The sequence below is a fragment of the Oncorhynchus gorbuscha genome, linkage group LG18, assembly GCF_021184085.1.
Source record: "Oncorhynchus gorbuscha isolate QuinsamMale2020 ecotype Even-year linkage group LG18, OgorEven_v1.0, whole genome shotgun sequence".
In the NCBI taxonomy this organism is placed as follows: domain Eukaryota; kingdom Metazoa; phylum Chordata; class Actinopteri; order Salmoniformes; family Salmonidae; genus Oncorhynchus; species Oncorhynchus gorbuscha.
In genome coordinates, this window is record NC_060190.1 from 37,287,215 (window position 1) to 37,358,696 (window position 71,482).

General features: G+C 42.7%; 4 protein-coding genes and 1 pseudogene across 8 annotated transcripts; 4 read left to right on the top strand and 1 right to left on the bottom strand.

Moving 5' to 3' along the window:
* Nucleotides 1–7,985: 7,985 nt before the first annotated feature.
* zc3h11a (zinc finger CCCH-type containing 11A) lies at nt 7,986–29,315 on the top strand. 5 transcript variants are annotated; one of them, XM_046310154.1, is made up of 19 exons: nt 7,995–8,102; nt 8,815–8,861; nt 10,107–10,177; nt 12,412–12,532; nt 12,651–12,770; nt 13,178–13,301; nt 13,511–13,702; nt 14,059–14,148; nt 20,707–20,787; nt 20,892–20,999; nt 21,123–21,197; nt 21,577–21,675; nt 25,257–25,319; nt 25,497–26,024; nt 26,157–26,224; nt 26,328–26,901; nt 27,018–27,187; nt 27,728–27,912; nt 28,031–29,315. In XM_046310154.1, the coding sequence occupies exons 4-19, from the start codon at nt 12,479–12,481 to the stop codon at nt 28,257–28,259; spliced, it is 2,760 nt and encodes a 919-aa protein (XP_046166110.1). In that variant the 5' UTR covers nt 7,995–8,102; nt 8,815–8,861; nt 10,107–10,177; nt 12,412–12,478; the 3' UTR covers nt 28,260–29,315. The 5 variants fall into 5 exon arrangements, with proteins under 5 accessions (XP_046166112.1, XP_046166110.1, XP_046166109.1 ...); XM_046310153.1 differs by having other exon boundaries at nt 8,006–8,102; nt 9,586–10,177; XM_046310152.1 differs by having other exon boundaries at nt 8,009–8,102; nt 9,623–10,177.
* A 932-nt stretch (nt 29,316–30,247) lies between these two features.
* Nucleotides 30,248–33,412, top strand: LOC124004358 (gastrula zinc finger protein XlCGF48.2-like). The gene is made up of 2 exons (XM_046313200.1): nt 30,248–30,512; nt 31,650–33,412. Exons 1-2 carry the CDS (start codon nt 30,287–30,289, stop codon nt 32,525–32,527), a joined length of 1,104 nt encoding a protein of 367 aa, XP_046169156.1. The 5' UTR covers nt 30,248–30,286; the 3' UTR covers nt 32,528–33,412.
* On the bottom strand, nt 32,972–35,793 carry LOC124004357 (zinc finger protein 239-like). Its single transcript, XM_046313199.1, has 2 exons — nt 35,509–35,793; nt 32,972–35,173 (listed from the first exon to the last, which is right to left on the bottom strand). Exons 1-2 carry the CDS (start codon nt 35,693–35,695, stop codon nt 33,966–33,968), a joined length of 1,395 nt encoding a protein of 464 aa, XP_046169155.1. The 5' UTR covers nt 35,696–35,793; the 3' UTR covers nt 32,972–33,965.
* A 7,549-nt stretch (nt 35,794–43,342) lies between these two features.
* On the top strand, nt 43,343–47,256 carry LOC124003461 (acidic mammalian chitinase-like). The gene is made up of 11 exons (XM_046311738.1): nt 43,343–43,374; nt 43,741–43,770; nt 43,912–44,113; nt 44,470–44,526; nt 44,611–44,776; nt 45,151–45,275; nt 45,406–45,529; nt 45,672–45,857; nt 46,072–46,194; nt 46,519–46,657; nt 46,822–47,256. The coding sequence occupies exons 1-11, from the start codon at nt 43,350–43,352 to the stop codon at nt 47,082–47,084; spliced, it is 1,440 nt and encodes a 479-aa protein (XP_046167694.1). The 5' UTR covers nt 43,343–43,349; the 3' UTR covers nt 47,085–47,256.
* Nucleotides 47,257–67,168: 19,912 nt separating this feature from the next.
* LOC124003632 lies at nt 67,169–70,709 on the top strand (annotated as a pseudogene).
* Nucleotides 70,710–71,482: the final 773 nt, after the last annotated feature.

Genomic DNA, 71,482 nt, shown 5'->3' on the forward strand with positions numbered 1-71,482 from the left:
CAGTTTTGACTGGGCTGAGCGGGAACTGTACTTCCTCAGTGGTAGGGAGGCGAGCAGGCCAGAGGTGGATGAACGCAGTGCCCTTATTTGGGTGTAGGGCCTGATCAGAGCCTGGAGGTACTGAGGTGCCGTTCCCCTCACAGCTCCGTAGGCAAGCACCATGGTCTTGTAGCGGATGCGAGCTTCAACTGGAAGCCAGTGGAGAGAGCGGAGGAGCGGGGTGACGTGAGAGAACTTGGGAAGGTTGAACACTAGACGGGCTGCGGCGTTCTGGATGAGTTGTAGGGGTTTAATGGCACAGGCAGGGAGCCCAGCCAACAGCGAGTTGCAGTAATCCAGACGGGAGATGACAAGTGCCTGGATTAGGACCTGCGCCGCTTCCTGTGTGAGGCAGGGTCGTACTCTGCGGATGTTGTAGAGCATGAACCTACAGGAACGGGCCACTGCCTTGATGTTAGTTGAGAACGACAGGGTGTTGTCCAGGATCACGCCAAGGTTCTTAGCGCTCTGGGAGGAGGACACAAAGGAGTTGTCAACCGTGATGGCGAGATCATGGAACGGGCAGTCCTTCCCCGGGAGGAAGAGCAGCTCCGTCTTGCCGAAGTTCAGCTTGAGGTGGTGATCCGTCATCCACACTGATATGTCTGCCAGACATGCAGAGATGCGATTCGCCACCTGGTCATCAGAAGGGGGAAAGGAGAAGATTAATTGTGTGTCGTCTGCATAGCAATGATAGGAGAGAACATGTGAGGTTATGACAGAGCCAAGTGACTTGGTGTATAGCGAGAATAGGAGAGGGCCTAGAACAGAGCCCTGGGGGACACCAGTGGTGAGAGCGCGTGGTGAGGAGACAGATTCTCGCCACGCCACCTGGTAGGAGCGACCTGTCAGGTAGGACGCAATCCAAGCGTGGGCCGCGCCGGAGATGCCCAACTCGAAGAGGGTGGAGAGGAGGATCTGATGGTTCACAGTATCGAAGTATCGATAGGTATCGATAGGTCTAGAAGGATGAGAGCAGAGGAGAGAGAGTTAGCTTTAGCGGTGCGGAGCGCCTCCGTGATACAGAGAAGAGCAGTCTCAGTTGAATGACTAGTCTTGAAATTAACATAATGTAAAAAATAATAAAAATGTTATGATTTGTATTATTATTTTGTTTCTGCTGCACAAAATGTTCAACATGGCAATGTTGTTAAAGGTTTTTACATTTTTCATTGCAGGTCATGATTTCTGCGTTTTTTCAAACTGTTACATTTCACAGCAATCCCTGTTACAACTGACCCGGGAGTGTAACATTTCACTACTTGTGTTTGAGACAAAGTCACAACTTGTCTGTTTGATTTAGAGAGGTTATACCTACACTCATTTGTAGCAGAAAGATGAAAGCTGTTCCTATCACATTTTGAATGTGGTAGCTCAAACAATCTCTGAGAAAATGACAAACTTGCTAAAAGTGTTTTGACCATCCCCGGTCTCCCCTACTTTACTTGCATAAAAAGGTTGGATGGAAACCTGGTTACTGTATTATGTTTTTTCAAGTGTGATGTCATTACATCCAGCTGTCTTTTATTGACATAGTTAAATGGAAACACAACCTAGCAGGCAATTGTTGCATCTATTTTCTATGCAAACTTTCTAAATGTAAAAAAAAAAAAAAAAATATCACGAGACAAGAGTCATGTCCTGACCTTAGTTCCTTTTTTATGTCTCTATTTTGGTTTGGTCAGGGCGTGAGTTGGTGGGCATTCTATGTTTTTCATTCTATGTTTTGTTCTGTGTGTTTGTATTTCTGTGTTTGGCCTGGTATGGTTCCCAATCAGAGGCAGCTGTCAATCGTTGTCTCTGATTGAGAACCATACTCAGGTAGCCTGTTCCCATGTGTTGGTGGGTAGTTGTTTTCTGTTTTTGTATTCTGTACCAGACAGAACTGTTTCGTTCATTCTCTTTTGTTGTTTTTTCATTCGGTGTTCAATTCATAAATAAAGATGAACACGTACCACACTGCACCATGGTCCTCACCTTCTTCCTATGAATGCCGTTACAACAAGTTAATGGAAACATAGCTACTGACTGTTTTGCATGTTATTTTGGCTAAGGATCTGACCCTTTTTTTAAATGACATACCCAAATCTAACTACATGTAGATCAGGACCTATAGCAAGGATATGCATATTCTTGAAACCAGTTGAAAGGAAACACTGTGAAGTTTGTGGAAATGTTAAATTAATGTAGGAGAATATAACACATTAGATCTGGTAAAAGACACAGCATGGGGTTCAAACTGTAGCACCCAGTTCCTACATTTGAATGTAAAAATATATTTTATCAAACAAAACTAAGCCACATTTTATCTCTGGGACCCTCGGGATAATAAATCAGAGCAAGATTACTGATTTGAAGTACATTATTTACTTTCAGAGGTGAAAGTATGAAATGAGCTACCGTGATAAAAGTGTATTGTTGTTGTGCACTCTCTTCAAACAATAGCATGGTATTTTTCACTGTAATAGCTACTGTAAATTGGACACTTCAGTTAGATTAACAAGAATTTTAGATATCTGCACATATAAGACATGTCTATGTCCTGGAAAGTTGGCTGTGACTTACAACATCGTTCTAGTTACATGTTAGCAACAATCATCCTGGTATAGGGACACCGATCCCGTAGAGGTTATTAATACGTGTTACATAACAGTTTGCAAACAATGTAAAAAAAGAAGAAAAAGATAATTGAGTTAATAAAGCCACATACAAACATGGTCTCTTTTTTGCTTTCTGTGGTGGTGGGGCAGCCAGCAGAAAATATGGAGCGTAGGGGTTGGTAATGTTCTCTAGTTGGGGACACTACGTCACCGCAAAATCTACGGGTAGAGCTCGAAAATTCAAGCCCCTTGGGGGCTGTCATAGACTTAAATTACAAATGCCCATCCGAGAAGGCTCAAGGTCATTGGCCACAGACAAAATAACATCAAATCACTTTATATCTACATTAGCTTTGATTGGACTGACCATGTCAACATCATGCTTTCAAAATCTTAGCTAGCAGGCGAGACAAGCAGTCATCATCATGCATCAAGTCAAGCTATCTACTGGTAAATCCTTTTCAAGCTTTGTCATATGAAGGGAAATGATAGATAAAACGTATTGGTGCTTATCAGCCATTGGACATAAACATTACAACAATTTGGAAATCACAAATTCAACATTGAGTGCTAAGGTGCCACTGTTGCCCCGGGGAGACCCATGGGACGGCGTACAATTGGCCCAGCATCGTCCGCGTTAGGGAAGGGTTTGGCCAGCCTGGATGTCCTTGTCTCAACATGCTATAGCGACTCCTTGTGGCGGGCCGGTCGGTCAACTTTGTTCGTCAGTTCAACAGTGTTTTCTCCGACACATTGCTACGGCTTGCTTCCGGGTAGTGTGTCAATAAGCAGCGCTGCTTGCCTCTCGAACCTTCGCCGAGTCCGTAGGGGAATTGCAGCGATGAGACAAGATCGTAACGACCAATTGAATATCACGAAAAAGAGGATAACGCCAAGGGCCAGAAAAGTTTGAATACATTGGTCATGCTCTAAATCCAGCATGACTTCTATCACGTTCTAAACAACTGGAAACTCAGATCTGGGAAATCTCAGACTTCATTAAGTCTGAGACAACTGGGAACGGGGATAAAACTAGTTCCGCCTGGGAAAATATGGAAAATAGTTTTGAACGGTCATCCAACTCTGAATTCCAAGTTGGGATTTTGGGCCTCTTTCTAGAAGGACCCACAAGAAGGACCCGCCGCGCCACATTCCTGTTCAAGTGAGCACAGACCAACAAGGGTGAGTCCAAAAATGTATTATACGCTGCTGCATAATTTATGTAATTTGCCAGGGAGATATGTATACTCTAGCTAAGAAAGTAATACTAAGTGTATGTTGTGAAGTAAGGTGTTAGTAGGCCATGTGCTTCACCCTAATAATTTGCTCCCTTTTCACCTCATAACTTAGCCTACAGTTCTGACTTGGTGGTGCATATTCAGCCTTTAGCCTGTTTTAGAGAAATGTTGTCATTGTAAGAGATTTCATTGTCTGCTTTTTGCCCTCTTTTTTTATCTTACATTTCTGAGACAGGGTGAATATTGTAAGAATGGCCCATGTTCTGAATTCTGTCACTGTACATTTAACAAGTGTTGAACAAATATCAAATCAAATAGTAACTACGTCCATCCTAGCTAGCTCATTAATGTCTTGATCGAAATTACGGATTGCCTCTTATCCGCTCGTTGTCCCTTTATGCCTGTCACGCCCTGACCTTAGTATTCTTTGTTTTCTTTACTATTTTAGTTAGGTCAGGGTATGACATGGGTGATGTGTTTGTTTTTGTACTGTCTAGGGGTTTTGTATGTTTATGGGGGTGTTTACCATCTAGGTGTTTATGTATGTCTATGGTTGCCTAGATTGGTTCTCAATTAGAGGCAGCAGGTTATCGTTGTCTCTGATTGGGAACCATATTTAGGCAGCCATCTTCTTTGGGTATTTTGTGGGTTATTATCTATGTCTAGTTGCCTGAGTTTGCACTTTTGTATCATAGCGTTTTGTTATTTTTTTGCATAGTTTGTTTAGTGTCTATCTTTATTAAAAGTATCATGTATTCACATTATGCTGCTCCTTGGTCTTCTCCGTACAACGAACGTGACAGAATAACCCAGGACCAAGCAGCGTGATTGGGAGGAACAGCGCTTAAAACCTGTTGGCGAAATTACAACATAAATATTCCCTTGCCTTTGATGATCTTTCATCAGAATGTAGTGCTAGGAGTCCTAGTTCCACAATAAATCGTTGTTTTGTTGCTGGTCCAAGATAACTCGCACAAAAACTTCCAAAAGATATATTCCAGGTTGAATAAACTGGTCAAACTAAGTAGAGAATCAATCTTCAGGATGTTATTATCATATATATCCAATAACGTTCCAACCGGATCATACGTTTTAATCTGGGGCCGAATGGAACAGCCGTAGCAGCCACAGAGAGATGCGCCACAGCAAAATGGCATTCTGTTGCGACACTGACTATTTTCCCTCCCATTAGGTCAAAGTTCACAGCAAATGCTCCATTACACTTTCTACTGAATGAGGACATCTAGTGAAGGCGTAGGAAGTGCTTCCAGATCCATATCTTGTTGGGAAAGGAGGGGGCGATGACGTCAAAGTTGCCCCAACTTTCAGAATTTCACTCCTTGTTTGGAAGATTGCCTGCCCTATGAGTTCTGTTATACTCACAGACATAATTCAAACAGTTTTAGAAACTTCAGAGTGTTTTCTATCCAATAGTAATAATAATATGCATATATTAGCAATCTAGGACAGAGTTTGATGCAGTTCACTATGGGCACGCAATTCATCCAAAGTGAAAATACTGCCCCCTATCCTCATGAAGTTTTAATGGAGAAATGGACCGGGAGAAGGACGAATGGGTAACAACCTGGGAGGAGATTGAGAGTTGGTCGATCGATCCAGGGAGAGTGCCAGAGCATGCATGGGATTCTTTATGTTATGCAGGTGAGTGAGGACCCAAAAGCGATATAACGGAAACAGAGTCTTTTAATGTCCAAACAGGGAAAACATAAATCCTCAATCATTACAGGGGAAGTCCAAACAGGGAAAACACAAATCCTCTTGTTTAACAGGAGAGTTCCCCTTCTAGTTGTTGAGGAGAGTTGCAGGGCTAGCGGCAACAGACTGCAGGTCCCTTCGGGTAGGCGCGGGCCATAGAGGATAGAGACACCTGCTCACACGTAGTATCTGATGATGAGGCAGAATACAACTGGACGGAACAAAAGCAAAGCAAACAGCAAACAAGAATCCGACAAGGACAGAAGCAGAAACAGAGAGAGAAATAGAGACTAAATCAGAGGGCAAAATAGGGGACAGGTGTGAAAGAGTAAACGAGGTCGTTAGGAAAATGAGGAACAGCTGGGGGCAGGAACGGAACAATAGAGAGAGAGAGGGATAGAGAGAGGGAAAGAAACCTAATAAGACCAGCAGGGGGAAACGAATAGAAGAGAAAGCACAGGGACAAGACATGACAATATATGACAATACATGACACTTTAGAACAGTGCGAGGAGGGATACAGGAGAATGGAGGAACGACGAAGATATAAGGGTACACGGCTAGCACGGAGGGGGCACACGAGGAGATTGGTTAAGTCAGGTAGGAGACCTGAGCCAACTCCTCGTGCTTACCGTGGGGAGCGTGTAACTGGTCAGGCACAGTGATATGCAGAGATGCGCACCGGGCTAGAATGAGCATCCAGCCAGGACGGGTTGTGTCAGCTTTACACTCCAGACCTCCAGTACGCCTCCACAGCCAGTATTTCCTGTGCCTTCTCCCCGCACTCGCCCTGAGGTGCGTGTCCCCAGCCCAGTACCACCAGTGCCAACACCACGCACTAAGCTTCCTGTGCGTCTCCAGAGCCCTGTACGCCCTGTTCCTCCTCCCCGCACTCGCCCTGAGGTGCGTGTCTCCAGCCCGGTACCACCAGTTCCGGCACCACGCACCAGGCCACCAGTGCGCCTCCAGGGTCCAGTACTCCCTGCTCCTCGCACTCGCCCTGAGGTGCGTGTCCCTAGCCCGCTACCACCAGTGCCGGCACCATGCACCAGGCCTACAGTGTTCCTCGCCAGTCCAGAGCGTCCGGCTACAGTACCCAGCCCAGAGTGTCCCGGCTACAGTACCCAGCCCAGAGCGTCCGGCTACAGTACCCAGCCCAGAGCGTCCGGTTACAGTACCCAGCCCAGAGCATCCGGTTACAGTACCCAGCCCAGAGTGTCCCGGCTACAGTACCCAGCCCAGAGCGTCCGGCTACAGTACCCAGCCCAGAGCGTCCGGCTACAGTACCCAGCCCAGAGCGTCCGGTTACAGTACCCAGCCCAGAGCGTCCGGTTACAGTACCCAGCCCAGAGCGTCCGGTTACAGTACCCAGCCCAGAGCGTCCGGCTAGGATTGGCTAGGATTGGGGGAGAAAGTAAATTAATAGGGAAAAACTGTAAATAAGTGAATCAAGCAATCAATTAATGGAAGATGTGTGTGTACTGTAATGTTCTTTGCTTGAATGCACTGATTATAAGTCACTGGATATGAAGTGTAAAATGTGCTACAATTACTAATGTAAAAAGGGTGGTCTGTGCAGACCCTCATTCCAAAACAATCCAGACAAACACATAATGTATATGTTGCTTACCTCAGCTACACATGGAATAAACATATAAAGTATGTCTAGATATTTTTAGGCAAATAACAGTGTACACAATCTCTATTTTTGAGTCTAGTGTACAAGGCATATATTACATCCCCCATTGTATTCATACACCAAAAAGCATGTACACATGATAGGCATGATATTAAGCTTGTGATCAGATTGGAAATAAAATCAAATACATTTGGGGGGCATAAATTGTGACAATGCAGTAAGTGACAAGATACTGTTATCCCCTTTTGTCTGTGGTGACTATTGACCATAGACAAAAAGTGAAATAGAATGCACATGCATTTTCCAATAAGATCTCAGAGTTTATGGAGAAAAAAGTTAGTTTATACATAAACATGATAACATATAATTGTTATTAAAATACACATGTGATAGTTATGTCTGTAAAGGTCTAACAAGTTCACTTTGAATTGTTCAACTAGCAGGTAGACTGACATACATCGTGACGTAATATACAGTACATGACGTTGAAGATACTGATTTCCCTTTTATCTTTGGTGACTATTGACCATAGACAAAAAGTCAATAGAATGTGCATGCATTTTCTAATGAGATCTCAGACTTTATGGATAAAAAAATAAGTCAACTTAAAATAAGTCAGCTTATTTTTTTAAATCCATAAAGTTTGAGATCGTATATTAAAATAGGCACGTGCGTTATAGTTATGTCTTAAAGCTCCAAAAAGTTCACTTTGAATCGTTCATCTCTGATCTAGCATTGATTTTCTATGTCTATTCTTTGTGTGAGTCGTCGCCATTTTGTTCCAGGCTCCAGTGCTGCGCAGCAAGGAACCCGGCGGACGTGTTGTTCTCTTGTAGTGGGACAAACATTTTAACCTTTTTTGTAATACTGGTAACTAACTCGCTTTATTAAATCATTGTTTTGTCTTGATGTCATTGCATTACTATTTAAGGGTAGATCGTTACTTGGAAGCGAGGTGTAAAAACGTCCGAGTTAGCTAATGTTAGCAACAACGACTTAGCTCGAGCCTCGTCGCTATCAACCAGGCCACAGAGTTTGGCTAGGCCAAGAAGTATAATATTAGTTGCTAGCATCGAGGCCTTGTAACCAGAGTCTATACATAGCTGGTAACTAGCTAACGTTTGTTGAATACAATTACCACCCAGTTCATTTTGCCAATGACATAACGGTGACTGAGTTTAACGTTAGCTAGCTAAGGACGGTTAGATATTTAATTTGCAATAAGGTATCTAAAATAGTAAGTGACTGTTTCTAGTGTTTAGTTAACTGTTACTGTAACTAGTTAACGTTAGCCAGGTAACTTGGCTTTGGAGTTTATTCAGCCATTATTTGATCATGGAGTCTTATGTCAGGGAACCCTGAATGTGAATAACAATTTACATAATACACACGCCAATATAAATACAACCAGAAAGATTTGTTTCTAGTTACCTAAGCTAACGTTAGTTATTTTGTATTTTGATGTGGGGCAAAAGTTACAAACGCGTGTATCGTAATCTGGGACGTTATTTTTCTAAATCAGTCCTATATAACATGAGTAACGTTAGCTATCTAAATGTTGCAATGCATTTTGTGTTTTCAGTAACTACCACGTATGAAGATGAAAATCGCATTCGCCCAGTAATTCTGGTAATTCGTCTTGCCAATATATTTAATGTTTTATAATTTTACGGTTTAAATAACTTGTTTTTTAGCTGTTTAATTACCTAATTACATTATTCGAAATGTTTGTCCTGGATTGTGCGGTATGTTACTCATCGAAATTGCAAACCTACATCGAGGCTCTCCAAGTTAACAAGATGTTCTGGGGGCCTCTGGACAGATGTGTCAAATGTTACAAACTACATACAGTTTAACATTTTATTATTCCAAATGAAATACATAAAATTGAAGCAATGGGTTGATAATTGAACATATCAAGTAGTATGAGCTGATTGAGCTCCCAATAATGGATTACACAATACCCAGTTGTGTAGTCTGTTATAGTCAAATTCAGTTTGACTCATGCTCTACAATGTTTCCCAACTCTTCTCCAACAGTACATATTTATGTTGTTGCCCTGGACAAGCACACCTGATATTACTTGTCAACTAATCATCCAGCCATTGCTAAGTTGGAACAGATGTTTTTGTCAGGGGCTACAACAAAAATGTGTGCTGTTGGGGATACTCCAGGACCGGAGTTGGGAAACAATGGTTAATCATACGCTATTGTGGATGGTGTTGGCACATCCTTGTCATGTTATACATTTTCTCTCTTGATGTTGTTAAAATTTGGTGAGAAACTGCAGTTCAGATACTGTGTTTGTGTGCAAGTCTTTCTCTGTCCTGTACTCTAACCAATTTCTATTCAGTTCTCCAGGGGAGTGTTTTTGTTTTATTTAAATATAGGTTAAGAAGCAGCTTCTTGTCCGTTCCTGAAGATCTTTGGATGTGGGATAGAGTTCATTATAAAGAAAGTAGATTCCCAGAAGATTTTATGCAAAATTCCCACCACTTTTTTTCCACTCAACTTTTTGCCTGCTGGAATCCCTAGAAGCCCAACCCTTACTTATATTTTTCTACAGCATCCTTTATGCCATCAAGTTTAAGAAGAAGTCGAAGATTTTTCTCCCCCCCCTCTCTTCACCCCATTTTTTTTTCTCTTTCAAAACCTCTCCTTTTTTCCTCTGGCTGTCTTTTTGGATTCGCTTCTATCTCACATTATTCCCCCCATTAACAAAAAATAATCTACAAAAGAATGGACGTTCTTGCACCATCCATCTGTAATGCTTAGCAGTCTGGCTGGAAGGAGTCATAAGGGAGGTCATAAGACGACGAGTGTCTCTGGACAATCCCTTTTTCCTTTTATCTCACGGATCAAGTGTTCCTTCAGGACCTTTGTTGCCACGGAGACACCCTATCAGAAGTGTGTGAGGAAAGGAGGAATCTTCTTAGCCACTACAGGTGAGTTTAGCCCCACAACCCTTTCAAGCAGAGTTTAGTTTCTCTGCAACTTTTACGCTGGGTCATATTCCTGTCGTGGACATTTGAGTAAATGGGTGATACAAAATATATTGAAAGCAGGTGCTTCTACACAGGCCTGGTTCCTGAATGAATTAAGCAATTAGCATCACATCATGGTTAGGGCCAGTTGTCCATGATTTTGGCTACCGTGGCTAGAAGAAAAGAGCTGTGACTTTGAAAGGGGGTCTCAAAGGAGCGTAGGGTTTAAAGGGTGTGTTTGTGTCAGTCACCGGATCCCACCCCAATTTTTTTTTTTTTTAACCAGGTAGGCCAGTTGAGAACAAGTTATAATTTACAACTGCGACCTAGAAAAGATAAAGCAAAGCAGTGCGACAAAAACAACAGCACAGAGTTACACATGGGATAAACAAATGTACAGTCAATAACACAATGGGGGGGGAAAACACAATGAAAAATCCAAATACAGTGTGTGCAAATGTAGTAAGATTAGGGAGGTAAGACAATAAATAAGCCGTAGTGGTGAAGTAATTACAATTTAGCATTAACACTGGAGTGATAGATGTGCATATGATGATGTGCAAGTAGAGATACTGGGATGCAAAAATAAATACCAATTTGGGGAATGACGTAGTTGGGTGGGCTATTTACAGATTGGCTGTGTACAGGTGCAGTGATCTGTAAGCTGCTCTGACAGCTGATGCTTGAATTTAGTGAGGGAGATATCAGTCTCCAGCTTCAGTGATTTTTGCAATTTGTTCCAGTCATTGGCAGCAGAGAACTGTAAGGAAAGAATGAGTTTAAGTGTTTTAGGGAGCATTTGACAGTGATGCTGGGTGGTTGCTTGACCGCGGACCCATTACGGACCCAGGCAACGAGGCAGTGATCGCTGAGATCCTGGTTGAAGACGGCAGAGGTGTATTTTAAGGGCAGGTTGGTCAGGATGATATCTATGAGGGTGCCCGTGTTTACGGTTTTGGTGTTGTACCTGGTAGGCTCCTTGATCATTTGTGGGAGATTGGGAGCATCTAGCTTAGATTGTAGGACGGCTGGGATGTTAAGCATATCCCAGTTTAGGTCACCTGACAGTACGATCTCTGAAGATAAATAAGGGGCAATCAATTTGCGTATGGAGTCCAGGGCACAACTGGGGGCTTAGGGGGGTCTATAGCAAGCGGCAACAGTGAGAGACTTATTTTTGGAAAGGTGGATTTTGAGAAGTAGAAGCTCAAACTGTTTGGGCACAGACCTGGATCTCTGCAGTAGATTGCAACCCTCCCCCTTTAGCAGTTCTATCTTGGTGGTAAATGTTGTAGTTGGGGATGTAGACTTCAGAATTTGATGACCTTCCTAGGCCAGGATTCAGACATGGCTAACACATCAGGGTTGGCGGAGTGTGCTAAAGCAGTGAATAAAACAAACTTAGGGAGGAGGCTTCTGATGTTAACATGATTTTACGGTTACAGAAGTCAACAATGATAGTCCCTGGGGGAATAGGTGTGGTACTGGGGTCTGCAGGGCCTGAGTTAACCTCTATATCACCAGAGGAGGAGTAGGATGAGGGTACAGCTAAAGGCAGTAAGGACTGGTCGTCTAGTGCGTTGGGAACAGAGAATAAAAGGAGCAGATTTCTGGGTTTAAGTGAGCGCACAATGGATTATGATCATTGTAGTTAATTACCATGTTTTCTGAGCTAGACTATGTAGAATGCTGGCCTACTGGAAACTACAACTCCCTTCTACATCGCATAGTTCAGGCCTCATCTGATTTATCTTGACAAGAACTGCCCATTGAGCTCACAGGAAGAAAAATATGTAACGAAGTGGAATTCAAATAATTGAACCGATGTCAGTCTATTCGTGCTTTTAAAAAAAAGTTTGGTTAATCGCTCAGCACTAACCACCATCAACAAAACACCAAATGATGGAATTCCTTGTGGAAGAGTGGCGTTTTATCCCCCCAGTAGAGTTCCAGACACTTGTAGAATCTATGCCAAGTAGCATTGACGCTGTTCCGGCGGCTCGTGGTGGACCAACACCCTATTAATTAAGGCACACTTATGTTGGTGTTTCCTTTATTTAGTCAGTTACCTGTATGTCACCATAGTCCTCAAAGAAATTAAAATTAAACTCTGGAGTTCTGTTGCCACCACAGTGAAGCAATCAAGTCCACTAATGGCAGAGAAATGACCATGGCTTCTGTTTCACTGTTGCCAGCCTAGGGAGAGTCCTGTTGGCCCTGAAGAGAACATCCCGGACGTGAATCCAGTCCACCATCCTGAACATGACTAACCATGGAGATGACTGCTATTTCTTTTACTACTCCAACTGCGCTAAGGTATGGGTCATAAAGAGAAACTAGCACTGTAGCATTTTCTGTGTTGCTGTGTTTGTGGTGTAAATGCAGCTCTCAGAAGTAAGTATTAACATGGTTGTATTTTTGTCTCCTGGTGCAGGGTGACGGTTGCCCCTTCAGACACTGTGAAGCCGCAATGGGCAGTGAGGTCGTTTGCAGCCTGTGGCAGGAGAGCCGCTGTTTCCGACAGGTCTGCAAGTTCCGCCACATGGAGATCAAGGTTAGGATAGTGCTCTCTTTTTCAGTCGACCATTTTTGCTCATTCTTGCCTCAATTTTGTCAAACAAACCAAAAATGTATTTCAGGAATATCCCCTTAATGCTTTGCATACTCAAGGCTGTGTGTGTCTTGAGTTGCCATTATGGAAGTGTAGAGAAATACCCTCTCTTAACCTGGGTCAGGGGTTCTGTGCTTCTGGACTTGTCGGGGGGACATTTACATCTTTTTTGGGGTCTCCTTGCAGTAATACCATATTCCCTAGTTTTTCACCTGGCCATTTTGAGGCAATCGGTCATAGCTTTTTAGGGATGAATTTCACTTTGTTTTTTAAATTGAGCTTTCATAAAGACTCATATGTTGCAAGACATTATGCTATATTTTCTGACCTGCTCTCTTCCCCTCTTACAGAAAAACAGGAAGGAAATTGCTTGTTACTGGGAGAACCAGCCTGCTGGCTGCCAGAAGCCGCACTGTGCCTTCCACCATGAGAAATCACGCTTAATAGACGGCCAATACGTACCGCCCAACAAAAGTGAGTAGTCGCTCTGAAGAGGCCGATCCTGACCAAGCCACCATTAGCTTACTGATCTTTAGGAGATAAAGACATTATTGACATGATTTTCACTTGACATGGTTGTGTATCAGCAGATAAATAACATATTTGGATTCACTTATGAACCTATTTTTCACCAGAACCAGAGTTTATCCATAGTTTCTGAGCTTGATTGTCTTGTCACTCAGGTTCGGCCCTGAAAGAAGAGGAGGAGCCTCATGAGGATTCTTTGCCTCCTGTCCCCATCCCCAGCCCAGCCAATCCTCAGCTCCGTGGGGTCATTAAGGCTGAGACTCAGGAGAACGTTCCCAGCCCCACTCACCCGCCTGTGGTTATTAACCCGGCAGATGACGAAGATGAGGATGAAGATGGTGAGAAACGTCATCAAGTTTATTTAAAGTGCAATTTACAAAGGTCACAACACACTTTACACACATTATCACTAGAAAGGAAAAGCAAACAATGTAGAAAGAAACAATAAAAAGCAATATCAAATTTGAACAGCATGTAGTCCGTAGGGCAAGAATGAGCTCGGCAATGGAAAGATAGACAGCGCAGTCACAGAAAGGAGCTCTTAAAGGGGCAGTTGGGCAGAGACAGTGGAGCAGACCTTTAAGGTGATTAAAGTGCTAGGTGAAAATGATATGGATATTTTTGGGTACGGTACAATAGTTTTTTTCCAGAATAATTTGAGAAATACCATTTTTAAAAGGGTATTTTTTGTGTGTGCGTGCAGATCAGTTGTCAGAGGGGGAGGACAGCAGGTCTGGCTCAGACGGATCCAGAGTGCTCTCTCCCAGGAAGATGGCCGTGGGCTCCACCTCAGGTAAGAAGAGGACAAAGACACAGTACACATAGAATAGATTAACATCTTAAACAACGCCTGTTTTAACACAGATTTTGTTTCAAACGCTACAAGGGTAGGCTCAAACTTTAGTTGACGGCTTCGCTTTTCAGTGCTTCATTGACAAAACAGTGTTGTAATTGAAAGACCTTCGAATGGAACAATCCCTTTAAAAGACATCCGCCAGCTATTTTTATTTTTACTGTTGAAAAGCGATATCCCAAGTATAAATTCATTAAAGTACACATACTAAGGTGTAATAAAAATGTTTTGAGTAAAGTAGTATTTTTTGTTAACTTCAAAGAGTTGGGCATTCAAGGAGTTGTTCTGGTGGGAATCCGGTATGTCATTGGCCTCCCTCTTAAGGGCTCCCAAGTGGCGCAACGGTCTAAGGCACTGCATCTCAGTGCTAGAGGCATCACTACAGATCCTGGTTCGATTCCAGGATGTATCACAACCGGCCATGATTGGGAGTCTCAAAGTGAGGTGCACAATTGGCCCTGCGTCATTAGGGTTTGGCCGGGATAGGCAGTCATTGTAAATAAGAATTTGTTCCTAACTGACTTGCCTAAGTTATATAATAAAAAGAAAAACAATTAAGGAGCAATAGAGAACAAGAGGAAAGGCCCATCCCACCACTTGTTCTATGTCATGACATACAGTGCCTTCAAAGTATTCATACCCCTTGATTTATTCCACATTTTGTTACATCCTGAATTCAAAATCGATTAAATAGATTCTCACCCATCTACTCACAATACGCCATATTTGTTTGCAAATGCATTGAAAATAAAATACAGATCTCATTTACATAAGTATTCACACCCCTGAGTCAGTACTTTGTAGAAGCACCTTTGGCAGCGATAAGAGTTTAGTTTTTCTGGGCAAGTCTAAGAGATTTCCACACCTAGATTGTGCAACATTTACCCATTTTTATTTTCAAAATTCTTCAAGTTCTGTCAAATTGATTTTTACTAGATAACAAGTTTCAGGTCTTGCCATAGGTTTTCAGGTAGGTTTAAGGCAAAACTGTAACTTGGCTAGTCAGGAACATTCACTGTCTTGGTAAGCAACTACAGTGTAGATTTGGCTTTGTGTTTTAAGTTATTGTTCTGGTGAAAGGTGAATTAATCTCCCAGTGTCTGGTGGAAAGCAGACTGGATCAGTTTTTCCTTTAAGATTATGCCTATGCTTAGCTCCATTCTGTTTTATTTTTTATCCTGAAACTCCACAGTCCTTAACGATTAAAAGCATACCCATAACAAGATGCCGCCAAAAACTATGCTTGAAAATATGGAGAGTGGTACTCTAATGTTTTGTATTGGATTTGCCCCAAACATAACATGGTGTATTCAGGACAACAAGTGAATTGTTTTGCCATTTTTTTAGTATTAGCAGTATTATGTTAGTACCTTGTAAACAGGATGCATGTTTTTGTCTATACAGGCTTCCTTTTCACTCTGTCAATTAGGTTAGAATTGTGGAGTAAATTCAATGTTGTTGATCCAACCTTAGTTTTCCCCTATCACAGTAAACTAACTGTGTCACCATTGGCCTCATGGTGAAATCCTTGAGTGGATTTCTTCCTCTCCAACAACTGTTTGCAAGGTGTTTGGTTAAATCGGTTTTTGAAATTCACTGTTGTGGGGTACAGAGATGAGGTAGTCATTTAAAAACCATGTTAAATCCTATTATTGCACATAGTCCATGCAACTTCTTATGTATCGTTAAGTACATTTTTACTCCTTAACTTATTTAGGCTTCCCATAAGGGGTTGTATATTTAATGACTCAAGACCAAATCAGCTTTATTTAAATAATTAGTGTAATTATTTTAATGAAAACATTATTCCACTTTGACATTATTGAGTGTTATGTGGACATGGACTCACTCACTGTCAATAATATGGTTTAACATGGTTTTAGAATGACCACCTCATCTCTGTATTGGTCTTACAAATTAATTTCCAGGCAGACTACTTAGTTGTATTTTCTCACGTGTTTCACTTTCTTACATCTCATAACACGGACCAACACTTTACATGTTGCGTTTTATATATTTTTTCAGTTGGCCATGAAGAGCCACATGAACACACTTGGTTCGCACAAGGTGCTTGCGGTACTTAATTTTGACGCTCTGAAATTAAGTACTGGAATACCTTAAATCACATTTTCAAGTTAGTACTTGAATTAAAGTGAGAGAACAGACCTGTTTAATGAAAAATATTGGTCTTGCAAGATAATTTCCAGGCAGACTGCAGATGTTTTTTTTAAACGTGTTTTGCTCTCTGGTTGCCAGGCAAACTCGCTCATTCCACCAACACTGCCACTTAGCCAGCCAGGTGCAGAACTGACTAAGTGCTTCCAAATGTCACATCGATAGCTAAAATGCCTGGCAAATGTAGATTCAGTCGTAGAATGAGTATACAACTGGCAAATAGTTGCTTATATTTAAGTCCAATTTCAATGTAGTTCAAGGGCTCTGGCTATTAGCTACAGTGGGGCAAAAAAGTATTGTCAGCCACCAATTGTGCAAGTTCTCCCACTTGAAAATATGAGGCCTGTAATTTTGATCATATGTACACTTCAACTATGACAGACAAAATGAGGGGAAAAAATCCAGAAAATTACATTGTAAGATTAATTTATTTGCAAATTATGGTGGAAAATAAGTATTTGGTCAATAACAAAAGTTTCTCAATACTTTTATACCCTTTGTTGGCAATGACAGAGGTCAAACGTTTTCTGTAAGTCTGGAGACTGGCTAGGCCACTCCAGGACCTTAATGCTTCTTACGAAGCCATTCCTTCGTTGCCCGGGCGGTGTGTTTGGGATCATTGTCATGCTGAAAGACCCAGCTACGTTTCATCTTCAATGCCCTTGCTGATGGAAGGTTTTCACTCAATCTCACGATACATGGCCCCATTCATTCTTTCCTTTACACGGATCAGTTGTCCTGGTCCCTTTGCAGAAAAACACCCCCATGCTTCACAGTAGGTATGGTGTTCTTTGGATGCAACTCAGCATTCTTTGTCCTCCAAACACGACGAGTTGAGTTTTTACCAAAAAGTTATATTTTGGTTTCATCTGACCATATGACATTCTCCCAATCTTCTTCTGGATCATCCAAATGCTCTCTAGCAAACTTCAGACGGGCCTGGACATGTACTGGCTTAAGCAGGGGGACACGTCTGGCACTGCAGGATTTGAGTCCCTGGCGGCGTAGTGTGTTACTGATGGTAGGCTTTGTTACTTTGGTCCCAGCTCTCTGCGGGTCATTCACTAGGCCCCCCCGTGTGGTTCTGGGATTTTTGCTCACCGTTCTTGTGATCATTTTGACCCCACGGGGTGAGATCTTACGTGGAGCCCCAGATCGAGGGAGATTATCAGTGGTCTTGTATGTCTTCCATTTCCTAATAATTGCTCCCACAGTTGATTTCTTCAAACCAAGCTGCTTACCTATTGCAGATGCAGTCATCCCAGCCTGGTGCAGGTCTACAATTTGGTTCTGGTGTCCTTAGACAGCTCTTTGGTCTTGGCCATAGTGGAGTTTGGAGTGTGACTGTTTTAGGTTGTGGACAGGTGTCTTTTATACTGATAACGAGTGGAGGACAGAGGAGCCTCTTAAAGGTCTGTGAGAGCCAGAAATCTAGCTTGTTTGTAGGTGACCAAATACTTATTTTCCACCATAATTTGCAAATAATTTAATTAAAAATCCTACAATGTGATTTCCTGGATTTCTTTTCCTCATTTTGTCTGTCATAGTTGAAGTATACCTATGATAAATTACAGGCCTCATCTTTTGAAGTGGGAGAACTTGCACAATTGATGGCTGACTAAATACTTTTTTGCCCCACTGTAGGTAGCTAGCTTGCTAAAAGGATGAAGTTAGAAGCTAACGTTGAATGGAGCCTGACCTTGGCAGCAGCAAGCAGCATTTGACTGAAATTAAGCTAGCTATAATCAAAAGATGGGTTACTAGAAGTTCTCATAAAAATGTATTTTATAGAGATTAGTTAAAGACAGTGGTGAGTGAGGCCGCATTGAAGCAAGCAGGGAAGTACAGGGGTTCCCAAACCTGCGGTCCAGGACCCATGTGGGGTCCCCTAAAATTTAAATAGAGTCCCCTGATAGAATCTCTAATCTTATCAAACACACAAATAACTTGTTTTTCTTCAAATGGATATTGAATACATTTTAGAGTAAACTAAGGGCATTTTATACTGTCAATTCACATTCATGTCATGTGTTGGGAAAGCCTGTGGGACCTAAAATTTTGAAGTAAAATACATTTTAAATATAGAGAAATTTAATATTATGTACACTGAACAAAAATATAAATGAAACATGCAACTATTTCAAAGATTTTTGAAAGATTTACAATTCATAAGGAAATCAGTCAACATCATCAGTAATGACTTACCACTTACGCTATGTAGTGAAACACGTATTATTGAGTAGAAGGTTTAAGGTAATGAATAGTCAGTTATTTTTGAGGCTGTGGAGATGTACTGTTGTCTGGTGGTAACTAGAAACAATTGCATATAGAATACATTACATTGATGCTTGAATTATTAGTGCTTCAAAAACCCACCCGCCCTTCTCTGCGGCACCAAAGCTGTCAGTCGGAAGCAAGATGCTATTAACCTCTCTGGGATCGTTCGAGACACTAGCGTCCCACCTCACCAACAGCCAGTTAAATTGCAGGGTGCCAAATTCAAAACAACAAATCTCAATTAAAATTCCTCAACCATACAAGTATTTTACACTTCTCGTTAATCCAACCACAGTGTCCGATTTCAAAAAGGATTTGACAAAAGCAGAACATGTCATTATGTTAGGTCAGCAACTAGTCACAGAAAGCATTCAGCCATTTTCCAACCAAAGAGGTGTCTCACAAAGCAGAAATAGGTAAAATGAATCACTAACCTTTGACGATCATCAGATGACACTCCCAGGACTCAATACATGCATGTTTTGTTCGATCAAGTTCATATCCAAAAACCTCAGTTTACATTGGCTCAGTGTTCAGAAATGCCTCAAACATCTGGAGAATGTTTGCAGAGAGCCATGTCAAATAACAGAAATACTCATCATAAACTGAAAGATACATGTTTTACATATAATTAAAGATAAACTTGTTAATGCAAGCGCTGTGTCAGATTTCAAAAAAGCTTTATGGCAAAAGCACAATATTCAATAATCTGCGAACCGCGTTCAGCCACAAAAGCAAGCCATACAGTTACCAGCCAAATTGTGGAGTCAACAAGTCATAAATAGCATTATAAATCTTCACTTACCTTTGCTGATCTTCGTCGGAATTAACTCCCAGGATTCCCACAAGAAATGTTCGATTATGTCCATATTTGTTCAAATTCCTCCTTTAGTTCACTATTCCAAAGGCACAATGCGTGAGCGCAAAATCCAGACAAAGTCAAGAGTTACATTAGTTTGTAGATGTTTACAACCAATCCTTAGGATCTTTTTATAATAAATCTTCAATAATATTCCAGGAAAAAGGAACGCGCAGAAAACAACTGATTTGCCTCAGCCTAATCCAGTTGTTGATACAGCTCTTATTTGACATCCTTCCACAATAGAAGCCTCAATCAACTTTCTAAAGACTTGACATCTGCTGGATGCCTTGAACTGCAATCTGGTCCCATAGACACAGCATATTGGGTAGGCAATCACTTAAATGAAACTACAAACCTCAGATTTCCCACTTCCTGGTTGGATTTGTCTCAGGTTTTCTCCTGCCATATGAGTTCTGTTATACTCAGACATCATTCAAACAGTTTTAGAAACTTCAGTGTTTTCTATCCAATACTACTAATATGCATATATTAGCATCTGGGACAGAGTAGCAGGCAGTTTACTCTGGGCACCTTATTCATCCAAGCTACTCAATACTGCCCCCTGTCACCAAGAAGTTAAGTAGTATCTTCCCAAATGCCCAATTATAAAGTCTAAATTAAGCTGGAATTGTCTAGTAATGCAAATAGGAAGTGTGTTCACCAGTGGACATGTCCCAATTCTCTTATTAGTGCTAACACTCATATGTATTAAATAAGTGGTGAAACAATGTATTATTGAATAGAACTTGCAAGGTAGTGATGAATACGAAGTTCATTTTTTCACGGGGTTGTAGCTATATACTGCCATCTGGTGGCGACTAGAAACAATTGCATAATATTAACTATTACAAAGTTCTCATTTACAACTGCGACCTGGCCAAATTAATGGTCTTTGAAAATAAATATTACTGCTTTAAAAGGGTACTTAAGACCTTGAATTTGACTTGCCACTGTCTGTACGAACCCTGAATTAATCTATTTTAAATTCAGGATGTAAGACAACATGTGGGAAAAGTCAAGGGGTGTGAATACAATCTGAAGGCACTGTACCTGGACCACATATTGAGGCGTTCCTTTTGTTAAGTAAATCAGGTGTTAAATGAGGTGAAAAGGAGACTGGAGTGACCCCATGTCCTTTGAGCGGCCCCTATGACTGATTGGCTAACAGTGTTTCTTTGGCACAGATGATTCGCTGGACTTTGGTGTCAGAACCTTGGAGGAGATCAGACTGAGGAAAGCGCTGAAAGCCAGTATGAGGAGAGCTGGTGAGTTCATCTTTCCTCTTACCTCCCAAATACATTTACTATTGCCTTTTGTGTTATTATGCTGTAAATGATGAGGTGTGAGTTTATCAACTGTACTTTGTCAGGTTATCCAGTTCCTGGTCAGGGCTCAGATCAGCGGAACAATGGTGCCAGCGGAGAGAAGGAGAACATGAGATCCTTCATCCGGCCATCTCTCTTTACAGCCAAGGATGGTAAGAGTCATTGAACACTGATCTAACTGAGCCTTGTGTATAGATTAACACAAGATCCCAGATTGTATGTTGTTGAAGTGAATCGCACAAGTACATATGAACACACACTTGCTGCCCCCTCAGACACTGTGGTCTTTGGTGAAGAGACTGTGAGACGCAATGTTGCGGACAGGCTTGGGAAGAGAATAACAGTCAAAGGTAAATGTTTTCAATTATCTTGTTTATCTATAAAATGTAAGGAAGTCAATGGAAGCCTCGAGGTTAGTGTCGGGCCAGTAACCAAAATGTTGCCGGTTCGAATACCGGAGCCGACAAGGTGAAAAATCTGTCGCTGTGCCCCTGAGCAAGGCACTTAACCTCAATTGATGCTGGCTGTGACCCCAGTTGGGATATGCAAAAAAACACATTTCCATGACATATTTGTCAAGTCTAAGTGGAAAAATGTAAGCACCCCCAAATAATAATAATAATAATTGTTAGAGGTAGATGTACAGTGTTAAATTAACTACAAAATTACTCATTATTGGTGGTACCATTGGTCACCAACACTAAGCTTCCATGATCTCTGACCTTTTAGAAGTTCCTGCCGGGGGTGACCTGCCAATGAAACGCTGTCTGGCCGAGCGCCTCGGGAGGAAAATGGACGAGGGTGAAACGGACCTGCCGCCTCAGAAAGGTATGCGAAGGGAAATGACAATCAAATATCCCCAATGAATTGATTTACCTCAGACTATCAGGAATACTAGTTTTTAATTTAGAAAATATAATTGAAATGGCATGTTAGCCTTTGTTCTTTGTTTGCTGCACAAAACATTTAGACATTTTTGGCAATGGAAAACTAAAATGAGCGTTTATTGGACAGGTATTAGTGGTCCCTCCCGGTTTGTCTTCTGTGCCTGATGAAAATGACCCTGGTTGTACTAATTGAGTTACATTAAGATGGAACTGGGTTTGAACCAGGCTATGGCTCATCACATGACCAAGCGAAACCAGCGAGGGAGGCACACTGCCTGCTCGAATGGAACGGGAATCTGTGCCAGTCTGTCGTATTGTTCAGAAACAACTCTTTCCTATAAAACATGTTAGACTTTTCCAACTATACTGAATAAAAATAAACAACATTCAACAATTTCTAAGATTTTACTGAGTTAGTTCATAGAAGGAAATCGGTCAGTTAAAAATAAATAAATTAGGCCCTAATTTATTGATTTCACATGACTGCAATGGAAGCTGCCTTGGAGAGCACAAAGACAGAAATACTCAACATTTTAGAAAGAAAAAAAATATTTTTGCATATGGAGCATTTCTGGGATCTTTTATTTCAGCTTATGAAACATGGTACCTACATGTTGCGTTTATTTTTGTTCAGTCTAGTTTTCATTTGGAAGGCAGATAGTGTTTTAAACAAAAGCAATCACTTGCGTGTGAAAAGAATCCTATTCATTACTCCACACACTTAAAGGTGAACTGCACACGCTGATTTGGCCTCGTTTTTTGACTTGCTCCTATAGAAATGCTAGGGGCCATGACAGAAGCCAACCATATTGTTTGATGTGTCTTTGCCACCACTACGTCACACAGAACTGTCAGAACCTTGCCTTCAGCTGTTTCCTCCCACTCAATCACAACAAACAAACTTCCTCCAGGTTGAGTTAAATAACTACAAGCAGATGTATGGGGAAATGCCGGCGGAAGCTTTGAATGTTCTATTACCAATGGCAGAGATAGGTGGTATCTGATGCACAAACATATACTATGTTGAAGTCTGAACAGGTCAGACTAAACCTACCTAACACAGTGATCAGGCTGGTTCCACTGGGCTAGGTTATGCCCTGGACCAGAGTATGTGAGCGCAGCTGGAGCAGAGCGTGCCCAATTTGACTGGAGAGTTCCAGTGGTGCTCACTTCAGGAGCTCAGGGCATGCCCGTCCCAGTATGTATTTGTAGGCTACTTGTGTGCTGCTATAGCTATTGGCATGGAGTTTGCTAAATATTTTCATAAAGGAAGTGATTAAACATACAGGTACTAAGTCAAGGTGAGGACCAAAAGCAAGAGAGGGAGTGTGGTGATGTAGTGTCCACCACTAAAAAAATCATTGTGCAATCTGAAAAGACCCAAATCCCAAAAGCATACTAAAGTGTTAACAGAAAGTAACGAGGTGTTTTGCTAGCTGTGTCATTGTAGAAAAAAAAAAAAATCTGATCTCTTGCATTCATTTTCATTCTATTATCTATACAAAAGGCTATTCTGGATTTTGGCTCATTAGGCCTGACATATCATTTCCTTTCAAGGAGCTTTCTGATTCGATAGGGTTAATTTGCCTAAAAACCTTCAGGCCTACCTATACATTTTTTTTTTTACAATTCTGCATCCCTGCCCAGCCTGGCAAGAGTGTCCAGAAGGATTTCTAGCATTCCCAGTAGCGCTGCAACGGCGGAGATGTTATTCTCCACTGCTGGACTGCTCTCCCATGAGCCTGAAACCACAGACTGGCTAAACGTGTTTCTAAAAGTGAATTCAAAGGCACTGAAGACTGAGGCTTTTTGTTTATTTAATTCTAAATAAATCGCAGCCTATATGCAATTTATTCACTATAATGATTTAATACAAGAAAATATTGTATTAGCCATAGCTGCATTCAATTAATTTTTGTGCCCTGCACCTCAGAGGCTGACTGTTTAGTATAAATTCCACTAATTTAAAGTGGCATAGAAATATGATGACAATTGCTAAAGTGGGCAAATAGTTAGTAGGAAACAACTTTGCCATATGTCAAATTTACTTGAGAGAAATGGCAATGTTGCCATTATATGACTAAGTTTGTCAAAAAATAGCAATGCTTCAAATCAAATTTTATTGATGTTAGCTAGCTGAAATACTGTGGTCCCCTCAATCTTAGTTAGCTGGCTGAATTTAGTGCATCTAAAGTTAATCTGGCAACATCACAATCATGACAAAGGTTTTTCTACGAGCTTTGTCAGCATGCCAGGCTAGATAATGCTATAGCACCCCATTGGATTCCATTAAAATGTGACGTCTAGCATTGAGGCGAGTAGCTACCAGAACTGTTGTTGAATCCAATGGCCTGTTAAAGCATTAGCTAGCCTAGCATGCTGACAAAAACTAGCAGTCTTTCAAGCTTCTTGATTTGTCAGTTCGGGTAATGGGATAATTAAGAGTACGCTGCCATCTCCTGTACCTGAATTGAGGCCCATTTTCCCAAGTCATATCTCACGCCAGCTCCGCACTGTTCTGGTCGTGGCATAGCTACGTTCTGACTAGAGAGAATGTAATGAAGGTCTAGTCTGTTTCTGGCTAGGTAGCTAGCTAGGTAACGTCAGCTATGCTAGCGATGATAATGATTGTCAAAATATACATAACCAGCAGTATGGTCTAGCTAGCATTATACTCACCATCATTGGGGACCAACAAGCTTCAACCACTTATTCCGCATGGTATGGTACTAGGGTCCTTCAGCAGGGCATGCAAACTGGAGCGCCATAGTCAATCTGTATAGGGCTATTCATTCTCAAACGGCAGTAATCCTTTTAACGTGCTAGGGGCGATGAAACAACAGAGTCCCATTCAATGAAGGTAGGTGAAGGGGCGATTTGTATGTGGAGCTTGGCAAAGGGGGCCATGAATTGTTGACGTAATTGTAATTCAAACCCAACCTTACCTTACTGTGAGACTGACAAATCATCCCATTTACACTTTGTAGTCAATTTTGAGATGAGATTAAATGTTTGACTCTATTGATGCCATTTTCAAAGGGATTAGTTGTTTTTTAGGGGCAGTGCCCCTTCAACCTAGGTCACTTTTAGAACGGGGCACCTGGGGTGTATTCATTATGCCAATTCTGTTGCAAAATGTTTTTTAAATGGAAGCAAACTAAATGGGGAGGGACCTACCTGAATTTGTCCAACAAACTTGTTTTACTGTTTGAACTAATGATTACACCCCTGGCTCACACCTGGGAGGCAGCCTGCTTCCAAATTGAATGCAATCAACACTAACCAGGTTCACCTGGGGCATGCCCAGGGCGTTAATTGAATACCATCATTGGTTTAAGTCCCTGATTAGTGGTTATGCAGAATCAGGTGTCTGTTCTGGAACAAAGGAATCCACGTTAGATTCCCTCTAGGACCATCTGTACCACAGGAGATGCATAATTGTTAGATACTAAAGTAAAAGTGGTGTTTAAAGTAATTGTCATTAATAATTTGAATTCATTTGTTTGTTTTTTCAACCCTTAGCTCTGAAACCTGTCAGGGATAGATTGGGATTACCTGTTGAACCCACTACTGCCTCTGAATCAGGTAAAATCATTAACTTGCCTCTCACAATTAACAAATGTCTTTCAAAAAGTGCTTTGGGTGGCTCGTACAATCTTCATTAGAAATGGGTATCTTTTAACAGTATACAATTATTGTTGTTTGTAAATGTTGAATGAAACGTATTATTGTTTGTATTTTAATCTCTAACCTCTCCCTCAGCTGAGAGCAACAGTAAGAATACAGCACCGGAAATAATCCGCATCAAAACCCTGGAGGAAATCAGGGGGGAGAAGTTGGCTAAGTCCCAAGGACAAGCTCTGGGTGACCACCCTCTACCTTCAACTCCTGATACCACCAGTACCAGCAAGGCCCCAAAGAGAGGCACCACTGGCAAACCTGCAGTCAGCCTCCACGTGAAGACCTTCTCTGAGATCCTCCACGCCAAGAGAAAGCTGGAGGAGGACCAGCAGCAAGGCCCCAGCCTCAGAAAGGCCAAGCAGGAGGCTATGGAAGCATCTCCAGGGAACTCCCAGGCCCAGGGACCCACTGAGCCAGCCATGCCCAGCCGGGGCACACCTCCTGGTGGTGGAGTCCAGGTAAAGACCCTGGAGGAGATCCGCAGGGAGAAGGCAGCCAAGATGCAGGCCCGCGGACAGGTGTCCAACGGAAAAATCCCAGGCTCAGCCTCTGGAGAGGGAGGCACCAAGAAGCCTCTGGGACTGCGCATCAACAAAGCAGCTTCTTCTGGTAAGGAGTTTATTATTGATTTGATATAAACCTTTTAGAATTTCTCATAGTAATTTACGTTGTAAGGTGGCTTGACCCAACTAGCTGCAGTGTCTTGTATAATTCTAAGACATTCTTTTGTTGTCCTGACAGCTGCCAGCACTACCACCCAGAAGATATCTGAGGTGACCGAGAAGAGGGAGTCTTCTGTTGCTACTGAGGTAAGAATTGTGTCCTTCTGTATGAATACTGTACATCCAAATATGTAGTTATACTCAATCAGCTCTGTTAGTCACTGAATGTCACTATTCCTCTGGTCCTTAGGCGAGCCCTGCTAACGGTAGGAGTGATGCTGTGTCTGGTGACAGTGTGAAGGTGAAGACCTTTGAGGAGATCATGCGTGAGAAGAGGCTCCGCAGGCAACAGCTGCAGGAAGAGCAGGCCTCGTCCACCAGCCAACCAGAGGGCTCTGCCGAGGCAGACCCAAAACAGGCCACAGGCCCCGCCCTCCAGCGGGAGAAGAGGGTGTGTGTGAGCACCCCTGCCGCCGCCTCTCCCCCCTCAATCACCCTGGAGGCACCTGCCCAGGCACCCAAAGCCCCCGTTCGCCAGCGCATCACCCTCAAACCCAAGGCTGCCTCTCCTTTGCCCTGCGCCACCTCCCCCCAGCAGGGGTCTCCACTGAGGCAGGCAGAGGCAGACGCCCCCTCACTCAGCCCCAGGAGTTCCAGCACTGCCCCAGGCAAGAGGAAGAGAGGCTCCCCAGGCGGTGCCAGTCCCCCAAAGCAAGCTGCCGCAGCAGCGGCCTCCCCTGGGCCCTCTGTGAAAGGTTCGCCGGTTGAGAAGGCTCAGGATGGAGCCCAGAAGAAGTCCCCAGGGCAAGCTACTGAAGCTAAAGGTATATGCCTCCAGAGAGAAATCCTCTCGCAAGCTCTTTTCTACACTTATCTAGAAAGCCTATGCAAAGATCAACTCCAAAGTATTAGTCTGACATCCTGTGTGCTGTTGTTGCAGTGAGGCCCAAGCTGAACGTGAGGCCTTCTGTTATGAAGCTGGCTGCCCAGGTGAAACCAGGCCAGAAGAGAACATCAGCTAGATCTGCTGTCGCTGCAGTCAAACCCCTCAATAGCACCTATGCAGTGCAGGAGGAGCCACTGCAGGAACTGCCCTGCAAACGGAGAGGGGTATGTCTCAAAGCTCACTCTCTCAGGCTGGTCACTAGAAACACACGTCGATTTTGGATGTTTGAAAAGGTCCTGAGAATGTCAATATATATCCAGTCGTCAACGCTCACAACAAAATGCATATATATATATATATATATTTATACACACACTGTGCTCAAACTCACAATGTTCAGAACCAGAGTGCTCTGCTCAGACCACTGCACCTCAACAATTCAAAATTGTCCAGCAAGCAGGGAGAGGACTTGATTAATTTAGTTTTATGCTTTCCCTAAACCATAGCCCTAACCTTAACCACTCTGAATAAATACCTAAACTCCTTTGTTTCTGTTTTAAGCCTGTAACCATGCATAATTAACCCTGTAACCACGTTAAATTAATTGGTCAAAAGTAGCCGATTGTCCAATTTCGTCAAATTCCGAAGTGAAACAGAGTAAGTTGCTCTCTCAGCATAGTAGGGTTTCCTTTTGTGATGTTATGGAAATGTACTTTGAACAACCACTGTTATTGTAACCTGTGTTAACTTTGTGTTCTCTCCAGGTGTCCTCTACTTCCTCCAGTGTGAAGGCGCAGATAAGCCCTGTGGTCTCCAGGAGACCCCCCACCATCCCGGGCCCTGGCCTCAGCTCCAGCCCCCTGAGAGAGGAGTTCCAAGCAGTCCCTGTCAACCAACATAGCCCAGCCATCACCACAGCAGCCCCAGAGACCTGCATAGTCCCACAGAGGTAACACTGGCAAACTGCTCTGCGGTTACAACTCACCCGTATACTGTCATATGGTTAAACCTAGCAAAAAGCCAAACATCAATGGCTAAATGAGCTTAAACTCTGTTCTCCTCTCTAGCTCTGTGGTGAATACACCCATCCAGCCCAAGCCCCGGCGGCCCAGCGCTGCGATGTCTCGCTCGGCCGCAACAGCCCCTTCCGCTAGTTCCTCAACCTCCGCCATGGACGAATTCGACGAGTTGATGAACGAGTTCACAGATGACCGTCTGGACGATGACTTGGAGCTGGATCCAGGCAAGGGAGAGGATGACTACCTGCTGGAGCTGTCTGAGATGATTGACAGCTAGACTGGCCTACCTGATACCCCGTACGTGACCCTTGACCAACGCCTATGTTAATGTCACCTGATACCCTGTTCACGACCCCTGACCGACCCTTGACCTACAGTAACTCCTACATTCATCAACACCAATATAATTTCAAATGATCACCAGAACTAAACACCAGTTGAACGTCAACCTATTACCAGCGCAACTGGCTGGGTATCACCTATCACTGCCATAGAGGGTTGATTTGACAGATGTCTTCATTGATTTGGGGAGGATATATGTATTTGTTACTGATTCCCAACCACCACTGTCTATCAACCCATGTCATCGGAGTAGACTAAGGTTGCTACAATATGTCAGAGGGGACTGGTGGGCTTATTTTATTTTTCTTTAATTAAAACACATTGTATTTTGTGTTTTAGATGGTGTTGTTTTTACTCTTTTTAATTCATGATTACCTTTTTGTGTCCTGGAGAAACCATCCTTCATGTGTTTTAATTTCTGCACCTTTTATTATTATTTGATTTACAGTGCTAGTGATATACTCGTAAGAATTCTATCTTTGTTCATTTTCCTTTTATGCCCTTTTCTTTGTCCCGAAAGAGAACATGAAAAAGCAACCGTTTGGTTGGAGAATTACATAAATAAAAAAAGTCTAACATCCTCCGGTAATTCCCCATCTTGCATTGTAAGGACAAAAGCATGTTTTGCCTGTCACCTATGGATGTTAAATCATTGTTGCAGAAAGAATGAATTTGTGTACTGTGTATGCCTAGACTGCTTTAAATGGAGTAACAGTAACTACACATTCTACTGCACTTAAAATAGTTAACCTGCTTTGCCTCCTGTATCTGTCATGTCCCACATCTACTGACTCAAACTAATGTACAAAGTTTTTGTTCTCCTAGTTTTGGACTGATCACTGTAAATGTGGAACTGTTGGAACGGACTAAGTTGCATTTGAGGTTAATTGAATAAGCATGGAACGATGGTTTGAAGTATGAAATTAAGGTGTGTACCCTTTTTGGCTGTTAGTTTTGCCTTACAGAAGCTAACTCACTGAAATGTCAATTTTAAAAAAAATACACCCACCATGTTCCTCTGTTTCTGCGCCGTGTATTTTTGGTCCAAAGAAATATGTTCGGACCACATTTTAACCTATCCAATTTATCTGACCATGACCCACTCAAAACAGTTGAAAATGAAACATTACTCCTTTCACTGTTCAACATCCAGCCTGTTCGCTATTTAACTTTTGTTACAAATGTTTTTTTGCTCTTAATGTGAAAAGCAGCTTCTCAGGGAGTACTTATTTGCTGTCTGAGTTTGAACCTATTTGTACTGTTCATACACAATGTTATAATTCAACAGACAATTTCCATTTTTCTCTGCTAGCATGTGACATTTCGTTGTTTGAGTACCTCCTGTTCCATGTTGACTGTGATCAGATTATATATGCTGATCAGTTTTACGATCTGGAGTGAAGAGCCTGTTTGTGTATCTGTACCTGCTTGGGCCTGTCCTGATATTCATGATCTAAATCTCTAAAGGGTGTTGAAACTAAATAAAAATGCTTTTATGAAGATGCGCTTTCATCCAGACTGTTTATTCCAGATGTCCCACAAATAGAAGACATTCAAAGACATGTTGATCTTACTGAGAACGTGTTTCCTTTACAGCTATATTTGGAAAACTGAGTGCCGTGGAGGTCATGTTTCAGTTCATTATGTCGGTGGTTGTCAAACCTCTCCTTGGGGACACCCCAGACATTTCACAATTTTGTTGGAGCATTGAACAAACTCAAGGGTTTGACTGATTGACTATTAGAATCCGGTGTGCTAGCTGTGGAATAGTTAAAATATATGGAATAGCTAGGATTCCCTGAGCGGTTTGAGAACCCTTACTAGACAAATCTGGAGAATTGCCCTATTTGATTTTGTTACAGTTCAATACACAGATGGTGCTCTTTAGTTCGGTCAGTGCTATCAGAGCGGAAACAAAGATCACAAACATCGTCACTTCCGTGAAACTAAACGTAAACAAAGATGGTGGATTGTGAAAATACCACTCACACAGAAAACAAAATGAAAAAATTGGAATTGTTGAATATATTTCTCACCGAGAAATTAACCACGGCTGCCAATGAGATATTTGGGGCTGTGAAGGGTACTATAGTTGAGTACCAGACAGAAATCGTTCGCTCCAAGGAGGAGAACAATCATCTCCGAAAGCTGCTGGATATCGCTGTTCAGCGCGTTCTACTTCAAACAGGTATAGTAGCTAGTTAGCTAAATGAACGCTAGGCCAACCAACCTATTTGTATTTCTCAAAATGAAGGAATTGGTTGTTGTTGGACTCCATGAATTAATCTATTGAAAATACATTACAATAATTTGTTTATACCATTACGCTTGTTTACACTGAGCTGCTACTCAGATTTAAGAGCACTCGCGTCTGAGTGTGCCAGAGGGCAGGATAACTGATTAATTTACGAACGCTCTACACCCGTTAAATATGTATGATGTCAGTAAGCATAGCGTAATTAAAATTGTTGCCAGCAGCACAGTTAGTGACCAATGAATGCTCTGTATAACACGAAAACAGCCAAACCAACTCTGCTAGGGTGAGGAAAATGGTCAGACTGGGGTGTTCTCTCATTACGTGTCTGGAAGTAGCTAGCCAATGTTAGCCAGTTAGCTTGGGTGTTTGACTGAGTTGAGGTCAAGAGAGCTCGGCTCAACCTTCCTCCCCGGCCAGAGCGTCCAGTGTGCGCTCTGAATGCTCTGTGAGCTACATTTACGAACGCCCAGAGCGCACTCTGGCACTCCAGTTTGAATTGACTAACACACTCTAAAACACCTTATATAACGGGTGGGTCTAATCCTGAATGCTGATTGGTTAAAACCGCATTCCAGCCAGTGTCTTTTATTCCACAAATTCTCACCAGCTAACGCTATTACGTTTATAAAATGCCTATTTACTCTATTCCATCTGATGGCACAATCCACTGTCTCATCAGCCCAGCCAGACAATTTATTAACTTGATCTCCACTATAAGAAGCATCTAGATATTATCTCACATTTAATTTAGACTAACATTTCGTTTTCAACAGCAGAGATTTGTATAAACCTTGCTGTCTGTGTCTGACATTTGCAACATTGTTTCAATATTTAAATTCGATCTCCAGATGTCCCATAATAATGAACGTGTCGGGATGAGACAGACAGGCAGGCAGCTTTTCTCAGCCATATAGCAGAATAATTGTTATGGATGTATATACAAAGAACTATCAATAGAAAACTGGTAGTTTACTGTCTTTTCAGCTTCAGTTAGAATTGATTGTGTATGCTGTGTTTGCTGAAATAGAATTGCCTTTACCAGACTTTCTTAATTTCTTTTCCCTCTAGACTGTCATACTATCCATCTCACCGAAGATGCATCTTCACCTGAGCAGCAGCATCGTGAGCAGGAGTGGATCCCCGGTCTAAGCCAGGAGGACCCAGAGCTCACACTGATTAAAGAGGAACAGGAGCTCAGAAACAGTCCAGAGGAAGGGCAGCTTCAAGGGCTGGAGTCTGAAACCGAAGGAGAATCCATATATACACCTTCTTTTGTGAAAAGTAACTGTGATCAGGACCCACCTTCATATCTTCCCCAAACTGTGAACAACAGAGAAGGAGACTCTTTAGCCAGAACCATATCTAATAATCATATCAAAATAGAGAATGAAGGAGAAGGCTACAGCACATCAGAACCAACCAGTGACTTACAGCACGTCTTCACTGTGAATTCAGACTGTCTTGCAGCTCGGAGTGAAAACAGTGCCCAACCCAATATCAACAATAGAATTCAGAAAGGACTCTCTGAATATGAGGCCCCACAGCCACAGGCAACATATGAAAGAGAAAGTATTGGTCTACACATACATGTTAGAGACCAGAACACCACCAAGCTGCCTCAACAGAGATCCCCCTATCAAGCCCAAGGCATACAGAGAGTGTATCCTTGCCGGGAGTGTGGGAAGTGCTTCAATTTCTCTTGTCAGTTAGAAGTCCACATGCGATGGCACAGCAAGGAAAGACCATTCAGCTGCTCTGTGTGTCGAAAAAGCTTCACCACCATCAGCCTGTTGAGGAGACACCACCGCATTCACACTGGAGAGAAACCCTACCGCTGTCACATCTGTGGGAAATGTTTCAATCAGTCGGCTCACCTGAACACCCACTTTAAAATTCACCCAGGGGAGAGACCACACAGCTGGAAAATGTCTCAGTCAAAACGTTAACAGCAGAGACATCTACACTCAGAAGGGAGAGAAACATGTACATCTGGGCAGTAGAACTATTGTCCAGGATTTAAGACACTAGAAGAACCCGTGATTGATGTTTGAACAATACATTGAGGACTGGTGCTGTTATTCTTTTGTAATTATATTAGATGCAGAGGGTAGAAAATCCATCTTATTCAACCTAACTAGATGCAATCAATCAGTTAATTAGATCATCCTTATCTATTTCCCTTTAGGACTTGGACCTGACTAGCCTATTAGGGTCTTGCCACAGTTATCCTTATCCCTAATGATAATAATACATGGGACTTTAAGGACCTTTCAGAAACCATAAGAACACTGCACACCAAAGAATATGAAACAAGACAATAAAATGAATAAAAGCTACTTATCTTAGGCTAGGGCTGAGTAAGGGTGAGCTAAGCTTAGGGGAATGCGAAACTAAACAAGTAGGCTTTGATATTGTTTTTGAAAATGGCGATGGAGTCTGAATTGCAGGTGGCTTGGGGGGGAGACTTCCAGAGTTTGGGGGCAGCAGTGCATTATGCTGCTTTTTTTTTTTTTTTTTAGCAACCAGGAAATGGCGGAGCGATTTCTACATAGTGCATCTTTAACGGTTTTAATAAATAATTGGTCTGTTGCAAGTCAGGATGACTATTTGTGCAATCTTCTACCATCCAGGCAGCAGCAATATGTGTGGGTGTAGTATTATGTCAAGTGTGTACTGTGGTGGAGTCTTCTGTATATAAGAATCTCACGGTTACACTATTCACGGTGCATTATGCTGCTTTTTTTTTTTTTTAGCAACCAGGAAATGGCGGAGCGATTTCTACATAGTGCATCTTTAACGGTTTTAATAAATAATTGGTCTGTTGCAAGTCAGGATGACTATTTGTGCAATCTTCTACCATCCAGGCAGCAGCAATATGTGTGGGTGTAGTATTATGTCAAGTGTGTACTGTGGTGGCGTCTTCTGTATATAAGAATCTCACGGTTACACTATTCGTACTATTACCAAAAGTCCTACCCAATTTCATTTACAATACGGCAAGGGAAAAAGGCTTTCCCAAAATAACCTTTGTTCAAAAAAACATTTTCAACATCTGTTTTATTAAACTATTACATTTTGTGCAACACAGTCAAAATAGATTTGACATATTTCAATATTTCAACAAAGAGCCTCCTTCTCAAACCACACACATTCAAGCAGTCACGTACACATTTTCAAAACATGCAATTTGAATTAATCCAGTAACAGGTGTTTGTTAGACACACCACTCTGTGGCTCCCCACAATGTTATGCAAGTTCATGCATTCATTGTCTACCTTTTTCAACCTAAAGCAGTGACTTCTGAGATACAGTATGTGTATAATTCTAGATATCAGTTAGTACTTTTCAAATCGAGTTTAAACCGATACATTTTCCCCACGCATATCACGATTTCTCCAGTTTGTGAATCAAGCTCATATGCCTTCTAAGGGATCCCATCCGATTGAAGCGTTTGCTGCATTCATGGCATGGGTGCGGTTTCTCCTCTAGGTGAGTCTTCATGTGCACTGTCAGGGCTTCACTCACAGCGAAGGCCTTGCCACATTCTTCACAGCGATGCGGTTTCAACCCTGTGTGACTTGTCATATGTGTGGTCAGGGATCTCTTCACAGGGAAGCCCTTTCCACAAACATGGCAACGATGCGGCTTCTCCTTTGTGTGTGTCCTCAGGTGCATCTGCAAGCTTCCTTTTCGACTGAAATGTTTACCGCAATCTTGACACTGAAATGGTTTCTCCCCAGTATGAATGACTTGGTGTGTTTTTAAAATGAATGATGTTTGAAAGCGTTTTCCACACACAGGACACTCAAATGGTCTCTCACCGGCATGAGCCCTCACAATATGCACTTTCAGGTTCGCCTTATTAGTGAAACATTTACCACACATCTGGCAAAAAGGTTTGGCTCCAATGTGTGTTAGTAGGTGATCCAGCATGCTGTCTGTGGACTCGAAGCCATTTCCACATACACCACAGAGGTGATCTTTATCCTTTGCATGCATTCGCACATGATTGATTAAATGATTTATGAAGTCAAAAGACTTTTCACACACTTTGCAAAAACACGGTGTGGCTAGTCTTTGGCGGCGTGATTTCGTACGGCATGGAAACATCTTATTATCTTGAGAAGTGGTTTGAGTGTTGTTTGATTGTAATGGTTGTAGCCCTGATGGTAGTCCTCCACTGTCCACCCCATCCTCACTTTCACTGTTTTCAGTCTGAGCTGCAGAACTGTCAGGATTTACTGCAGAGAGGGACTGAGAGTCACTGGTTGGTTCCCAGTGAGACCCACCATAACACTCTTCACCAGGTTCTGTTTTGATCTCTCCTGTTGTGTTGATCGATAGTGAGTCCCTCTCTCTGTTCTCCACTATTTGGATGTGGTAAAGATGTGGCTCAGGTGGTTTCTGATTACAGTCCCTCAAAATGGAGTCTTTGGTTATTAACTCCTCCCTCTGACTGGTCCCAAACTCCCCTGGTTCCTGTTTAACCTGCGTGGGCTCTGGGTCCCCCTGGTCCAGACTGGGGCTCCACTCCTGCTCATGGTGCTGATGCTCAGGGAGAAGCTCTTTGGAGAGAGTGAGATGAAGTGGGTCTGGAGGGAAGAACAAAAACATAGCTCACATATGCTGACATGAGACATACAATCTAAATATAATTAGACTATATGCCCTGACACAAGTTCCAGATGCTTATTGGTCATTTCCCTTGATTTCTGTGACCAAATCATCACAAAAATAAATATTTGTATGAGACTTGATGTATAGCTTTAAAAGAAAAGGTCTTTGCCATAGCAATCCTAAATTAAATGTCACATCCTAATGTGAATGGAATACACACTCTCTCCACTGCTAAGCACTTTGGAAGGCACATCAGACATAGACGGAATGTGGCTTTAGTTAAAGAAAAGAAAATCAGTAAACTGCAAACCTGCTTTCGGCAACTGAGGTTGGAATGCGATATCGAACAGCGATCGTAAACGGTCGTTGTCCTCCTTTGAACGGGAGATTTCTTCCTGGTAATCCGTTATTGTTTTTTCCACGGCCCCAAATATTTCAGCAGCAGCCGCTCTTAGCCGCTCACTGACAAATAGGTGTAACAACTGTAGTCGAGACATTTTTTAAAGAAGCAGTTGACCTCTTATGTCCGATACAGTAAAGTGTATACCATTGATATCATACAGAGAAGCGATAATGGTTTGCTCCAATGGCTGTATATTTGCTCCCTTTGAGTCAGTCCGTGATGTCGCCTACACGACGTTGAAAGTATTTGTATTACCGCCACCTACTGTGCAGGCATGCCAGGACTCTGCACTGTTGGTTTGTGTGATCTGATCTATGGATGAGACTGAACAACACATTTTCTACCCAGGTGCCTATTTTTTATAAACGCCATACATACGCACAAAACATGCGTGCGCTAGATTTCACGCAAAGGTTGGAATTTATTAAAACTTGAGGTGAGAATGTGCTTATCCTCCTGCAAACGTTAGACCATGCCTAAGCACAGTTTTAAGTGGTTGAAGTATTGCACGTCTGAATACTGTAATGTCAAATTTCTCGAATATATCATAACCATTGCAGATGCATTCCTCACCTTTTCTGGCTATGTCAAGTTCATATTCCCAAGGTTAGTTTTTGCACCATACACGCATTGTGGTTTATAACATACAGTAGAATTCAATCCCACAATTTTCATGTTTTCACAAGAATTTATTGACTTCGTTTTTTCTCTCAAAATAGTTTCTCCCTTCCTCTACTCTTATGTTCGCTTGCTCGCTTGCTCACTTGCTTTCATTTTATTTTACCTCTCAACTTTTTGGTAATGTCCCTCCCCTTTCTTTTGCTTTGTTGCAATTGCTGTTCGACCCTCCGTAGCTAACTGACTAACTGACGTCTCTTTTGTATTGTTTAAAAATCTGCACTTTTATTTTGTGGTGTTAGGTTTAGAACTACTCTGGTTGAACGTCTCTCACTGGTGCTGAAGATAGTTCATGATCAGGCATAAGAGTGTACAAAACATTTGGAACACCTGCTCTTTCCATGACAGACTGACCAGGTGAATCCAGGTGGAAGCTATGACCCTTTATTGATGTCACTTGTTAAATCTACCTCAATCATGTTTAAAGAAGGATTTTTAAACATTGAGACAACTGAGAAATGGTTTTGTGTATGTGTGCCATTTGGAGGGTGAATGGACAAGACAAAAGATTTAAGTGCCTTTTGAACAGGGTATGGTAGGTGCCAGGGGCACCTGTTTGAGTGTGTTAAGAACTGCAACAATGCTGCATTTTTCACGCTCAACAATTTCCCCATGTGTTCCAAGAATCGTCCACCACCCAAAGGACATCCAGCCAACTTGATACGACTGTGGGAAGCATTGGAGTCAACAAGGACCAGCATCCCTGTGGAACACTTTCAACACCTTGTAGTCCATGTCCTGACGAATTGAGGATGTTCTGAGTGCAAAGGGGGTTGCAACACAATATTAGGAAGGTGCTCCCAATGTTTTGTACACTCAGTGTACAATGAACTAATTAAGTTGAACTGTACAATGAAATTCATGAAAATAATACCATGCTGTTCTCTTGGCAAAGTATTCCTCTTTTGATAGAGGATCAGCATTTATCTGTGCCCTGTGTTGTGCAGCCTTCTCCTTGTTGGATAAAGTCATCTGTTAAAAGATAGTTGCAGAAGAATATATCTAGGCCTATTTATTTAACTAGGCAAGTCAGTTAAGAACAAATTCTTATTTTCAATGACGGCCTAGGGACAGTGGGTTAACTGCCTGTTCAGGGGCAGAACGACAGATTTGTACCTTGTCAGGTCGGGGGTTTAAACTTGCAACCTTCCGGTTACTAGTCCAACGCTCTAACCACTAGGCTACCCTGCCACCCTATATGGACAGGACTGTCAATATTTGCAGTTTTCTTATGAATGACACCAATAGTTCAACCATGGACGTTTACCCTGTTTGATATTGTCTTCCTTGGATATGCCAAAACAGTACAAATGTACTATGCTTTGTGATAAATTGATATAGTGCCAAATAGAAGACCACGTCAAGAAATACACTAACACATATCAATTGCCCACATACATCAATACATTCGATTCATTCGACTAACAGAAGTGACATGAGGGGAATGTCCTACATTGCTAAACTGTTTCTTCAGATATTCTGACTGAACTATGTTCCCCTCATAGAGCACTTCCACCCTTGCGTCTTGTCTTCTTCATATGCTCTGTCAGGTGTGCCTTTGGATGGAAGCCTTTCTGGCAAACATGGCAACAAAATGTTTCCCCCCCCTGTGTGTATCCTCATATGTAGTGTATGTTAATGTATCCCATCCTAGGAAAATATTTGCTGCACACATTGCAGCAAAAAGGCTTCTCCCCTGTGTGAACTAGCTGGTGGATGTTTAGTTGACTCTGGGATATGAAGCTGCAGCCCACTGGGAGCATGTATATGGTGTATCCCCTTGTGTAATTTCATATGATCCTTCAAAATACTAGCACGTTTGAAACTTTTACTACCTACCTGGCAGTGGAACGGTTTCTCTTCTGGGTGTAACTTCCTGAAAGGCTCTGCCAAGTGTCCCTTCTGGGTAAAGTGAGTGCCACACACATGGCAATGAAATTATTTCTCCCCTGTATGTATTGGCATACTGTATGTCTTTGAAGGTATTCCTCTGTAAGGAAACATTTACTGCACACATGACAGCTATGTGGTTTCTCCAAGGTATGGGATTTTAAACATTTTGTCAGAATGCTTTCTCAGAGATGATGCACTACCCCCAATGATGTGTTTCCTCATATTGAATTTGTTTTTTTAAACATGAAAATACCTCCCACATGCCTTGCAATAAGGAGCATGGCTTTGACTGGGTGATTTCAGGGGGAGCAAATGTGTGGTTGTCATGTCTTTTGCTTTTCATTGTCCGTGCTCTCCTTGTCAATTAGCAGCTCTGACCCTGACAGTAGCGCTCCACTCTCCACATCATCGACACATTCATTGTTTTCACTCTGAGTGGCAGATAATATTATATTCAGAAAATATAGTACCCAGCATCCGAACCAAACTTCTTCAACGCAATGAGTAAGACATGAGGAATCCAAAACAATTGTTAAAAGCCACTCACGGAACCCCAGACCCTATGCCAATACAGTAGAGGCTCATCAGAAGAGGAAGGGAGGACCATCATCCTCTGTGAAATTGTATAAAAATGAAATAATGAAACACTAAAAAAGTTATCCTTTTAGATAAAACTGTATTGATTCAAATGTCACAAAATAATTGATTAAAACACACTGTTTTGCAATGAAGGTCTATAGTAACTTCAACAGCACTCTCTGGGGTAGCACCATGGTGTAGCCGGAGGACAGCGATCTTCTGTTCTCCTCTGGGTACAATGACTTTAATACAAAACCTAGGAGGCTCATAGGCCTCACCCCCTTCCATGGACCTCCATGATAATTATGACCACTTCCAGAGGACGACCTCCAACCAAGCCAATCAGTATGAACTGATATGTTGTTCATCCAGTCATAGTATTAGGATCAGAGAATGAACCTAGTGTGTTGAATTGGGGTTGTACCACTGAGCATTATGGGCGGGGATGACATTATTGGATAGAGATTGAAAAGTGATAGTTGAGCATTTTTGAGACACTATTCAATTCAAATGAGTTTCTTCAAATTACAGGAGATGGAGGAGGCCGATTATAAATAGTTCTCTTGGTTTTAGAACTTTATTTTTGTGTCCAGTTAGTGCAATGTATTAAAATGTGCCTTGCTAACCTCAGCAGCTAGCTAGCTATCTAGCTGCTCAAGTGTGCTGTTTTTGTCGCCAACACTACCCGCAAATCTTGTTGACTTTTTTGTTGAAGATCCCCTTTCATTCTCTGGGGTACACAGAAAAAGTGTGTATTAAAACCGAGGGTTGACCGCTGCCTGAGATCAGATTCATGAAGAATGGTGCAAAGGTTAGGACATTCAATACCAATTGTTATCAAAAGTATAGTTGATTAACAGGGAGCAGTTCATCAATCTGCCTGTATTGCAGGCCTTGCCTGTTTCTTGGAAAGTCTTGGGCGAAATGGGGGTACAGTGATCGTTCAGCTAAACGGCAAAACAAAGCAGGGAGGATATAAATGCCCACATCAGATTCAAGCTTCTGGGAAAAAGCTGCATCGATCATGGCGAAGGTCTGGTTATTCAAACTGCTTAACACAACAAGAAAGTAAGGAGAAACAGGGATCTTTTCAAGATGCTTATTTGGGGCAGCAGGTTAGAGCATTGGGCCAGTAATTGAAAGACAGGTTAGAGCGTTGGGCCAGTAATTGAAAGACAGGTTAGAGCGTTGGGCCAGTAATTGAAAGACAGGTTAGAGCGTTGGGCCAGTAATTGAAAGACAGGTTAGAGCGTTGGGCCAGTAATTGAAAGACAGGTTAGAGCGTTGGCCAGTAATTGAAAGACAGGTTAGAGCGTTGGGCCAGTAATTGAAAGGCAGTTTAGAGCGTTGGCCAGTAACCGAAAGGTTGCTGGATTGAATCCCTGAGCTGACAAGGTAAAAAAAATCTGTCGTTCTGCCCTTGAACGAGGCAGCTAATCCACTGTTCCCCGATAGGCCGTCATTGTAAAGAAGAATTTGTTATTTACTGACTTGCCTAGTTATATAAAATATATATATATTTTCACAACTGCGTTTTTGGGCATGCAATAATTGTTTTTTAGAAGACACGACTAGAGAGGAAGTTCCGTTTACAACTACAAGGAGCTTGCAGCCGTAATTGCACGTTACGATGCTTTACTTGCTGCACATATGGAACTTTCTAATGTATTTTCTGGGATTTCGAAATCAATTCAGAATGATTTGACAGCTTCCATAATGCAGACTCTGACGCAGCACATTTATTCGTGTGCGCTCAAGTAGGCTTTTCACACTCCACTATTTATTTGGCAAAGATTATAACACATAATCACGGACAGACACAAGCAAGCACTCATTACATGAACGTTCCAGCAGCCTAGGCTACACCTAAACATTAGAGATCTGACATGCGGTATGGGGTGAAAACGAGACAATTTTTCAGTCTGATCAACTGTAGGCTACTAATAAGAGCAGCTGCATACATCCAATGCGCGCTGTCCATTTGGTCAGGGTAACTAATTGGTGATGTTATGTATTTATATTCCATTTGTGTGTCAGGAGAAAATGTGAATGTGATCAAATTGTTAATGTTAATGTTGTGTTAATGTTTTATGTGTCCTGCAGTTGTATAGGCCTGCATGATGCAAACATGCATAAATCAAGCTCAGCCCTGTGAGCTCTATTGTCTCTCTGTTGTTGTCTCTGTGTCTGGGTAGAGGAAATCCACCCTCCTATTCTAGTCTAAATATAATTCATATGAACAAGAATAAGGTTGCTGCAGTTTGACAGGGTTTTCATCCCCACAAGTATAGGACATTGTTTCATTTTCAACAAAAAACATGTGACCTGATTAGGAAAAATTGGTCCCATCATAGCCCTCATAAAACCTTTTTACAACTGATTAATCAGTCATACCTTATAGTGTTCAAAGTTTTCCTGGTTAGGTTAACAATGTGATTTTCAGGATTTTGTTTTCTCATTTTGTCTGTCATAGTTGAAGTGTGTAATGAATGAAATTAAATGAAAATGTAATGAAAATTACAGGCCTCTCTCATATTTTTAAGTGGGAGAACTTGCATAATTGGTGGTTTACTAAATACCTTTTTGCCCCACTGTATGCCATTGGACGAGGTAATGTTTTGGTCCTAAGTGGTACCAAGAACGAGAAAAGAACTTCGTCAAAAATGGCAAACTGAACGATAATTTATAGCCAATGCTGTCTGGCTATGGTATACTCCTCTCTGAAGTAAAATCTTTCTTTGTGTAATGTTCCTAAGATCTGTTATTTGTCATGAGAGTTTAGATGGGTGTGTCTTTGCTATAAAGGATCTCAGTTGCCATTATGTTGACACTCAGAGAATTCATTTATAGACACTGAATTGATCTCAGAGTCACAGGGCTATGGTGAAGCTCAAATAATTAAAGATGGACTTTATGATAACTCTGACTTGTGTCTGGTTTGCTCTCTCATGATTTGGTAATACAGGAAATTTCCACGACACAAGACAGGTATGTCAGTATTCTCCTATGGCCAGCGAAGAGCCCGTATCTCAATCCCATTCAGCACGTCTGGGACCTGTTGGATTGGAAATGTCCGGGAACTTGCTTTGTTGGAAGAGTGGGGTAACATCTCACTTCCAGAACTTGCAAATCTATTAAGTTTCCTGAAATAAAAGCAATTGACAGTTATATGATATTTCTTTTTTTTGCTGAGTTTAGCAGCCTCTAAGGTGCAGTGTTGAGTAAACGTGTGGTAGCCGGCTAGTAATGGATATTTAACAGTCTGAAAGCCTTGAGATAGAAGCTGTTTTTTCAGTATCTTGCCATTTTAAAAAAAAGACACTGTACAGCAAAACTATAAAACAAGAATGATACAACAAAATGAATAAAAGCTACATAGCTTAAGCCAGGTGTGAGAGCATAAAAACCTTAACCCCATCATGATTTGAACATGCAACTTTCTAATCTTGAGTCAGGCCCACTACTGTTGCAAGACAAGGTCTTGGTTGACCTCCAAATCTGCAGGGGAGGCATGGTTTAATGGAACTGTTCCATAAGAGGATTCCTCGCCGTGGGAACGTGCTTCCTCCCTGGTACGAAAGGTGTGTGACAATCAAATAACATTTTTACTACCAAAATATTACTAAGAATTCTCCTCGCCAACAAATCAGAGACAGCTGTAATCGGTATGGCATCAGAATTTTTAATCTGACTTCCCAGGCTTCTTGTCGCTGTTCGGGCATTGCTTTGTCATCTACTAGCTCCTGATTCATTTCCTGCATGCGTTAACTTTGCAGACAGCAAAACGCTTAGTCAAAGTATACTGTGCACATGCCGTCCTTCAACCAAGATATCAACTTTGGCAGTGATTGTATTCAAGGCAGTTATAAGGACTGATACACTGTGTTAATGTGATAAGGTAGATATCAGAGCAATTAACTCCTTTTGAACAATTCATGGTATAGCTACAGCAACACCAGTACAAAAAGTTAACCTGATTGTGACTCTGTAATGAATTTTTTTTTAGTAATCTTTTTTTTTTACATTGTGCTCTCACAGCTGGCTTAAGCTATGTAGCTTTTATTCCTTTTATTGTATCATTCTTGTTTTATAGTTTGCTGTACAGTGTCTTTTTTTAAATGGCAAGATACTGAAAAAACAGCTTTTATCTCAAGGCTATCAGACTGATTTATCCACATTGTGGATTGAGGTTAAGGGGCAAGGGGTCTATTGAAAATTAAGCATCAGGCTTGAGACAGACCTGTTTCACCTCATGGTCTGCCAAGCATAGGTTTTGTTACTTGCCGTAGCGTAATTGATAATCGTTATAATGTATCACAATGCAGCCATATAACAAGTAATTATTATGAAATCCAAGTGCACTTTTCTCTTTTTGCACTTGCTTTTTTTATCGTCAGCTTATCATGTCTTAAAACAAGGACATATTAAGTTTATCAGTGTTTTTGTTAAGGCAGTGGAAACCCTTGTTCAAACAAGTGAATGAAGCTGATTGAGTTTTGCTGCGGAATGGGAAAGTCATAGAGATATGAGTGAGATAAGAGTGGTCGTTGAAAGTATAAAAGGGTTCAGCAGCCCATGGAGCAATGTACAGAGCAACCATGGGCAAACTACTCATCTGCGTTGGTAAGTGGTACATTTTTGTTACGTTGTAATGACAATTAGCAACATCCAGACATACTATGCTCTATGCTAAGGCTTTGGCTCCCTGTGGAGAGAATTGGCCACTGACGAATGTCCTCTATAGTTATGCATTTTGTCTTTGCTACTGTGGTCCAATTCTGTTTCTAAGGACTGAGGTTGACAGCACCATGACCCACCTATATTCAAGTCAGAGGGGAAGAACTGCACTTTATATCATTATCATTACAGTTCTGAATTATGTTGACTTGAAAAAAAGTTTAATATGACACAAAACCTCTGCCTTTCTCTTCCTCCCTTCTTTATTTCTCTCGATTTCTCTCACACTATTCTCATTTTCTCTCTCTCTAGGACTGGCACTCCTGCTGCATGCACAGCTAGGTACGTTTAAAGTTAATTTAATTTACATGTAGCCAGCATCTAGGTAAGTAGCCAATCAGAGAACAATTTACAATTTACAATTTACAGAACATGCCAACACGCCAAACTCCAAACTCTAACATTACTACTACCCTTCCATAGGATCCTCCTACATCCTATCCTGTTATTTCACTAACTGGGGCCAGTACCGGCCAGGAGCAGGCAAGTATTTCCCCACCAACGTGGACCCCTGTCTCTGTGACCATCTGATCTATGCCTTTGCCGGCATGGCCAACAACGAGATCAAGACCTACGAATGGGACGATGAGAAACTCTACGGACAGTTCCAGGCACTCAAGAACCAGTGAGAGAGAGACACACACAAAGACACACTCAAGCAGGCATGCACACATGCACATACGCATGCAGTCACGCACACACATAGACAAATGCAGGCAAACACTTTCTCATTCAGGCATGTACACACCACAGGAGGTTTGTGGCACCTTAAGTGTGGAGGACGGGCTCGTGGTAAGAGCTGGAGCAGAATTAGTGGAATGGTATCAAATATGTGAAACACATTGTTTCTATGTGTTTGATGCCATTCCATTTCCCCCATCCCAGACATTTTTATGAGCTTTCTTCCCCTCAGCAGCCTCCCGTGGTGCACACATGCACACCTAAGCCAGTAATAACCCTAAGTCTTGTATTTGGTAACAGGAACAGCAACCTGAAGACTCTGCTGGCCATTGGAGGATGGAATTTTGGCACTCAGCCGTAAGTGGAGATGCATATAAACATGCAAGTACACACACACATTTACACACACATCCTGTGTCTGACCTGTGTGTGTGTACCCAGGTTCACAGCAATGGTGTCCAGTGCAGCCAACCGCCAGACGTTCATCAGCAGCGTTATCAAGTTCCTGAGACAGTACCAGTTTGACGGCCTGGACATTGACTGGGAGTATCCCGGATCCAGAGGCTCCCCACCCGCAGACAAGGCCAGATTCACCACCTTGCTGCAGGTTAGACTCAAACACACACACACACACACACACACACACACACACACACACACACACACACACACACACACACACACACACACACACACACACACACACACACACACACACACACACACACACACACACACACACACACACACACACACACACACACACACACACACACACAAATGAACAAACATGAATAAACACACATGAATAAACACACACACACGCAGATGAACAATCGCACATACAGACACACACACACACACACACATACACACACACACAAAATAGCTCATGCATACACAAATGAACACACAGACAGGGATGAACACCTGAACTCCCAAATTAACACAAACATCCCTCTGTGCACTGTCTCCATCTAGGAGCTGATGGCTGCCTTTGAGGCTGAAGGAAAGAACACCAACCTTCCTCGTCTGATGCTGACTGCAGCTGTGGCTGCCGGAAAGGGAACCATCGACACCGGATACCAGATCGCCGAGATTGGATCGTCAGTACACACACACTGGGTCTCATTGATATATTAGTTCTTAGGAAAAATGTGTACATTAAAACATGCATGATCTATCAAATACTTCTTGGCATATTGGAAAATCTTTCTCTCTCTCTCTCCCTCTCAGCGTGTTGGACTACCTGCATGTGATGACCTATGACTTTCATGGATCTTGGGAACACAACACTGGAGAAAACAGCCCTCTGTACAGAGGACCAGCTGATCAGGGAGATTACATCTACTTCGATGTGGTGAGTCTCTCTCTCTGTACCCATCTCTTCCTCTCTCTCTTCCTTTGCTCACCTGTCTCTTCCTGCCTATTTAGTTTTGAGCTGAGAGGGAGTAAAACATTTCTTAAAAATTCTCACTACCACATACTGTGTGTGTTCTCAGGACTATGCTATGAAGTACTGGAAGAGCAGTGGTGCCCCCGCTGAGAAGCTCCTGGTTGGATTCCCCACCTACGGCCACACCTTCCAGCTGGCCAGTGGCTCTAACACTGGAGTGGGCGCTCCCGCCACTGGCCCCGGCCCGGCCGGACCATTCACCAGACAGTCTGGCTTCCTGGCCTACTACGAGGTAATTGACACAGGATTAAGATAGGTCCGAAATTACACCCTATTCCAATCCCTACACAATTCACTACTTGTGTGCTCTTGTTAAAGGTATTGTCCTGGGGAACAGGGTGTCATTTTGGACGCAAACCCAGTGTATGTTTTTGAGTGATTACATCTGCAGCTTCCTGAATCATGCAACTTCCAACCCTAATGTAATTGTGTGTCTGTGTCATTAGATCTGCACCTTACTGAAGCAGGGAGCTACCCAGGCCTGGGACTCTGCCCAGATGGTGCCCTACGCCTACACCCAGCAGAACATCTGGGTTGGATATGACAACGTCAAGAGTTTCCAGGACAAGGTCTGTGTTTGTGGGGGTGTTTGTCTGTTGGAGGAAAGATATAACTAGGGGGTAATGGCGTAGCATCCTACTCTGTTACAATAATCCTTATAATATATGAAATTAAACAGTAGCTTTTTTCTTCGTGATTTACAGTAGTGAGTGCATACATTTTGTTATAGGTGACCCCAGCGAGAATCGAATCCACTATCCTGGCATTGCAAGATCCATTCCCTACCAACTGAGCAACATAGAACTTCATCATTTGCCCTATCACCTATACATATTTATCCAATTTCATCCCGTTAAGTAAACCCTCCTCTCCCTTCTGTTTCTCCCCTACAGATCGAGTGGCTGAAGAAAACTGGCTTCGGAGGAGCCATGGTGTGGAGTCTGGATCTGGATGACTTCTCTGGAACCTTCTGTGGACAGGGCAGATACCCACTGATCAACACCCTCAAGTCTGGACTGGGAACCGGAGCTGGTGAGAGACAGACACAAACACAAGCCTGCTTGTACACACAAACATTCAACAACAACCCTCTCTCACTATCTCAACCAGACATGGGTTCAAATAGTAGTTGAAAAGATTTCAACCCCCTTTCTCTTCTACATTCCCCCAACTCCTATTTCCTCCATGTCTCCCAGGTTGTGCCGCCCGTACGGGCCCCATTGCCCCAGTGATACCTACCCAACAACCACTCAACCCCCCACAGCCCGGAGGTCAAGGGGGCAGCAGTGGCAGTAGCAGTGGGGGATCTGGCTTCTGCGCCGGCAAGGCTGACGGCATGTACCCTGACCCCACCAATAAGAACAGCTTCTACAATTGTAGCCAGGGCAAGACCTACGACCAGCACTGTGCTGCCGGTCTGGTGTTCGACATCAGCTGCAAGTGCTGCAACTGGGCCTAAAAAAAACACGGTTCCCCCCTATTAATGTTTTCTTCCCCCTCTCGTATGTCATGAAGGAGCTGGGTCTAAAGGTTTTGTGGTTGTTAGGTCCACTGTTGTCATGGCCCATTCTAACATCAGCTCCACTTAACATTTAAAATCCACTCCAATAAACATCCACCATATAAATTCATCCTGCTGTCTCTGTCACTTTACTTCATCTACACTGTGTGGGTTTAAGTTATTAAACTTCATTGTACTTCGACTGCAAAAAAAAATCTGTAATCTACAAATCACCTTGGATCCCACATAGCTAGTCATTATCTGAACAAGATAAGCAATGCTGCTCCTTGCCTTCTCAACTGATTCCCTCACTTATTCCCTTGTCAGTTTAGTTTCATACAATTCATTCCACCACAGAGAATCACAGTAAAAGTCCTTTGTTGCAGTCAAACTTTACCAGGCTTACAGACACGGTATAAAATCACACAGAGCTTAGACTGACTCATCATTACCATGACATTTAAAGTTAAGGCACTGACATAAACAACATATAGACAACAGTAAATAGAAAAGTACTTCAACTTAATGGGAAATCTGTGATTTTCAAAATTGTAAAACAGACAAGACCAAAGTTCAAAGTGAAACTAAGCATTCATAATTGTAAATTCTAATGTTGTCACCTTGGTATAAAATACACACATACACTCTCCTGCATTTTTATTTGTACATTGAAGCTAAAACTTTAATTTGGCTCTGTAACTCAATTTGATATCAAATGTTTTAAATGAGGCAACAGCACACAATGTCACTTATTATTTGAGGGTATTTTCATACATATCCGTTTTACAGTTTAGAAATGAAAGCACTGTATGTATCTAGTCTACCCATTTGAATGTGTCTAGTATTTGGACAAATTCACATGTGTATTAAAGTAGTCAAAAGTTTAGTATTTGGTCACAAATTCCAAGCATGCAATGACTACTTCAAGTTAGTGACTCTACAAACTTGTAGGCTGCATTTGCAGTTTGTTTTGGTTGAGCTTCGGATAATGTTGTGCCCAATAGAAATTCATATTTAAATAATCTGTCATTTTGGAGCCACTTTTAATTTAAATGACATTGTATGCTTCTGAACACTTTTATATTAATATGGATACTATGATATTTAGGAAATCATGAATGGATCGTGAATAATGATGGAGTTACAGAGGCATACATATTTATTACCCCATCAAAATTTGACCCCCCTCCACTGACATTGGTAAGAGTGAGAGGTTAACACGTTTTGGGGGCATGACCTTTATGCATCTGTAACTTCACTCATCATTATGTACAATTCATTCATGATTATCCGTAATCATGGCAGCATCCACATTAATGTAGAAGTGTTAATTTATTTAGAATAGAAGTGACTCCAAAATGACACAATACATTATTTACCATTCATTTATATTGGGCACATTCCCGAAACACAACCAAAACAAACTGCAAATGCATCAAGCAAGGCTTTAGAGGTTGGCAAGTAGCCTAGCATTTAGAGTGGTTAGAGTGTTGGGCCAGTAACCGAAAAGTTGCTAGTTCAAATCTATGAGCTGACAATGTGGAAATTTAGTTGATCTGCCCTTGAGCAAGGCACTTAATCCTAATTGTTCCAGGATACCCATCAACAATGGCTTATCCTTGGCAACGACCCCACTCTCAGGGGTAGTTGGGATATGCAAGAAACACATTTCCATTTCACCCTCGTACAGGTTGTACATGCAGGGAAACAGGACAGATACAAGCACCTCTTATTTTACCTTTTGAGAGTCACAAACTTGATGTATTTGGTCCCATATTTCTAGCATGCAATGACTACAAAACTTTTCACTAAATTCAATACAAGTTAATTTGTCTAAACACTTATGACATCTTGAAATTGGGGGACTTGAAACAAGTCTTTCATTTCTAAAAAAATATGTATGAAAATACCCCAAATAAAAAGGTTACATTTTGCACTATATATTTATTAACTAAAGCAACTAAGGAAAATATACAATGGTGTGTGTAATAAGTAATCAGTAGTGTAAGTGAGTGTTCTGCATGCATGAATGTGATAATGTAGGGTGTCGAAAAGATGCTAAAGCAAACAACTCAAAAACCACTAAGAAACACAACAAAATCCATAAAGGTGTCTGCAGAGTCTCCTCCATGAATTTGGAAGTGGTGTATTTATCCTGGGAGACACCGGGCCCAGGTGTTTCCCATGTAGCTGACGACCCACCCAACTCCGCCCACCGGCATCCTAATAAGGAAACAACAGAGAGAATACTGCAGACAGAGTGGGAGGGTCGTCACATTCCCGCCCATAAAACCGGGGACCAACAAGGGCCCCAGAACAACGACACAGCCCTCTGCGTCCCAACTTCACACAGCTTCTGCGTCCCAAATTGATGAGGGGTTACGTGTTCACTTACAATTTGCCCCAGCCAACCTCCTCCCTAGACCTCAGCAACCTTTGCACAGGAAGCAACATTTAAGAGGAAAGAAAAAAAAACAGGAGGGAGCTGACAGGACAGAGAGAACATGACAATACGAACAATGGTCAGTCACGTAAACATTTAGGAACAGGGCGCACGAGAGAGCATCAGCAATCACGTTCTCAGTCCCCCGGATGTGCCGCACATCAAGATGGAATGATTGTAAAAATAAACACCATCGCATTATCCTCTGGTTTGGAAACATCATGGACCTCAAATAAGTGAGGGGGTTATGGTCGGTGTAGACCACAATAGGTACTACCCCCCCGACCCGACATACACTTCGAAGTGTTGTAGGGCCCAAATGAGTGCTAGCGCTTCCTTTTCAATAACCGAATAGATCAACTGATAATCGTTAAACTTTTTAGGAAAGAAACTAACAGGCCTCTCAACCCCAGACACATCTGCTTGCAGCAAAACTGCACCTGCCCCCACATGACTAACATCCACCTGCCAATAGCTTGCTCAAACTTAGATGCACCGACTTGAACACAGTCCTCCATCCAAGGAGGAGGAAAATAATCTGGCTTTGTGACACTTTACCTTACGGTAGTCCGTACAAAATTGGTTTATTCCATCTGGTTTACTGACCAAGATACAGGGAGAAGCCCAACTGGAGAAAGAAGGCTCTGCTATCTTACTCTCCAGCATGTACTTGACCTCAGCATCCAGACAACATAGTTTCTCTGAAGAAACTATAGAACCGCTGACGAATTGGGTCAGCATCTCCAATGTCAATATCATGTTCTATTAAGTTTGTACATGTAGGTGTATCAGAAAACAAACCTGGAAATGTCTGAATCAGACCAACCATCTCTTTCCGCCCATCAACAGGTAGGTGAGTGAGAAGACTGCCTAAAATATTTTCCAATCTACCCTGCAATATACAATCGTCAGGACCAGGAACATCCTCCTCATGCACAGATCTAGCACGACAAGAACCCAAGGAAACAACGGTATCAGCCAAAAGAACAGGTTTTACCGTCCTCTGTGGACTTCCACTGTTCAGTCTCAGAGGAACGTGCATAATATGGTTTTAACAGATTTACATGGCACAGCTGGTGTGCTTTCCTCTGTTCTGGAGTGGCAACTAGATAATTTTGCTCAGTATACTGGCGCACCACTGTATCTGGACCTTGAAACTTGGCTTGAAAAGGAGTACCAACAATTGGCAGCAGAGCAAGAACCTGGTCACCCGGACTAAAGTGGCGAGGCTCAGTTCGGCGATCAAATATGCCCTTCATCCTCTCCTGTGAAGACTACAACTTTTCCTTAGCCATTTCACCGGCGGCGTACAGGCGTCACCGGAAATCACACACATACGATAACAGGGACTGAGGAGGCTCGGGACACTTCCGTCATCCGGGTGAACAGATAAAAGTCCACGCACCCTATGTCCAAACACAAGGTCATTTGGACTGAAACCCGTGCTCTCCTGTGAAACCTCCCTAGCGGCTAACAGTATCCAAGGCAACCCCGCCTCCCAATCCTTATCCATCTCAGTACAATAAGCTCTCAAAGACTTAAGTGTTTGATGGAAACGTTCCAGTGCTCCTTGACTTTGCACGTGATAGGCGCTAGACAAATTGTGTTTAATATGGAGCTGTTGCCGAACCTGACTAAACAAATTAGAGGTGAAATTTGATCCTTGATCACTCTGAATGACCTTAGGGATTCCAAACAATGAGAGAAACTGAGTCAAAGCTTTTAACACAGACTGTCGTGATAGATCGGAGAGGATAGGCAGCAGGAAACCTAGTGATCTGACACATCACAGTGAACAGGTAACTGCTACCCTTTTTAGAACGAGGCAGAGGACCCACACAGTCAATAATCAGATACTCAAAAGGTTGGCTGAGTACAGGAATAGGAAACAAGGGTACCGGCTTAATAGCTTGATTAGGCTTACCAGTTAATTGACAGGTGTGACAAGTTTTGATAAAATCAGAAACATCCCTCTTTAATCTAGGCCAAAAGAAATGTCTTAATATGCGATTGTAGGTTTTCCTCACCCCCACATGTCCAGCAACGTCACTGTGAGAAGTCCAACACCAACTCACGAAGCTTAACTGGTACAACAACCTGACTAATTGCCTCCCCCAAAAAACAACTATCATGAGACACCCACTTTCTCATCAGGACATCCTCTTGGAGAAAATAGCCATGAGCGACATCTCCCAACTGTTCTACAGGCACAATTTGGTCACGCAACTCTTCTAACGTGGAGTCATCCCGTTGCGCATTGATTAGATCTGAGCGGGTTACAGATAACGGAACAGGGAAAACAGTGACATACATGTTTGTATTATTATCATTAGTTGGCGCAGTGACCAGTTCGCCACGGCCCATAGAACGTGTCACTGCACACGCAGAGAACACCTCTGGGAAACTCTGTACACTCTCATCAGGAATCCCAACAAATGATGGCTTGGTGGAAACCACTAGAGATTGAAACACGACAGGCCATACACGCTCACCATCCAAGTTATTCCCAAGGATAACGTTGATACCCTCAATAGGCAACGAAGGACGCACCCCCACAACACCTTTCACCAGTCCACAATCCAAAATCAGTTTATGCAATGGAACTGACAGAGTGTTCAAACCTATTCCCCTAATTAGAACACTATTCCCCGAATCAGTCTCGGCAGAAAAGGGTAACACAGACTCCAACACAAATGATTCAGAGGCACCTGTGTCTCTCAGGATCTTCACTGGCACTAGGTCTTTACTTCCTAACATAGACACAAAACCTTCCGTAATGAAAGGTAAATAGTCTGGATCAATATGGACTTTCACATTCTCCTGGGCCTGAGGAAATGAGTCATGAGTGAACTGATGTGGAACAGGTGCAGCTGACGCGGTAGGCTTAGATTTAGCGTAAGCACCCTTTGACCTGAGAAGTGGACATTCGTTTTTCCAATGACCTGAACCTTGACAGTAGTGACACTCCTGCCCACAGTCAGCTTTACCATGGGAGTCAGTCAGGCTCAACCCTAGTTGAATAGAACTCTCCCCGTGAACCAAAGTATCTCGGTGAGCGAAGCCCAAATCTATCCGAACGCCCCCACTCTTTCCGAATACGGGGCTCTGCAAAGACACTTTTGTGAGTCAACACATACTCGTCCGCCAAAACCGCAGCTTCAGCGACATTCTTTACTTTCTGTTCGTTAATATACGTGGCAATACAATCAGGAATTGTGTCCTTAAATTGCTCTAACATAATCAGATCACACAGCCCTTGGAAAGTCACAACTGCAGAGGCGGAACACCAGCGATGAAACTGTAAAGACAATTGTCGCGCAAACTCAACATGAGTCTGCTTATCATCCCTAATTTTCGCAGCTTTTTGTTAAAAATTACGCAACATTTCAGCGCCCTGCTATTCATGCCAGGAATATAGTATATGCATATGATTAGTATGTGTGGATAGAAAACACTCAGACGTTTCTAAAACGGGTTAAATCACGGCTGTGACTATAACAGAACGTGCGTTTCATCGAAAAGTGCAGGAAAATCTGATCACTGAAAATGGGAAAATATATCCATGCGCCACTTCAACCAATTGTTAAAAGTGACCCACATTAAATGGGGCTGAGGTTGCAATACCTACAGCTTCCACACGATGTCAACAGGCTTGTCATTTGTCTCGGATTTGTTTCTTGTTCAAACCGAAACAAGGGAGCCGATTTCTTCCGGTCTCCGTCAGGATGTTTTGGTTGAGAAATATCCAGACATGATTTCAAGACGTGGAGCTAAAGAATATACATCGCCCCGTGATCATTTTGATAGATTATTAACGTTTACTAATACCTAAAGTTGCATTACAAAAGTATTTCGAAGTGTTTTGTGAAAGTTTATCGTCGACTTTTTTAATTTTTAAAAATGACGTTGCGTTATCAAACTCTGTTTTTTCCTTGATTACACACTCTTCATAGATCGATATCTAGGCTATATATGGACCGATTTAATCGAAAAAAAGACCCAAATAAATGTTTATGGGACATCTAGGAGTGCCAAGAAAGAAGCTCGTCAAAGGTAATGAATGTTTTATATTTTATTTCTGCGTTTTGGGTAGCGCCGGCTAACGCAAAATCTGTCGTGTTAAGTGACGTTGCAGTATTTTGGGGGTACATGTTATCAGATAATAGCTTCTCATGCTTTCGCCGAAAAGCATTTTACAAATCTGACTTGGTGGATAGATTCACAACGAGTGTAGCTTTAAATCACTACATTGAATGTGTATTTTAATGAAAGTTTGAGTTTTATCAAAAACTATACGTGGCGCACTTGAAATTTCCGCTGATCTGATCCCCACAGCGGGAGCACTTCCCCAACATTAAAGTTATAAATCATTGGCGGTAAGCCTCAGGGACCAATTCATAAATCTGTAATACAGCTGTTTTAACTTTATCATAACTGGCACTGTCGGCTACACTAAGAGCTGAATATGCTTCCTGCGCTTTACCGGTCAGCACACACTGCAACATTAAAGTGCGGACAGAATCAGGCCAACTCCTAGCGTCAGCAACACGCTCAAACAACGAAAAGAATGTCTCTGTTATGCAGATGAGTGAGGACCCAAAAGCGATATAACGGAAACAGAGTCTTTTAATGTCCAAACAGGGAAAACATAAATCCTCAATCATTACAGGGGAAGTCCAAACAGGGAAAACACAAATCCTCTAGTTTAACAGGAGAGTCCCCCTTCTAGTTGTTGAGGAGAGTTGCAGGGCTAGCGGCAACAGACTGCAGGTCCCTTCGGGTAGGCGCGGGCCGTAGAGGAGAGACACCTGCTCACACGCAGTATCTGATGACGAGGCAGAATACAACTGGACGGAACAAAGGCAAAGCAAACAGCAAACAGCAAACAACAAACAACAAACAAGAATCCGACAAGGACAGAGGCAGAAACCGAGAGAGAAATAGAGACCTAATCAGAGGGCAAAATAGGGGACAGGTGTGAGAGAGTAAACGAGGTCGTTAGGAGAATGAGGAACAGCTGGGAGCAGGAACGGAACGATAGAGAGAGAGAGGGATAGAGAGAGAGAAAGAAACCTAATAAGACCAGTAGGGGGAAACGAAGAGAAGAGAAAGCACAGGGACAAGACATGACAAACAATACATGACAGTACCCCCCCACTCACCGAGCGCCTCCTGGCGCACTCGAGGAGGAAACCTGGCGGCAACGGAGGAAATCATCGATCAGCGAACGGTCCAGCACGTCCCGAGATGGAACCCAACTCCTCTCCTCAGGACCGTACCGGGAAACGATGAAGAGGGAATCTTAGTGCAATTATTATTATAAAAATGAGACACGGGTAGAGAACTGTAAGAGTTTGAGCAATCAGGACCAAACAGGCCAGGAGAGTAACAACTAGGGACAGACTGAGACACAGCAAGGCTAAGACCAAGAACAGGAGAGAGGCGGTGGCTGAGGACAGACTGAGACACAGCAAGTGCAGGAGCAGGACCAGGAGAGATGCGGTGGCTGGGGACAGACTGAGACACAGCAAGGGCAGGAAAGATGCGGTGGCAGGGGACAGACTGAGACACAGCAAGGGCAGGAGAGATGCGGTGGCTGGGGACAGACTGAGACACAGCAAGGCCAGGAGCAGGACCAGGAGAGATGCGGTGTCTGGGGACAGACTTAGACACAGCAAGGCCAGGAGCAGAAGCAGGAAGAGAGTTACCGGACTTAGTCTGCGCGCAGTCCGAACAAGCAGCCACGAAACGACGCGTGTCACGCTCCTGAGTGGGCCACCAAAAACGCTGAGCCCACAGTAGAACGCTGAGCCCACTGAAGAACGGCCAGACGAGTAGGAACGGGAACGAAAAGAAGGTTCATAGGACAAGCGCGCGGAGACGGAGTGTGAGTGAGTGCTTGCTTTACCTGCCTCTCAATTCCCCAGACAGTCAACCCGACAACACGCCCCTCAGGGAATCTCCCCTCGGGGTCGGTGGAGGCTACTGAAGAACTGAAGAGACGGGATAAAGCATCAGGCTTGGTGTTCCTTGAGCCCGGACGATAAGAAATAACGAACTCGAAATGAGCGAAATACAGCGCCCAACGAGCCTGACGCACATTAAGTCGTTTGGCAGAACGGATGTACTCAAGGTTCTTATGGTCAGTCCAAACGACAAAAGGAACGGTCGCCCCCTCCAACCACTGTCGCCATTCGCCTAGGGCTAAGCGGATGGCGAGCAGTTCGCGGTTAGCCACATCATAGTTACGTTCCGACGGCGACAGGCGATGAGAAAAATACGCACAAGGGTGGACCTTATCGTCAGAATGGGAGCGCTGGGACAGAATGGCTCCCACGCCCACCTCTGACGCGTCAACCTCGACAATGAACTGTTTAGTGACGTCAGGTGTAACAAGGATAGGAGCGGATGTAAAACGCTTCTTGAGGAGATCAAAAGCTCCCTGGGCGGAAACGGACCACTTAAAGCACGTCTTGACAGAAGTAAAGGCTGTGAGAGGAGCTGCCATTTGACTGAAATTACGAATGAAACGCCGATAGAAATTTGAGAAACCGAGAAAGCGCTGCAGTTCGACAAGTGACTTAGGGACGGGCCAATCGCTGACAGCATGGATCCTAGCGGGATCCATCTGGATGCCTTCAGCGGAAATAACAGAACCGAGAAAAGTGACGGAGGAGACATGAAAAGCGCACTTCTCAGCCTTCACATAAAGACAATTCTCTAAAAGGCGCTGGAGAACACGTCGAACGTGCTGAACATGAATCTGGAGTGACGGTGAAAAGAAATCAGGATATCGTCAAGGTAAACGAAAACAAAGATGTTCAGCATGTCACTCAGTACATCATTCACTAATGCCTGAAAGACAGCTGGAGCATTAGCGAGACCGAACGGCAGAACCCGGTATTCAAAATGCCCTAACGGAGTGTTAAACGCTGTTTTCCACTCGTCCCCCTCCCTGATGCGCACGAGATGGTAAGCGTTACGAAGGTCCAACTTAGTAAAGAACCTGGCTCCCTGCAGAGTCTCGAAAACTGAAGACATAAGGGGAAGCGGATAACGATTCTTAACCGTTATGTCATTCAGCCCTCGATAATCCACGCAGGGGCGCAGGGTCCCGTCCTCTTCCTTAACAAAAAAGAACCCCGCTTCGGCGGGAGAGGAGGAAGGGACCACGGTACCGGTGTCGAGAGCTACAGACAAATAATCTTTGAGAGCCTTACGTTCGGTAGCCGACAGAGAGTCTAGTCTACCCCGTGGGGGAGTGGTACCCGGAAGGAGATCAATACAACAATCATACGACCGGTGAGGAGGAAGGGAGGTGGCCCTGGACCGACTGAAGACCGTGCGCAGATCATGATATTCCTCCGGCACCCCGTCACCAGGCTCCTCCTGTGAAGAGGGGGCAGAAGAAACAGGAGGAATAGCAGACACTAAACACTTAACATGACAAGAGACGTTCCAGGAGAGGATAGAATTACTAGACCAATTAATAGAAGGATTATGACACACTAGCCAGGGATGGCCCAAAACAACAGGTGTAAAAGGTGAACAAAAAATCAAAAAAGAAATGGTTTCACTATGATTACCAGAGACAGTGAGGGTTAAAGGTAACGTTTCACGCTGAATCCTGGGGAGAGGACTACCATCCAAGGCGAACATAGCCGTGGGCTCCCCTAACTGCCTGAGAGGAATGTCATGTTCCCGAGCCCAGGCTTCGTCCATAAAACAGCCCTCCGCCCCAGAGTCTATTAATGCACTGCAGGAAGCTGCCGAACCGGTCCAGCGTAGATGGACCGACAAGGTAGTACAGGAACTTGACGGAGAGACCAGAGTAGTAGCGCTCGCCAGTAGCCCTCCGCTTACTGATGAGCTCTGGCCTTTTACTGGACATGAAATGACAAAATGACCAGCGGTACCGCAATAGAGACAGAGGCGGTTGGTGATTCTCCGTTCCCTCTCCTTAGTCGAGATGCAAATACCCCCCAGCTGCATGGGCTCAACACCTGAGCCAGTGGGGGGAGATGGTAGTGATGCGGAGAGGGGGGACACTGTTAACGCGAGCTCTCTTCCATGAGCTCGGTGACGAAGATCTACCCGTCGTTCTATGCGAATAGCGAGTTCAATCAAAGAATCCACGCTGGAAGGAACCTCCCGGGAGAGAATCTCATCCTTAACCTTAGCGTGGAGACCCTCCAGAAAACGAGCGAGCAACGCCGGCTCGTTCCAGTCACTGGAGGCAGCAAGAGTGCGAAACTCTATAGAGTAATCCGTTATGGATCGATTACCTTGACATAGGGAAGACAGGGCCCAGGAAGCTTCTTTCCCAAAAACAGAACGATCAAAAACCCGTATCATCTCCTCCTTAAAGTTCTGATACTGGAAAGGGAATACCCCCCTGTATTGGACAAAAATGAATGGCAAGTCATTGGCATCGGACAAACCATATACACATTGGCCAATACCACCCAATTCGGCGTTGATTCATGCAAAGTGTATTGCAAATGCCATATGGCAATTGCCAGTTGTAACACTTTAAAAATTCAACAGGGGGCGAATGCGCTCCACCGGGGTTTTTCATATTGGAAATGTAACCCAAGTCAACGTTCAAAAGCAAAATTTTGAAAAAATGAAATTTTTGTCAAATACTTATCACCCCTTAAAAAAGTGCTTTCTGGACCGTTTTTCGAAATTCTTTCGATTTTTTTGTCAATTACACATGTGTAAGAACTGTATGAATATACTTTTGTCCAATTTTATTATCATAATTTTTTTTTTTTTACATGCGCATAAGGAATATGTTTTGTCCAATTTCAATATGATTTCATAGGAAGTCAAAAGTCAAAAGTCAAAAATGTCAAAATTTTGTAAAAAACTTCACACACCCTAAAAAAGTGCTTTCTGGACCGTTTTTCGAAATTCTTTCGATTTTTTTGTCAATTACACATGTGTAAGAACTGTATGAATATACTTTTGTCCAATTTTATTATCATAATTTTTTTTTTTTTTTACATGCGCATAAGGAATATGTTTTGTCCAATTTCAATATGATTTCATAGGAAGTCAAAAGTCAAAAGTAAAAAATGTCAAAATTTTGTAAAAAACTTCACACACCCTTAAAAAAGTGCTTTCTGGACCGTTTTTCGAAATTCTTTCGATTTTTTTGTCAATTACACATGTGTAAGAACTGTATGAATATACTTTTGTCCAATTTTATTATCATATTTTTTTTTTACATGCGCATAAGGAATATGTTTTGTCCAATTTCAATATGATTTAATAGGAAGTCAAAAGTCAGAAGTCAGAAATGTCAAAATTTTGTAAAAAACTTCACACACCCTTAAAAAAGTGCTTTCTGGACCGTTTTTTGAAATTCTTTCGATTTTTTTGTCAATTACACATGTGTAAGAACTGTATGAATATACTTTTGTCCAATTTTATTATCATATTTTTTTATATATTTTTTTAAATTGTGCATAAGGAATTTTTTTGTGGGCGAAATGCCATAAGAAATTTGACATGCTCAAAAATCCTGCAGAAATGCAAAATTGACTGGCCTGATGAACTCGGGATGGCCGGGCAGTGATAGTTGTTCCTTTCCATCACTCGTTGTGTTGACTTCATCATGTCCATTTTGTGATGTTTTTTCACTATATAATCATATTGCAAGTGCACGTGCATTTGCAATATGGTTCAATGGACAATTACTATATGAAATTTGACATGCTCAAAAATCCTGCAGAAATGCAAAATTGACTGGCCAGATGAACTCAGGATGGCCTGACAGTGATAGTTGCTCCTTTCCATCGCTCATTATATTGACTTCATCATGTCCATTTTGTGATGTTTTTTCACTATAGAATCATATTGTAAGTGCACGTGCATTTGCAATATGTTTCAATGTGCATTTACCATATGAAATTTGACATGCTCAAAAATGCAAAATTGACTGGTCTGATGAACACAGGATGGCCGAGCAGTGATAGTTGTACATTTCCATCACTCGTTGTGTTGATTTCATCATGTCCATTAGGTGATGTTTTTTCACTATAGAATCATATTGTAAGTGCACGTGCATTTGCAATATGTTTCAATGTGCATTTACCATATCAAATTTGACATGCTCAAAAATGCAAAATTGACTGGTCTGATGAACACAGGATGGCCGAGCAGTGATAGTTGTACATTTCCATCACTCGTTCTGTTGATTTCATTATCTCCGTTAGGTGATTTTTTTTCACTATAGAATCATATTGTAAGTGCACGTGCATTTGCAATATGTTTCAATGTGCATTTACCATATGAAATTTCACATGCTCAAAAATGCAAAATTGACTGGTCTGATGAACACAGGATGGCCGAGCAGTGATAGTTGTACATTTCCATCACTCGTTGTGTTGATTTCATCATGTCCATTAGGTGATGTTTTTTCACTATAGAATCATATTGTAAGTGCACGTGCATTTGCAATATGTTTCAATGTGCATTTACCATATGAAATTTGACATGCTCAAAAATGCAAAATTGACTGGTCTGATGAACACAGGATGGCCGAGCAGTGATAGTTGTACATTTCCATCACTCGTTGTGTTGATTTCATCATGTCCATTAGGTGATGTTTTTGTCACTATAGAATCATATTGTAAGTGCACGTGCATTTGCAATATGTTTCAATGTGCATTTACCATATCAAATTTGACATGCTCAAAAATGCAAAATTGACTGGTCTGATGAACACAGGATGGCCGAGCAGTGATAGTTGTACATTTCCATCACTCGTTGTGTTGATTTCATCATGTCCATTAGGTGATGTTTTTTCACTATAGAATCATATTGTAAGTGCACGTGCATTTGCAATATGTTTCAATGTGCATTTACTATATGAAATTTGACATGCTCAAAAATGCAAAATTGACTGGTCTGATGAACAAATTGTACATTTCCATCACTCGCAAAATTTTTTTTCACTATAGAATCATATTGTAAGTGCACGTGAATATGTTTCAATGGTTTACTGAAATTTCACATGCTCAAAAATGCAAAATTGACTGGTCTGAGGGATGGCCGAGCAGTGATAGTTGTACATTTCCATCACTCGTTGTGTTGATTTCATCATCTCCATTAGGTGATTTTTTTCACTATAGAATCATATTGTAAGTGCACGTGCATTTGCAATATGTTTCAATGTGCATTTACCATATGAAATTTCACATGCTCAAAAATGCAAAATTGACTGGTCTGATGAACACAGGATGGCCGAGCAGTGATAGTTGTACATTTCCATCACTCGTTGTGTTGATTTCATCATGTCCATTAGGTGATGTTTTTCACTATAGAATCATATTGCAAGTGCACGTGCATTTGCAATATAGTTCAATGGACAATTACCATATGAAATTTGACATGCTCAAAAATCCTGCAGAAATGCAAAATTGACTGGCCAGATGAACTCGGGATGGCCTGACAGTGATAGTTGCTCCTTTCCATCGCTCGTTGTGTTGACTTCATCATGTCCATTTTGTGATGTTTTTACACTATAGAATCATATTGCAAATGCACGTGCATTTGCAATATGTTTCAATGTGCATTTACCATATGAAATTTGACATGCTCAAAAATGCAAAATTGACTGGCCTGATGAACACAGGATGGCCGAGCAGTGAGAGTTGTACCTTTCCATCACTCGTTGTGTTGATTTCATCATGTCCATTTGTTTATGTTTTCTCACTTTTGCAAAGTCACTGTGCATTTGCAATATGGTTCAATGGGCAGGTACCATCTGTCATGCTATAAAAAATCCTGCAGGAATGTGAAATTGACTGGCCCCATGAACTCGGGATGGCTGGGCAGTGATTCTGGTTCATCTCAATGGCTCGTTAGGGTTGATTTCAGAATGTCACTTTTGGTGATGGTACCTCACTGTTTAAACATATTGCAAATGGACAAGAGTCACCAGCAAGTCACCGTCCATCAGTCAATTAGATATCATTCTGACACCAAACTGATACAAACTGACACTAAACCCACTTTTTCCAACCTGTTTAGTAGCCAACTATCACACACTTCAGAGCTGGCCCAAAATTCACAACGCCTTTGGTTCAAACCATGAAAAAACCATAAAACACATAGTTACGTTCTAGCTGCGGGTCCATTTCTTATGTTACGTGTAGGCCTAGCTGAGGCGACCCCGAATCCCAAGTTTCGGCTCGATCGGTCATTTGGTGTCCGAGCAAAACCCTAATTGGTGCTGAAAATCCACTTTTTTTCCCATGACTTGCTATGGGGTCCTTGAATGAGCTATCGGACAGAAACGTTGGGGTCTGTCTATATGGGCCGACACGGTCGCAATGCACCTAGTCTTGTGTCTCTGAGACATTTCTAAATGTCGCCATTTTCGTAATGGTCAAAATGAATTGAAGTCATTGCAAATGTACGAAGCTGTTTCTCGGTCCGAGAACCGTCTAGAGCCACGTAACTCACCACGCACTATCGACCTGAGGTCTAGAACAGGATTCTAAAGTTTCGGAACTCTAGGTCTGACGGTTCTTTTTTAGCTCGAACAAAGCTAACTATTGGAGGCACTGTCTGTCTCTACAAACCCCAATACGTCCCTCCTTCCAAGTTGTGTGTCTGTGATTTAGTTTTCCTTTGAAATTTTATGGGAAAAATGACTGATTTACAGTTCATGGGGGTTGCCTAATCACACATATGAAGTTTTGGACAGATCTGACTTTTTAACCCCTCGAAACAGCCCCTGAGACACCAATTAAGGCACTTCCGGTTGGCACAGGAAGCTATAAATCAACACATATCCTCACTGGGCTATGCTTTTACAGAATCCTGAGTTTTAAGTCCTTACGTTAAGAATTGACTGATTTACACAGGGTTGAATGCACTATGTCTATCAAACTGCAGGCAGGTAATGGAAAAACACTTTTAGGGTGATTTTAACCACTTCCGGTTGGTCCAGGAAGCTTAGAATCAACACAGGTAGACCTCATACTGGCCTGATGGACTGTTATCAAAGACAGGTTCATACGGCATTCATAACCCATATAGACTTCAGGTTGAATTTAGGGGTGCAGGCAATGTATTCCTATGGGGAGAGAAGTCAATGCAAACTCTTTGAAGTAAACACCTTCTTTTAACTATTAAGGGTTAATGCCACACGGTCAACGTTAGGCTTGCACGGATCGGAAGGACCTTAGGAACATACCTGAGGTCGAATTGTGCTTCTCACCCTAACGGTTCTCTCACTGTCACCCAAAAGCAAATGACGTTGTGGGGCAGGCTTCATTTTGGGCCTAATTTTCTAATGGTCGCTGCGCTTAGACCGAGCGAGCTACAGTCAAGCGGGATATCTCGTTGAACTCGGCACGGCCTAGAGATTATGTTTATGCCATTGCCTGCTCTCTGTGTCTTTGAGAACCGCACTTTTCACTCCATCCTTGCTGTGTGTGCGTGTGAGAGATTTTCTTTGACATCTGTTGGGAGAAATGACTGATTTACAGTTCATGAGGGTTACCTAGTCACACATATGAAGTTTTGAAAAGATCTGACCTTTTTAACCCATGGAAACTGCCACTGTGACACCATCAAAGGCACTTCCGGTTGGCACAGGAAGCTATAAATAAACTCATATCATGATTGGGGTATGCCTTTACAGAATCCTGAGTTTTAAGTCTTTACGTTAAGAACTGAGTTATTTACGGAGGGTTTAGTGAGTGTGTGTTATTTCAGAAAATCATAGAAAATCACAGAAATCTCGCAGAGCTCCGCAGCACACTTCAAAAAGATTCGTAAGAACACCCTGCAACTGGATCTGTAACAGTTGGAAAAAAAAACACCTATCCGTGAACATCACCAAGGTGTCGTTGTACGATTTCTCTTAAATGACGATAGATAAATGGCTGGTTCTTTTTTTTATTGACACAGGAGGCTCCTTGACTTTGACGTGAAGTGGAAAAATAATTTCTCTATTTTCATTTTGGACCTTTAATCCCAGATAAATGGCCATAACTCAAAAACCGTTGAGGCCTAGACGCCATCTTGTTCGGGGCCAACTGCCCATTATGCCGCCCCTACGCTCACCGAGTTTCGGCTTCTAAATATTTTCAGTTTTCGAGATAAGGCCCCGTCGTGAATCGTGATGTTTTGTCCAATAGCAATATGATTGCTTATGCCCTCTTGTGGGAATTTCCGGGACATCGGAAAAATGACCTAAATCTTATTATATTTGTAAAACGGAAACCGAATGTCCGACAAAGTTCATTTGATGACTTCCTGGTAGGTCCGGCCCTGACGCTCGGCCCGACGCCGTCCGCGAATTTTACAAACGATTTCGGACGTCTAGTAAGGGACCGTACATTTGCAATATGGACTTTCTCACTAACCATACAGGTACTGCCGAAATCTTCCCTTAAGGTATGTTAGTACACTCAGCCCTTGCCTCCCAGATAGCCGTGCCCCACTCACGAGCCCGTCCAGTAAGGAGAGATATGACGTAGGCGATACGAGCAGTACCCCTGGAGTACGTGTTGGGCTGGAGAGAGAACACAATATCACACTGGTTAAGGAACGAGCGACATTCAGTGGGCTCCCCAGAGTAACACGGTGGGTTATTAATTCTGGGCCCTGGAGACCCGGAAGCCCAGGAGGTAACCGGTGGATCGAGGCTGAGATTGTGAATATCCTTCCGAGAGGCCGGAGACTTGGGTGGCCAGGGTCTCAACGGCATGTCGAGCAGCAGACAATTCCTGTTCGTGTCTGCCTAGCATCGCTCCCTGGAACTCGACGGCTGAGTAGAGAGAATCCGAAATTGCTGGGTCCATTCTTGGTCGGATTCTTCTGTTATGCAGATGAGTGAGGACCCAAAAGCGATATAACGGAAAAGCCTCTGTTACGTGTAGGCTCCGAATGTGTATTCCTGTGTGAGGGGGGGCACCTTGGAGGCATAAGCAGGGCCGAGTCAGTGGAGGATGATCTAATAATAATAATATATGGCATTTAGCAGACGCTTTTATCCAAAGCGACTTACAGTCATGTGTGCATACATTCTACGTATGGGTGGTCCCGGGGATGGAACCCACTACCCTGGCGTTACAAGCGCCATGCTCTACCAACTGAGCTACACAGGATCTGAGAGTTGGTCGACTCAAAGACACCTATCATTGGTTGGTTGCTGGTGACCTAGAGCCATCCTGACACTGAATTGATCACAGTGGGGATTGGTGTTGTCTGCAGGGGTGAGGGGCCAGGGTGACTGTGGATTCTGTGTGGAGCACAGTATTTGGTGATGCCCTATTGGAAGAAGGACCTCGTTCTGAAAGTGTCTAAGTGTTATGGGATTTTGGGTTTGGACTTGTAGTAGATTGTTTAACAGGTGGCAGACTATTTTTGAGTAGGAGAAGATTGTGAACTATGTTGCCATTGTATCTGAGAGTAGGAGGCACATTTATGACGAAATGTGAGGTATACAGACCAATGTACCGGGAATTATGGGGAGAGCTCTCTAAATAAACATTCCTGACAGTTGTAGCTGCGCCTCTGTCTGTTTCATTTTAATAAGAACCTTACAAATTCTTAGTAGCAGACAGAGTATTTTAATTGAATTGGTTAACTTCTTATGGCTGCATGGGAAGTATTGAGTAGCTTGGATGAAAAGGTGCCCAGAGTAAACGGCCAGCTCCTCAGTCTCAGTTGCTAAAATATGCATATTATTATTAGTATTGTCTGTGAGTATAACAGAACTGATATTGCAGGCGAAACGCTGAGGAAAATCAAACCAGGAAGTGACATCTATTTAGAAAACTCCATGTTCCATATGTCATGTATTGTCATATTATGTCTTGTTCCTGTTCTTTCTCTTCACTCCGTCTCCCTCTGCTGGTCGTATTAGGTTACCTTCTCTTCCTCTCCTTCCCCCAGCTGTTCCTCATCTTCTCTAACTACCTCGTTCACCCTTTTCCCACCTGTTCCCCTTTTCCCTCTGATTAGGTCTCTATTTCTCTCTCTGTTTCTGCTTCTGTCTTTGTCAGATTCTCGTTTGAGTTTCTCATGCCAGAACCAAACTATCGTCTCGTTTGCTTCACCCTTGTCCCGTCCTGTCGGAATCTGCCTGTTCATCTGATGCTACGTGTGATCAGGTACCTCTGTCCTCTACGACCCACGCCTACCCAGAGAGACCAGCAGTCTGTCGCCGCCAACCCAGCTATTCTCCTCTGCTGCTAAGAAGGGGACTCTTCTGAAAATATCAGAAGGACTTTATGTTTCATTTGTCGCCCTCTCTGCGTGTTGTCTATTTTGCCATTATATACGTCTGAAGAGGATCTATGTCTTCCCTGTGTTTTGACATTAAAGGACTCTGTATTTGTTAAACCGCTTTTGGGTCCTCACTCCCGTGCATAACACCATAGCCTGCCTTTGCTCCATTTAAAGGGATATCAACCAGATTCCTTTCCCTATCGCTTCCTCAAGGTGTCAACAGTCTTCAGACATAGTTTCAGGCATTTATTTTGAAAAATGAGCCAGAAAGATAACATTGCGCCAGGTGTTCGGATGTTCGGAGGTTGGGCAGCCATTGCCTTTCCCTCTCCTAATGAAAAATACAGTTTTGCTTTATATATTATCGATTATATATTTTTAAAACAACCTGAGGATTGATTATAAAAAACATTTGACATGTTTCTGTGGACATGACGGAAACTATTTGGAATTTGTCAGCATTGTCATGACCGCTCTTTCCTGTGGATTTCTGAACATAACATGCCAAACTAACGGAGGTATTTTGGATATAAAAATAATCTTTATGGAACAAAAGCAACATTTATTGTGTAACTGGGAGTCTCATGAGTGAAAACATCCGAAGATCATCAAAGGTGAACAATTAATTGGATTGTTTTTCTGATTTTTGTGACTAAGCTACTTGAAGCTAGGTGTTAAGCCTGATAGTTAATTTTAAATAGACCCCTTGCCCCTTACCCTCAAGTGACACCTTTTATTCCTATCCCCTAGGCACTTCCCCCCAACCTTCAACTCACTGCTAGAAGAACTGAAACATAAGATAGACATGGGGACATCTCAACCTTGAGCTTGAGTTGGTAGAATGGTCACAAGATTCTGTACATAATATAATAATATATGCCATTTAGCAGACGCTTTTATCCAAAGCGACTTACAGTCATGTGTGCATACATTCTACGTATGGGTGGTCCCGGGGATCGAACCCACTACCCTGGCGTTACAAGCGCCATGCTCTACCAACTGAGCTACAGAAATCCCATTTCAAGGTCAATCTCCACAATTATATAGGGGGTTTGGTGGTGGGAGAAAGGTGCTAGCTAGGGTGCAGGGGCTAGTCGTAGAGGCTATACTGAAGAGGCTAAGGGGTGGCTAACGGACCCATCTTTATGGTTGTCAATTTCACCGAAAACAGACTGCTTTTTTTATCGTCAGCTTATCATGTCAACAAGGACATATTAAGGACATATTAAGTTAATCAGTGTTTTTGTTAAGGCAGTGGAAACCCTTGTTCAAACAAGTGACTGAGGCTGATTGGCTGATTGAGGTTTGCTGCGGAATGGGAAAGTCCAAGAGTTATGAATGAGATAGGAGTGGTCGTTGAGAGTATAAAAGGGTTCAGCAGCCCATGGAGCAATGTACAGAGCAACCATGGGCAAACTACTCATCTGCGTTGGTAAGTGGAATTTATTTTGGCTTATTTAGCTTATAACTATACTATTGATCTTTATTTCAAACATGTTATTTACATTTTCATTGTAATGACAATTAGCAACATTCAGAGTCTATGCTCTATGCTAAGGCTTTGGCTCCCTGTGGAGAGAATTGGCCACTGACAAATGTCCTCTAGTTATGCATTTTGTCTATGCTAATGTGGTCCAATTCTGTTTCTAAGGACTGAGGTTGACAGCACCATGACCCACCTATATTCATATCAGAGGGGAAGAACTGCACTTTATATCATTATCATTACAGTTCTGAATTATGTTGACTTGAAAAAAAGTTTAATATGACACAAAACCTCTGCCTTTCTCTTCCTCCCTTCTTTATTTCTCTCGATTTCTCTCACACTATTCTCATTTTCTCTCTCTCTAGGACTGGCTCTCCTGCTGCATGCACAGCTAGGTACGTTTAAAGTTAATTTCATTTACATGTAGCCAGCATCAAGGTAAGTAGCCAATCAGAGAACAATAACTCGATTTACAGAACATGCCAACCCTGACTCTAAAACCGCCAAACTCCAAACTCTAACATTACTACTACCCTTCCATAGGATCCTCCTACATCCTATCCTGTTATTTCACTAACTGGGGCCAGTACCGGCCAGGAGCAGGCAAGTATTTCCCCACCAACGTGGACCCCTGTCTCTGTGACCATCTGATCTATGCCTTTGCCGGCATGGCCAACAATGAGATCAAGACCTACGAATGGAACGATGAGAAACTCTACGGACAGTTCCAGGCACTCAAGAACCAGTGAGAGAGAGACACACACATGCACAAACACTCACACACAAACACACACTCAAGCAGGCATGCACACATGCACATACGCATGCATGCATGCAGGCACGCACACACATAGACAAATGCAGGCAAACACTTTCTCATTCAGGCATGTACACACCACAGGAGGTTTGTGGCACCTTAAGTGTGGAGGACGGGCTCGTGGTAAGGGCTGGAGCAGAATTAGTGGAATGGTATCAAATATGTGAAACACATTGTTTCAATGTGTTTGATGCCATTCCATTTCCGCCATCCCAGACATTTTATGAGCTTTCTTCCCCTCAGCAGCCTCCCGTGGTACACACATGCACCCCTAAGCCAGTAATAACCCTAAGTCTTGTATTTGGTAACAGGAACAGCAACCTGAAGACTCTGCTGGCCATTGGAGGATGGAAATTTGGCAGTCAGCCGTAAGTGGAGATGCATATAAACATGTAAGTGCACACACACATTTACACACAAAATAGCTCATGCATACACAAATGAACACACAGACAGGAATGAACACCTGAACTCCCAAATTAACACACACATCCCTCTGTGCACTGTCTCCATCTAGGAGCTGATGTCTGCCTTTGAGGCTGAAGGAAAGAACACCAACCGTCCTCGTCTGATGCTGACTGCAGCTGTGGCTGCCGGAAAGGGAACCATCGACACCGGATACCAGATCGCCGAGATTGGATCGTCAGTACATACATACTGGGTCTCATTCATATATTAGTTCTTAGGTAAAATGTGTACATTAAAACATGCATGATCTATCAAATACTTCTTGGCATATTGGAAACTCTTTTTCTCTCTCTTTCTCTTTCTCTCCCTCTCTCTCTCTCCCTCCTCTCAGCGTGTTGGACTACCTGCATGTGATGACCTATGACTTTCATGGATCTTGGGAACACAACACTGGAGAAAACAGCCCTCTGTACAGAGGACCAGCTGATCAGGGAGATGACATCTACTCCGATGTGGTGAGTCTCTCTCTCTGTACCCATCTCTTTCTCTCTCTCTTCCTATGCTCACCTATCTCTTCCTGCCTATTTAGTTTTGAGCTGAGAGGGAGTAGCACATTTCTTAAAAATTATCACTACCACATACTGTGTGTGTTCTCAGGAATATGCTATGAAGTACTGGAAGAGCAGTGGTGCCCCCGCTGAGAAGCTCCTGGTTGGATTCCCCACCTACGGCCACACCTTCCAGCTGGCCAGTGGCTCTAACACTGGAGTGGGCGCTCCCGCCACTGGCCCCGGTCCGGCCGGACCATTCACCAAACAGTCTGGCTTCCTGGCCTACTACGAGGTAATTGACACAGGATTAAGATAGGTCTGAAATTACACCCTCTTCCAATCCCTTGGATGCAAACCCCGTGTATGTTTTTGAGTGATTACATCTGCATCTTCCTGAATCATGCAACTTCCAACCCTAACGTGTGTGTGTGTGTCATTAGATCTGCACCTTACTGAAGCAGGGAGCTACCCAGGCCTGGGACTCTGCCCAGATGGTGCCCTACGCCTACACCCAGCAGAACATCTGGGTTGGATATGACAATGTCAAGAGTTTCCAGGACAAGGTCTGTGTTTGTGGGGGTGTTTGTCTGTTGGAGAAAAGATTTAACTAGGGGTAATGGCGTAGCATCCTATTCTGTTACAATAATCCTTATAATATATGGAATTAAATAGTAGCTTTTATCTTCCTGATTTACAGTAGTGAGTGCATACATTTTGTTATAGGTGACCCCAGCGAGAATTCGAATCCACCATCCTGTCATTGAAAGATCCATTCCCTACCAACTGAGCAACATAGGGCAATTGATGAAGTTCTATCACCTATACATATTTATCCAATTTCACCCCGTTAAGTAAACCCTCCTCTCTCCTCTCTTTCTCCCCTACAGATCAAGTGGCTGAAGAACACTGGCTTCGGAGGAGCCATGGTGTGGACTCTGGATCTGGATGACTTCTCTGGAACCTTCTGTGGACAGGGCAGATACCCACTGATCAACACCCTCAAGTCTGGACTGGGAACCGGAGCTGGTGAGACAGACACAAACACAAGCCTGCTTGTACACAACGTTCAACAACAACCCTCTCTCACTATCTCAACCAGACCTGGGTTCAAATAGTAGTTGAAAAGATTTCAACCCCCTTTCTCTTCTACATTCCCCCAACTCCTATTTCCTCCATGTCTCCCAGGTTGTGCCGCCCGTACGGGCCCCATTGCCCCAGTGATACCTACCCAACAACCACTCAATCCCCCACAACCCGGAGGTCAAGGGGGCAGCAGTGGCAGTAGCAGTGGGGGATCTGGCTTCTGCGCCGGCAAGGCTGACGGCATGTACCCTGACCCCACCAATAAGAACAGCTTCTACAATTGTAGCCAGGGCAAGACCTACGACCAGCACTGTGCTGCCGGTCTGGTGTTCGACATCAGCTGCAAGTGCTGCAACTGGGCCTAAAAAAAACACGGTTCCCCCCTATTAATGTTTCCTTCCCCCTCTCGTATGTCATGAAGGAGCTGGGTCTAAAGGTTTTGTGGTTGTTAGGTCCACTGTTGTCATGGCCCATTCCAACATCAGCTCCACTTAACATTTAAAATCCACTCCAATAAACATCCACCATATAAATTAATCCTGCTGTCTCTGTCACTTTACTTCATCCACACTGTGTGGGTTTAAGTTATTAAACTTCATTGTACTTTGACTGCAAAAAAATCAGTAATCTACAAATCACCTTGGATCCCACATAGCTAGTCATTATCTGAACAAGATAAGCAATGCTGCTCCTTGCCTTCTCAACTGATTCCCTCACTTATTCCCTTGTCAGTTTAGTTTCATACAATTCATTCCACCACAGAGAATCACAGTAAAAGTCCTTTGTTGCAGTCAAACTTTACCAGGCTTACAGACACGGTATAAAATCACACAGAGCTTAGACTGACTCATCATTACCATGACATTTAAAGTTAAGGCACTGACATAAACAACATATAGACAACAGTAAATAGAAAAGTACTTCAACTTAATGGGAAATCTGTGATTTTCAATAATTGTAAAACAGACAAGACCAAGGTTCAAAGTGAAACTAAGCATTCATAATTGTAAATTCTAATGTTCTCACCTTGGTATAAAATACACACACACTCTCCTGCATTTTTATTTGTACATTGAAGCTAAAACTTTTAATTTGGCTCTGTAGTCAATTTGAGATCAAATGTTTTAAATGAGGCGACAGCACACGTCACTTATTATTTGAGGGTATTTTCATACATATCTGTTTTACCGTTTAGAAATGAAAGCACTGTATGTATCTAGTCTACCCATTTGAATGTGTCTAGTATTTGGACAAATTCACATGTGTATTAAAGTAGTCAAAAGTTTAGTATTTGGTCACAAATTCCAA

Excerpts from the sequence above, each read along its gene's own strand:
- zc3h11a (XM_046310154.1), top strand. The coding sequence starts at position 12,479 with ATGACTAACCATGGAGATGACTGCTATTTCTTTTACTACTCCAACTGC. Across the intron at positions 12,771-13,177 it reads TCCGCCACATGGAGATCAAG|AAAAACAGGAAGGAAATTGC; the intron begins GTTAGGATAGTG and ends CCCCTCTTACAG. Across the intron at positions 13,703-14,058 it reads GGATGAAGATGGTGAGAAAC|ATCAGTTGTCAGAGGGGGAG; the intron begins GTCATCAAGTTT and ends GTGTGCGTGCAG.
- LOC124004358 (XM_046313200.1), top strand. The coding sequence starts at position 30,287 with ATGGTGGATTGTGAAAATACCACTCACACAGAAAACAAAATGAAAAAA. Across the intron at positions 30,513-31,649 it reads GCGCGTTCTACTTCAAACAG|ACTGTCATACTATCCATCTC; the intron begins GTATAGTAGCTA and ends TTTTCCCTCTAG.
- LOC124004357 (XM_046313199.1), bottom strand. The coding sequence starts at position 35,695 with ATGTCTCGACTACAGTTGTTACACCTATTTGTCAGTGAGCGGCTAAGA. Across the intron at positions 35,174-35,508 it reads ACCTCAGTTGCCGAAAGCAG|ACCCACTTCATCTCACTCTC; the intron begins GTTTGCAGTTTA and ends TCTTCCCTCCAG.
- LOC124003461 (XM_046311738.1), top strand. The coding sequence starts at position 43,350 with ATGGGCAAACTACTCATCTGCGTTG. Across the intron at positions 43,375-43,740 it reads CAAACTACTCATCTGCGTTG|GACTGGCACTCCTGCTGCAT; the intron begins GTAAGTGGTACA and ends CTCTCTCTCTAG. Across the intron at positions 46,658-46,821 it reads TGGACTGGGAACCGGAGCTG|GTTGTGCCGCCCGTACGGGC; the intron begins GTGAGAGACAGA and ends CATGTCTCCCAG.